This window comes from Schistocerca nitens, chromosome 2 (assembly GCF_023898315.1).
Source record: "Schistocerca nitens isolate TAMUIC-IGC-003100 chromosome 2, iqSchNite1.1, whole genome shotgun sequence".
NCBI lineage: Eukaryota > Metazoa > Arthropoda > Insecta > Orthoptera > Acrididae > Schistocerca > Schistocerca nitens.
In genome coordinates, this window is record NC_064615.1 from 392,016,155 (window position 1) to 392,088,243 (window position 72,089).

General features: G+C 38.1%; 1 protein-coding gene across 2 annotated transcripts; it reads right to left on the bottom strand.

Annotated features, from left to right (window-relative positions):
* Positions 1-4,124: 4,124 nt before the first annotated feature.
* Positions 4,125-55,968, bottom strand: LOC126236238 (threonine aspartase 1). Of its 2 annotated transcripts, XM_049945379.1 has the most exons (9): positions 55,704-55,968; positions 54,429-54,496; positions 46,889-47,160; positions 33,538-33,617; positions 33,251-33,318; positions 33,005-33,136; positions 18,519-18,708; positions 15,977-16,128; positions 4,125-4,482 (listed from the first exon to the last, which is right to left on the bottom strand). In XM_049945379.1, exons 1-9 carry the CDS (start codon positions 55,729-55,731, stop codon positions 4,399-4,401), a joined length of 1,074 nt encoding a protein of 357 aa, XP_049801336.1. In that variant the 5' UTR covers positions 55,732-55,968; the 3' UTR covers positions 4,125-4,398. The 2 variants fall into 2 exon arrangements, with proteins under 2 accessions (XP_049801336.1, XP_049801337.1); XM_049945380.1 differs by lacking the exon at positions 54,429-54,496.
* Between the last annotated feature and the right edge of the window lie 16,121 nt (positions 55,969-72,089).

A 72,089-nucleotide genomic window follows, 5' to 3' on the forward strand; every position in this document is an offset into this window, starting at 1 on the left:
TGGCCTGGTCATTGCTGCAGAAATCGCACCTGTGCGCCCAGTTAATGAGCACGGATCAGCTGTTCCAAAAGTAAAAGCCACAATGTCGTGTCTCCACAACTGCACAGGGCCCTCTACCATATATTATTACTATTATTGTTATTATTATCATCATTATATCGGAAATACATATCGAACAGCAAAGGTCCTTCCAATGGCAAGGATTCGAAAATGTGTGGAAGACAAGAAAGAAGTTTCCCTGAAGCTCGTCTGAAGAAATCAGGAGATAGCGTTTTTTGACAAAATTTTACAGGCGGTTGTAGATACTGATTTGTAACAAAATGTCTGCCAAATATGCCAGTCTCAAGCCAGACTTTGCCTTGGGAAAGGTGTACCTGGTGAGAAGAAGATAAATTTAATATGACTTGAGAACAGTTCTGCCGTGATATAATCATCTAATTTCCATGTGTGTCATAAAAACTTTTAATTACCAGCCATTTCCTTATACAGTATTACAAAAACTCGATAATCAATAGAGCTACCTTTAATAAAGTTAACTATTTTCACTGCATCGCGAGGTACAGAGTCTTTCCACATGCATGTAAGAATAAGTCGATTTAACAATTACAAGCAACTGTTTATATTTACATAACCATCTTGTAGCTGATGATACAGCCATCAGTTATTTTAATGTAACACCGGAGGTGAAGAATAGTGTCAGTAAATACTGCACAAAGTAAAAAACTGCTTGCAAATGGGCCACAGAGACTTCGGCGCCTGTAACAGTGTCATGCCTAGTGGTGCGCCACTTGACGGGCAGCCGAGTCGCACACGCGCCCCGCCGGACTCAGGCTCTGGCAGTGCACCACTAGGCTTGGCAGGCCTCGGTTTGCATTGACCGGCTGAGGGGCTAACGCGAGCTGATGCTCACCCAGCAGTCATTGCTGTGGTCCCAGGCAGGCCTGGTAGACTCGGTGCGTGCCTCTACTTTCAAACATGGAGCTTATTCTTTCTCACCATCAGTTCCATTCATTTCAGGTAGATAGCTAAATAGGCAACTAGTTCTTTCTTGTCACCTATAGAGCATGAAAAACTTCAACATTAACCACAAATTGAAAAACAATATTGAGAGAGATATTTTATGATAAGATTTGGGAACAGCATTCAACAGTGCCTTTCTGTGGCTTTTCTCAGACAAAATCATGAATCAGTTAAGAAATTCTTGTCCTCCAATCCACATGATACTTCACATTTGTTATGAAATGCACTTTTTTCACATAAAATTGCTATTTATTCACCAGACCAAGTCAGTGTCAATTTGCAATACTGTGGTGTATTATTAATTTTCCCAGATTTCCTACACACTGTGTTTAAAGTATAGGAACAATTCTGTGATGGAAGTGAATGTCTGCAATTTATGTTTGAAGCAAAGTAGTATAATATATGACTTGTCTATTTCAGCATTCTAGCACTAATTTTTTATCTTTCTCAGGTCTTACAAGACAACTATTGCTAGTTGTTATCAAAGTTATCATTGCGAGTAGTTTTGGCCCTACAAAAACCACAACAAGGTGCCCAAATTCATCTTTTTAGCACATTCAAAATATTTTGTGATATGAATGCATTTGCAAGTGTTCTATGGAAGTATGTCACATTTCCCTTATCCACAGAAGAAATAATTAAAACTCTTTGCTACTTGTTTGTGGAAGATGGATATTCTGAGCTTTTTCCTTGAATTTAGCAAGTTAAATGTACAAATGAAATGCTCAGCTAAAAGATTTATATATGGTGTCCCAAATATTTAAGGTGAAAATTATACAGGCTGTAGAGGAACTTAAACTGAGAATTTTAAGATGAGGAACCAGTAGTTAGAAATTAATATCTAAGATGATACAAAGTCTTGATTGAGCACTCTGTGTCAGACGTTGGCTGGAAACTCATTACATTTCACAACAAATGATTTCCCACTGCATCAACATTGGTGACACTACCTTGAAAATAGATGTGATGTGTCCATGGTGGAGTTTACCTCTGTTTACAATTGATGATTGGTTGAAGGACTTGCAGACATGTACATAATATATGTAGAGGCACTATACAGCACTTTGAAAGTCAAATAAATGTGCAGTGAAAAGTTTTGCAAAGAAACTGTGCACAGTAGAATTTGAGGTGCAGATGTTGGATTGTATGGGAGAAGATCCATCAAAGAGGGAATATTACCCGTGAAATGCACATTTTGAAGGATAAAGTGTGGTGGAGCAGCAATTACAGCCTTATTTATACAATGTGATGAAGCGATGCAGACAAATGGTTTGGAGCCCGAGTTCACTTCTGTCGATGGATTACCCAGTGCCCAACTTTATCCAGTTTTTGTATTGTTCATGCCCACGTCTTCTTTCAGCCATAATTGTGCACTTTACTAATGGAAAAGCCATGCCTGGAGTGACAAAAATGCATGTACCAGCTTCATCTCAGATCACCACCAACAATTATCTATCAACTTTTGGACTAAAATTGTACCAGGGCAGCAGAGAGGACATTATTTGCAAGCCTCCCACTTGAATCACACATTACCTGGTGTCTCATTTTCTGGACATTGTACCTCTCATTGTCTGCAAGTGGACAACATGACAGAGCATGATTCCACTTTGATAGAAATGTCTATGAGCACAGAACTGCAAGAATATGTCCTGTCTCATTACCAGTGGGATAATTAGATCGCACCCCTACGCATTTTTTCTTATGAGGTAACATAATGTCACTTGTGTATGAAATCCTAGTATAAACTGAAGAGGAACAGGTTGGTAAACACCTAGCTGCCACCTCACTGTACAAATTCGATATTTGAGGAAGCACAGTAACACTTTGTGTACTGTTGTAATGCATGACAGTTACTATCTGCCTAAGTTGTTTATTTCAATAAAAGAAGCCAAATATTCATTTCCACCCCTTATTCTTCTCTCATAACACTCAGTTTAAGATCCTTTGTCATTTATATTATTTTTGGACCTAAATATCTGTGAAACTCTGGTCCAACTTTCAGTACTGTGAAGGGCAGAATTAGAGAATGTGTGGAGGGGGGGAGGGGGGGGATAGCCCTCACATTCGGATTGGATTTGTAGCTTATTTAGTTCAGAGCAGCAGATATCTTAGGTTCTTGAATAATTTACCCAACAATCAATTTTTACAACTGCATTCAACAGTCTGTACCACTGATTTAACGTTTCAGCACACCGTCATTGAAAACTTTCAGAAAATTCTTGACAGTGGAATATTATTATAAAAATTATTCCAATTTCATGTGAACCACATTTTCATCTCTGACAGGTGAAATTTTGCACATTTCTGCAGTTACATCTGCTCAGTTCGGTTGGTGAGTGACACCATCAAAATAATTTCCCGTGAATTTCATATTTTCTCAGATTACTTGGCTGGATCTTGTGGTCCTGATTTGGAACATTAAAAGTAAAATTCACCTGTCTACATCATGGCATAAATCTGCAGTTTAGCCTGTCACAGAGCTAGTGTACATCAAGCATGCACCAAACAAACTTAATATAGCCCCATGCTACACTGATTGTTAGTTCATCAACATTGGTCAGTTGTATCATTAACTGGATAAGTAATAACTCTGCATTACTTGTGAGATTTTCATCCTGTCAATAAACTGTTATTGTATTGCCTCCACTAATATCTTGTTCCCCACTACACATTCATAACCTACAATTTTCCTTATGTCTTTTTTCACACATGAATACATCAGATGAATGCAGCAACCAAGATTTCAGTATCTTATTTTTCTGAAATACAAATGATTTGATAGTCTCCAGCTACTCATGCCATCACTGGTGGTATTACTGTCATTGCTTCTCTCTAGTTTTTGTCAAATGTTGAATAAATAAAATTCTACTCTTTTTTAATCTTCGTTTCTCCTGTACTTGCAAAGAATGAAGTTTAACATCATCAATGAATTGATTAGATGTCATGTATCTTAATGTCACTTGTGTGAGCAAACAGTTAATTACTAAAAGAGACCTGATTTCTTCGTTTTCTCTAATTACATATATATGAAGGAACAGGATTAATAAATTTAAAATTGAGTCCTGGGTTATCTCATAGCTGCACTTTGCTCGGACACACAATACTTCTTGTTAAAATATTACAGCTGAATTTATTTTAAGGTGAGGTGCACATTGTTTGTTTGGAAATCTCAGTTTCAAATAGACAGTCTCCTAAGGATAAGTGCAACTGGTAACAAAACAGCACAATATCCATCATGTTCCAATGAGATCACATACAAAACATGTTCAGTTGCTGGACAGATCATATCAGTAATCACTCCATAAACCAGTATCTAGTTCTCTGATACAACAGAACTTGAATTGTAGAGGATGATGTGAAGTAAAACTTCAATCATCATCAGTTAAACTTCCCGCGACATTTGAATGCAGTCCCTTCAACTTTTGCTATTTCTCCAGGCTTTGTGTTGAGTGAAACACGACTCTGAAAAGAAGAAAACACAACATTAAGTTCTTGATCCCCTGCTAGTCAAAATCTGAATTACTGGTTATAATATAAACACATCTTTTACTTTTGCACTATATCAGTTGTTCTAAATCACATAAACACTATAAAGGCATGACTGTTAAATAGTGAGCCTGAGCACCTCACATTGTGACAGACACATGGGATGAGTTTGGTTTTGGAATGTAGTTGACCAGTCTAGTCTGGAACTATCAATCATCATTTTGTTTTTCTGCCTGTTTTAGTGTGTTTGGAGCATTGTTTATAGGGGACACTATTACAAAGTAGCACCGCAATCTTGGTTGGTTTAAATGCCAAGTAGAATATCAGCCTCCAACTTCTTGTGTAGTTAAAAATTTGGCAATCGAATGTTTTCAAACATTAAAGGTGTTTAGTTATAATGCTATATCACATGTATAATTACTACAATGACACAAATGGTTTTCTGATTGTCAAGAAGAGGTCGAATATCCTGGTCAATTTGTCTCTGCAAGAACTGATGAAAACAGTCAGAAAATTAATGACACTGTGCAGGAAGACCAGTGTCTAACCATTTGTATGATCACCAATTAAGGTGAACAATACTAGAGAGACAGTAAGACAAAATTTGCATGGTGAACTAAATATAACACAAGTTTCTGCAAAAAATGGTCTTGAAAACCCACACTCAGAATCAAAAAGATGATCAGAGGAACAAATTTGCTCTGATACTACAGAAGAACTCGGAGCACCAGACTTGCTCACAAATGCCATTACACGACATGAAACATGAATTTTTTATTATGATGCAGAAGCAAAGTGTCTGGTGATTCACTGGAAGACCCCCTGTCAAGAATTAAAAAAAAAAAAATAGTGCAAATGAGCAAGTGAGAACCAAAGGTAAGGCTGATCATCTCTTTTTCTAATTCTGTTTCTTCAATATCTCAGTCTGAGAGTCAAACCATTAATCAGAAATCATACAAAGAACTAATCAAGCTGAGGATAAAAAAATAAAATAAATGGATATGTGGAACAGGGAGACAACCACTGAGCTACAACATTAAAATGTAAAAAATCTTTTTTTTAAAAAAAATCTTTTAACTGCCTAGATTGCTTAAATATATGAAAATTAAAATATGATGACTAGACTAGTTTAAGATGTTGGTGCCACCATCTTCAGATCAGCCAACAGGCACAAGAACAGAAAATCACCATAGAAAAAAAAAAAATATTATGAAGCAGTCATCAAGCTTCTCACGTTTGAAGGAAAAACAAATACATAAACCTATCACTCACAGCAAAAATGTCAGTATATGAAGTATAGAATGAATACTATATATAAATCATGTTTGAACTGAACTAAATGCAAACTCAAAGTGCCACACCAAATGAAAATTTTTAAACAGACTATGCTTATGTGAGACGTAGGTTGAACAAAAACTATGTGTACCAGTAAAAACCGTATCATGCAGTAACTTGCATTTGTATAAGAGGCGAGTTCAGGGGAAAAAGATTTTTTTAGTTGTAAGAGCACAATAAAAATTAGGCTGGTTCTACACCTGTAGAAATATACAAACCAGACAAATATACAGTACATAGTACAAAATTAAATCAAAAGTTAAAAGCTGTAACAAAATTAAAGGGAAGATCACACAAAAGGCAATAAAATAGGACAAAAATTTTTGCCAAGGAGATTGTATGTTTTTGTCTCTTCCCACAGGCAAAGAATTTTGATATTGCTGTTACCACTAAATTTCTTATTTAACCCGCCTCTTTTACTACATGTCCACCAGTATGGCTGTGGCGCGTGGCACATTCAATTAGCGTGCCGTTCAGCAGCTCCAGGCCCTTCCACCTGATGTCGCCGACACAGGACGGTGTCTCAGCCACTTGCAGAAGGAAGCCAGTGTCCCTAGCAGGTGAATTCCCTTAATATTTTCTTGCACCAGTTCCAGCCAGTCTCTCTTTTACTTGTTACCAAACTGTAATATTCTGATTACGTTAAGCATGTCATGCCCTGACATAAATTGTTGGTTTTTTGTAAACACATTTCTCACTGTGTTTGGAGTGGCAACAAGAAGAACTTGTGTGTGCTCAAGGTGAGTGAGTGTTTTTTCATATAATTTCTCCATGGAAGTGGTACTTCAATCACTTCTCCATCCCGCAGCAACTTGCTACAGCCACTTTGGAAAACCTTGTGGCTATGTTGTCTGTTCCACCTAATGCTGTTTCCACCATGTGACAACTTTGCTCAAGATTGGGAAGCTTATGAAAAATGGCTCTGCCAGCACTTTCCTGCATTCAGGGTGACAAACCAGGATATTTGTAAGGCTTTGTGTTGTAGTGGATTTCTTCTCATGTGTATCAGTTGTGTCAGTTGGCCCCTTGCAGAAATCGGGCTCACTCTCATTTGATGAAATGTGGAATTTGTTGTCTTATCATCATCATACGTGCACCCATGTTATTAGTACTTGCATAGTGTTTTACCAGTGCCGCAAGAAACCACATCCGTATTATCGGCCTTGGGCAGCGGAGCTACAGGGTCTGAATTGTAAGTGTTATTGTATTGCTAAATGCTCTAAAGAAACATATTCCAACTCCATGGTTCGCGACATGATCTTCTGCCTCACACTGGATGAAGAAGTTCATAAGTGTGTGTTTCAATATGAAAATCAGACCCTGAATCCAAGAAGTTATGGAGGTTGCTCAATCTAGTGAGGTCACCCCAGCAGCAAGCCACCAAACTGAGGCATCACGGGAAATCACCATCACTGACAATGAACCACAACAGTGCGTAGCAACAGGCTCACCGAGCAAAGAGGAAGTCAGTGCTGTGCAAACCAGGACACCTGGCCACAACGGACAACCCTACCAGTAGTCACAACAAGGACAATGGGTGGTACTTCCATCATGTGCCTCTTGTTTTGTGCATAATGAAAGGGGTGCATGCTCCAGGCAGTGGACATCATGTCACAAATGTTGCAAGAAAGGCTGCATTGTGTCAGTTTGTTGTTCTCAGCTTTCCTCCAAACAAATGGATGTGGACATTAATTCTATTTCATCACTATCTACAAGTCACAATAAGCTCTTTATTGGAATGTTTTTGATGAACAAACCATTGTCGCTGCAAGTGGACACTGGAGTGGCTGCTTCGCCCCTCAACTCTCAAATGTTGGCTCTCATCACACACTGTCAGTTAGTTACAATAAACAGCATATTCCTATTCTTGGTCAATTTACTGCCACAATGGCATACAAATCTGTAGTCCATCCTATCACATACTTCATTGTTAGCAATCCCTGTTAGCGGTTATTAGCAATTTTCTATTACAGTCTCTGTGCAACCTGTGTCAGGCCACGTTCCTTATCAAGCCCTGGATTCATTGTGCTTTGAATTTTTGGTTTTGTTTTCTGAGAGTTTAGGATGTGCGAACAATTTCGTGGCACAAGTTATGCTTAAACCTCCAGCTCGGTCACACTTCTTCCGGGTGTGGCCCATACCTGTGTCCTTATGCGAACGTGCAAAGTCTGAAGTAGATCAGTTGATGTCGCTCACCATTGTTCAACCGGTTTCAACAAGTGAGTGGGCTACTCTGTTAGTGATTGTGATAAAAACTGTCGAGTTAGCTCCACTTTGCAGTTACTTTAAAGTTAGCATAAATGCAGAGTATGTTATTGACACTTAGCCTTTGCCTCAAACCGATGAGTTACTTGCAAAATTGGCTGGGGCCAATTTTTTCCCAAAACTGACTTAGCCGAAGCCTACTTGCAAGTTCTATTACATGATGCACTGAAACATTAGATTGTTGTGAACACACCTTTTGGTCTTTATCAACATCAACATTTAATGTTTAGGGTGTTTAGTGCCCCAGCTATATTTCAAGAGTTTTTGGAGCAGGTTATGGCTTATGTCCCTTGCTGCATCAGTTACCTTGACGATACAGTCATCACTGGCACTATGATAGAAGAACACATACGTAACCTCCGTTGTTGCTTTACTCTTATGCACCATGCAGGCTTTAAGTGCAGTCTTAATAAGTCCCAGTTTTTTCAATGCTCTGTTATTTATCTCAAACATGAACTTTCCAGGCAGGATGTTTGACCACTAGAACGGTATGTTGCTACTATTATGCCTTTGCCTCATCCAACCAATTCGCACGAACTGCATACATTCCTTGGTAAAACAGTATATTATCACAGGTTTCTTCTGGATGCAGCCCCTCTGGCTCGCCCTCTGCACCAGATGCTTCATAAAAATGTTCCTCAAAATCAAGTTACACTCCACACCTTGTCTTGCAGCTTCCCAAACTGGTTAACATTTAGTCCCAGTATGGAGTGGGGGCAGTTCTGGCCCACTGTCATGCGGATGGCTCTGAGCAACCTATTGCATTTGCATCTAAAATGCTCATCATGGCTGCAACACTATTCACAGGTAGAAAAAGAATCCCTTGTGATTGCTTATGCTGTCAGAAAATTTCATCTATTCTTATGTTGTATGAAATTCCACTTAATCACAGATCATAAACATTTAGTTTCCTTGTTTCACACTTTGGCTGCCTTACCCAACAAAGCCGCTCATTGCCTTCAATGTGGGTCTTATTTTTGTCGAGGTATAATTATGTGATACATTTTCCATCCTATGTCACAGCACACAAATGTGGACACACAGTCTTGGCTTCCCATGCGATCCGATCCGTTGTTTGATAAGGAAGAACTTGTGTTTTCTCCTTGACAAGGAAGCAAGAGACTGTTGATGGTTTACCCATTACCAGCTCCGGAACCGCAACAATGGTAGCTGCGGAAGACACAGAGCTTAAACAAGACTTGTGCATGATCTGTGACCTGACCAAGCACTGGGCCGGGCATCAGTCCCGTAGCAAAACTTGTAAGCTCTTGTTGATGGAAGGGGGTATTCTCAGTGTTGTGGTTTCTGTACAGCTGTGCAGAGGAGGTTATCATTCTGCTAAATCAAGGTCATTAAGTAGCCTCCCACACTAAAAATTCGCATTGGGCACATATTCTGGCCTGGCATTAACTGCAAACTGAAGCACCTGGTCATGGCCAGCTGCCAGTGTTCCAAACAACAGCTGGCACTGCATGCGGTGTCTTTTCCTTAGCCAGCAGCCACACTACCTTGGGAACTAATCTGTATAGATTTTCGTGGATCTATATTGGACAATTTTTTGACTGTTGGTTGTTGATGCCTTTTCCAAGTTTCCTTTTGTTGTTCATTGTCCATCTACTATAGCAGAAGCAAGGTGCTGTCAACAAGTTTTTCTAGTGAAGATGTGCCTCATATGGTAGTTTCAGATAATGGACCTCAATTTGTGGCTCAATTAAAAAAAAAAAAAAAAAAAAAAGGCTCTGAACACTATGGGACTTAACTTCTTAGGTCATCAGTCCCCTAGAACTTAGAACTACTTAAACCTAACTAACCTAAGGACACCCCACACATCCATGCCCGAGGCAGGATTCGAACCTGCGTCCGTAGCAGTCGCGCGGTTCCAGACTGTAGCGCCCAGAACCGCTCGGCCCCCCCGGCCAGCTGTGGCTCAATGCTTTAAATATTTTTGCCCCCACAATAGCATCTGCCATTTCACAGCACACCTTTTTGTCCACAATCCAATGGCGAGACAGAACACCCCGTGCAGAACTTAAAAACACGAATGCTTTGATTCTTGAAGTTTTCCTGGCATACTGAATATTCTACAAGGTTTTGGGATTGCAGCCAGATCATGTTGACTTCTTGCCACAATATTTCAGATGGCACCCATCCAGCCACCTTCAGGTGACCATCCGCCACTGGAGTCTGCTTTCGTTTTGGGATTCAGTAATTAAAGAGTCTGTGGAAATTCATCTAGCCCAAAATCTCGTTAATTGGGATGACTGCTTTCAACTGGACATTGCTTAGGACCCGGTGATCTCTTTAATATCTTCTGAGAGAAAACATTTTATTCATAATGACATGTCTAGGAAACAACTGATGTTTGTTTTCAGCAACATGAGCGTGCATTCCAACAGAGAGCGGACATGTAGTTTCACCTTTATGCATGGGCCTGCGCACCACAGGTAGAACAGCATTTGCAAAGGGCATGGATATTGACAGAGGACACTCCTGTCATGGCCACCAATGCGCATGCGTTTCCACACCAATTTTTGCTATAAAGCCAATACCGTGAACTACCAGACTCCAGTGGTGGACATTCACTTGATAATGTCTGGACAGTTGCCAGCCGAAATATTGTAGCAAGAAGTCAACATGATCTGGCTACAATCCCAAAACCTCATAGAATATGCCAATGCTTCAGTTTGTCATGAAACTCCTGGTGGAAGATGCTCCTACGTTTTTTCTCAGTTCTTACAGAAAGACTCCAATTGGGGACAAGAGACCAGCTTAGCTCTTGAACAGCTGGCAGCTGTGGATGCAGCTCCATCTACCATTCCTGGGCAGGAGTCCTGCAGCGACACTGAGGCGTCATGTCTACATAAGTAAGAGACGGAAGTCCCGAGTTCGAGTCTCGGTCGGGCACACAGTTTTAATCTGTAGGAAGTTTCATATCAGCGTACACTCCGCTGCAGAGTGAAAATCTCATTCTGGAAACATCCCCCAGGCTGTGGCTAAGTCGTGTCTCCGCTATATCCTTTCTTTCAGGAGTGCTAGTTCTGCAAGGTTCGCAGGAGAGCTTCTGTAAAGTTTGGAAGGTAGGAGACGAGATACTGGCAGAAGTAAAGCTGTGAGTACCGGGCGTGAGTCGTGCTTCGGTAGCTCAGATGGTAGAGCACTTGCCCGCGAAAGGCAAAGGTCCCGAGTTCGAGTCTCGGTCGGGCACACAGTTTTAATCTGCCAGGAAGTTTCATATCAGCGCACACTCTGCTGCAGAGTGAAAATCTCATTCTGGAAACATCCCCCAGGCTGTGGCTAAGCCATGTCTCCGCTATATCCTTTCTTTCAGGAGTGCTAGTTCTGCAAGGTTCGCAGGAGAGCTTCTGTAAAGTTCGGAAGGTAGGAGACGAGATACTGGCAGAAGTAAAGCTGTGAGTACCGGGCGTGAGTCGTGCTTCGGTAGCTCAGATGGTAGAGCACTTTCCCGCGAAAGGCAAAGGTCCCGAGTTCGAGTCTCAGTCGGGCACACAGTTTTAATCTGCCAGGAGGTTTCATATCAGCGCACACTCCGCTGCAGAGTGAAAATCTCATTCTGGAATCAAATTCTTACCATACCCGTCCCAGCATGGCATCATCGACAGTGGCAGTCGCTTCCCATATTCTCTCCTAGAGCTCTGCTACATCACATGGTAGAAGCGGTACATACACCAGATCTAGTGTCCCCACAGAAAAAGTCACATGGAGTGAGATCTGATGATCGGGGAGGCCATTTCATGAAACAGCTGTCACCTTCTCTAGCACGGCTGATCCATCGATGCAGCAGCTCAGTGTTCAAGTACCCACGAACTTCACAATGAAAATGGGGTGTAGACCCATCCTGCTGAAAGATGAACAATGTCCGATTGCATTTGAGGCATCAGCCATTGCTGCAACATGTCCAAGCAGAAATATCCAGTGACAGTGTTCTCGTCGAAGAAGAATGAGCTGTACAGTTTTCGACGTAACAAGGCATAAAAAAAAACATTTACCTTTGGGGAATCACGCTCAAATTCCATGCATTCGTGTGGATGCAATTATGCCTGTTCACTTTCCCATTAGTGTGAAAGGTAGCTTCGTCACTAAAAATTAAGCGATCAACAATGCCATCCCCATCCTCATTCAATTGTTGCAATTGAGAACAAAACTCAAAACGCTTGTCTTTGTCATCATCGCTGACCTTCTGCACTAGCTCCATTTTGAACAGTTTCATAGACAGCTTCTGTCACAGGACTTCCCACACTGTCATTGGAGCTATTTCAAGTTCACGGGACGCACAATGCACCGATTTCTTTGGACACCTTATGAATGTCTCTCGTATGCGCTCGACATTCACTTCACTCAAACTGGGATGTTCGTGTCTCTTTGCCAGGCAAAAGCAACCCGTTGTAATGAATTTGTTGTACCAGTGGTAAACGGCCTTTCTTGTTGGTGGCTTCTTACCGTATTTGGTTCTAAACATCCGCTGAACAGCTGTAGCACACTTTTTTTTCGAACTCCAACGCACAGAAAGCTCGCTCTGCACCTGAACTCGCCATGTTTGCGACTAGCGTGCTGTCTAACCACAAATTACCAAACTACGCTATGGTAGTATACATGGAAAAAAAAAAACTTTCAGGGTTTCTGTACAATGTTTGGTTCTTGTGCAATAAATAACTGAAAGTGTTCCCGGACTTTATGTACACCCTGTATTTTATGATGATTCTATTATTTAAAGGAGGATTTATTTTTATAACTGTGGATTTTCTAAATTGGTTCATTTAGTAAATTATTCAAGAAAGCTATTAAGTTGTGACGGGTCAAAGATAAAAGTTGCAGGATTTCGCAGTTTAACACTAATATTGGATTGGCTACGATGTGTATCAGCCGATCAGACGACAGTATGTTCACATTAATTTTGTGGGCTAAAGAATTGCTTTGTGAAGGTTAAGGAGTCAGTGCAGAGCTCATCCATCATCATGTCCGGATGCGGATACAAGCAGCTCTGAATAGGTGGGATAATTTTGCAGAATAATGATTAAAACATGAGTGTGGAATGCCGCAAAATGGGTGCGAATGTGTGAGAAAAACAAACACATGAAATTCCAATTTTAATATGTAAACTGTGTCTTTTCAATAACTAAAATCCATGCAGCACATTATACAAGCTGTACCGCAAAGTAAAGATTCGTAGTGGTGAAACTGTGCAATATTTGAGCGAGGATTCTGTCACAGATAATCCATTTTGTACTCCTTTCTGGTATTATATTTGGGTTGATACCATAAGCTGGCTATTACAAATGTCTATGATTGCATGTGAGTGTTAAAATTAGAACTCAAGATCAGGACAGGCTTAGCACTGTTTTTGTATCAACAAGTGCTAATATATTGAACTTTTCACTCATAAACTACCTTTCAATTAATCGCTCAGTTAACCTGATACTAAAAAACAATTGTTGCACCCACTAGATTCATATAATACCACTAGTTCTACAACAGCTTTTCCAGTAGAAGATGATCATTCATTTTTAACAGGGAAGGAATGTAGACCAGTCAGAAGAAGAAGAAATTTGCCACTAAGTGAGTGTACACTTTCTTAGGCTGAGCAAAATTAATCATGCCATTACATGACGTCATCATGATTTGCACCTAGCACTCCAGTCTGAAACAGGGTTTGGATGACACCTGCGTTGGCTTGCAGGTATCATCCACAGCCAGTGTGAATAACATGTGTTCATGGTGCACATCGATGAGCACCATGTGGTGTGCCATTCCAATCAGCTGTGCTCCCAGCAAGGCACTAACAACTCATAGTGGCCCTCTGCACAAGCACCTCTTCCACTGGCATCACCATCCGTCACGAGCAGCAAGCTGCCCAAGTCGTGCCTGCCCACCCTCCTGAAGTGGTCTGCCACTGCTCCATCAGTTTCTCGGGCACAAATGGGCAACGTGGCTCCGTCTCTCACTACCCCTGCAGTGCCCGATCTTGCAGTTGAGGATGCCGAGGCTTTATCGGTGCATCCACAGGTGTTGCCACAGGCGCCTCCTCCACTGACGTTGGCACCGCCTTCCCTGCCATACCCCTGCTAGCACCACCTATGTTGCCTCCAAACACCATGGCTCCCCAGCCCGTGGCCCCCACCGCAGTGCCCAGTGTTGACACGTCCTCTTACTATGAGGAGCTGGGGTCCTCTGCCTGCTCTCTGGGAGGGGGAGGAAGACCAAGTCTGTGCTCCTGCCACTTCCACCACTATGCACTTGTTTGCACAGATCAAGACATGTTCATCTCCAGGATGATTATATTCTGACACCAGAGACATGTCAACCCCCAGAGCATCACAGAAGTGCCCAGCATCCATGACCCCCCCCCCCCCCCCACTCTCTCTCCCCAAGGAGGGAAGAGTGTAGTACCCCACACAATACTAGAACTCCGCCATTATGGCCATGGCACACACAACACTCCAGGCACTTCCATCCGAGGCTGTCAACTGTACACAGCACCTCAGTCACCTGCAGCAGGAAGCCAGTAGCATCTAGTGGGCAAATACTTTTTGTACTGTCTTATACCAGCTGCAGCCTGACTCAAATAAAGGTTGTGTTTGAAGTTAGAACCCTTATCTTAGTATCTGCATTTCCCTCAAACATTTTGAGCCTGAAGATTACTTTATAAAAAAAAGGTTTTTTTATGGTAATTTTCTGTTTTTGTGCTTGTTTGCAGATCTGAGGATGGTTGCATTGACAACTGAAAGTAGTCTAGTCATCAAATTTTAATTTTCATATATGTACATAATGTAGGCAATTAAAAGATTTTTGAAAAAAGATTTTTTACATTTTAAAAATTTACACGAGATCATTTTCTGTCAGGCATTATTAATTCTATCTTTTTCTGCAATAAATCATATTTGTTATTGAAGTCCTGTTATTTAATTACTAGAACTTATGTTGAACCTACCAATTACAAACACTATTTTATTGGACCTAGTACTAGAATTATTATCAATTACTTAAATTATTATTGTAATCTTATCCACTTGTTGTATGTTATTTATTTTTCCTAAACAAAGCATTTTTGAGGTAAGTTATATAAAACACTGAGGGATGTGATGCAGTGATAAGACATGGAACTCATACTTGGGCAGATGGCATTCAACTTCCCTCCCACATTAAATGGACGAGACATTAAACACTAAACTTCATTTTGTTGCCTAAAAGCATGAAAATTGTGAACACATGAAAGTAGATTCAACTAGCAACCAAATGCAATTTACAAAGATGAATGCAATGAAGGTTTTCAGGAAAATGAAAACCTTGTACACCATAGTGGGTTCAGAATTAAATCTGCCACAAGTGGAAGAATTATCTTGAACATGGAAACATTAGTGTGGAAGGCGAAACATAGCAGATTATAAGACAATGGCTGGTAATAAGGATGAATAACAAGCCATGGAAAGTGTAAAACGCAAAGTAAAACATACTCAAACAAAGATATCATTTCTTTAACAAGTAATACTAAAATTATAGAGTGCCACTGCTGAGAAAGGCATTGTTTCTTTAACATGTCATAGCAAAATTCTAGAATGCCATTGCCAGCACAGGCATATTTTTTTTTTTTTTTTTTAATGCCTGTATTCTACCTTACAAATTCTGTGTGTGGGAAAAAGGAGAAACTAAAACAATAGATTAATTGTGTTAATTACTGGAATAAAGGAGTACATATCTCTTGTTGACCAGGTAAGTAAACTGCACATAATGTCTAACAATACCAGTCATTCTCTGCAACTGAACTTGCGAATCTTCACATTTTAAAGTTTCTGCGATTTATTTTACGAATATAACTACAAATGTGAAGTTACTTTATGGTGAATCTACGACTTACCATAGGATGGCTGTATGCCGTACTCATGAGACCAACACACATTGTCTTTGTTGTATGTCCCCAAATAAATTCTCCAATGTCTTTCAAGGGATTATATTTTAGTACTATCAGGCCAGCAAGTTTCTCCTCCTCTTTGAGGCTCAAAGGAGACTCTAGATAACAAAAAATAACATCAGAACAAAGATATACAATTATCTATAAACATTTTTCCACATGTTACCTGCAAAACCAAATTTATCTGAGATGGCATTATTAATTAGTTTCATACTTCACTCTGTTACATCCGTTATCTACTCTTTCTTTCTTAATTTCCTCACTCCATTTTTTTTTATCAGACCATTTCTCTCAATTAAAGTCATCTGATCACCTTTCATGCTTTTGTGTCTCCTTGGTGGTCTGTTCTATCTTGTGATCCTACCTTCTTAGTCGGTGCTGGTCTTCCACCTCCTTGGAAGCTTTCCTTACCTTGACTCCAGTCTTTCCCAACATCTTCTGTCTTCCCCATCCTGCTACCCTATTTGCTCCAGTCAGGCTGCATCATGAGGAAAAGTGGGGTTTTGAAGTGAGAGAGAGAGAGAGAGAGAGAGAGAGAGAGAGAGAGAGATATGGTATGTGCACTGATGATCAAGTGCTCCAATGAAATGAACACAATCTTTATCATGAATAACATTATTCATCACAAGAGTTTTATATGTTTGTATGCTGCCCTACATTACATATGTGGTTTGTGACTGTCTTACATCATAATTTTTTAAACAGAATGGTGTAAAAGATATATGTTCTAGACATGGGTAGTACTTAGGAAGTGGCTAGGAGTTGACATTCCTGCATCAACTATGAGTAGATCAGAAGGTCAGTGGGTAGGTGTCAGACAACAAACCTAGTTCAAGCCTTAATCAGTCCTAGAATTTTTCTGTCACATATATTGCTTGTTTCATCTTTGGCAATTATTTTTATAAGTGAAAAATGCCAATTTGCACCACCATGATTCACAGTCTTTGTTAAAATACAGATCTCTCTGTAGCTGGATAGATAAGCCTCTTCAGAATTCAAAGGAAGGCAATGACACACAAGATTAATAAAGCATTATGGTGTTCAAACCAGACTTTGTACTGGCGATTTACCTTTTGTTTCTCTTTTACTGAAATTAGAAAGTGGAGTACCATATTGTAAACAATTGTTTGGTTCTGAAGTTAATTCTGACTATTAATTCATTGACATCAGCTGTATTAGATAGAGATCTACTACTCAATAGTAACATATGAAAATTTGTGGTGGATCGGTACTTGAACTGGAATTTCCCACTCATTGCGAGCAGTTGCCTTAACAACTATCCATGCATGCTCTTGGGACCAATCTAAACTTCTACAGGTCATCGTTTCTACATCATGTGTGTAAGTATTACAAGCCTAGGTCGGCACACAATGGTGATAACATGGGTCTTGATTCAACGCTGTCTCATCCTCCATGTTGCGGGAATACGAGTAATGCTATGAGCATTAGGTGATGAATTTAGTCAACTACAGTATACAGATGTAGACAGTGTGACAGGCAGAAGTTTGGGTCAGTCCGGGGAATGTATATGGATAGCCAAACTGGTCAAGGTGACCACCCACAATAAGCAGGAAATCCAGGTTCAAGTCCTGATCCAGCAAAAATTTTCTTGTGTCAATACTCCTACATAACTAATACATCTGATGTCATGGAATTTGCAGTCAGCGAATTAATTTCAAAACATTTTGTACTGTTGTGGATTAATTATAGTGTCTGTTCCTTCAGACATGCACATAATTTTTTGTTGTTATGGTCAGTCATTTACTTCAATGACATTTTAATGAATTGCAACATAGGACTCTCCAAATTGCAACTTACGCTACGATGTGGTACTCCATTCAAAAAAAATGTTACAGTTTAATTTGACATTTTGATATTGACAGTTTTAATATTTTAATCTCTTTCTTTTATGTTGGCTTTCACAGCTACTATGAATTTCTTCAAGTTTACGGCTGTGATTCCACCATGGCTGTCAACTTATTGTCAAAATTAAAAATTTATCAGTATTCATTTGGCTTTTAAGTCATTATCATAAGATGGAGCATATAATGCATTAAATAAATCTTCAAATAAAATGGAACCACAGACCACACTAAGAGTTAGCAAGTGCAACACAGAAATGAGAAATGGTTCTGCATATATTCACTGCTAGGACGGAATGATCTTAGCAACACAATTCTTCACAGTTAAATTGGAATGTCAAATATGCAATTATTACATATTGTCTAGATTTTAATATTTATTTCTTAATACCGAACATCGGTATAATGTTACATGTGGTTTACAAAACAATTGCAATCTTTTTCTGTCATTCTGCACTCATCCAACATTTTTCACTGAGGAATTCAATGTAAAGTTTCCATACTTCATTATATTATTATCCCTCTTTTTGAATCCATGTTAATCCTATTGGCTGTTATCATTAGAAATTCATTTAATGTCATATGTGCCTAATAATACCTTATGTTTAACACAATCGAAGACTTACCTAAATATTTCAGTTTCAATGCATCCTTTAGGCCTCTAACTGCACAAATGCTTTCTTCCAACATTGTAGCTGTCTCTTTAACAAGGAAAGTACGTATTAATTGTTCTCCGCAACCAGATGATGACACTGCTACAGCATCAATATCACCTCTTGCATCCTGAGCCCAACAACCAAATCCAGGGATACCTGCCTAAAAATAGCCATTGAAAAGCATGCAATCAAGATCTCAATCATCACCACTAATTAATGTTTATTATTTCCTCAAAACCTGTTTAACTCAAAGCAGAAATAAAAACAATAATCCATCTATTGTCAACAATCTATAAAAAAAGATGTGACTAGATCATATTTCTTACTGAAACCTACAGTTCCGAAACAGAGAAAGGAAAATGATGCATATATAGCCAGAAAATAGAGTCATAGTAAATGTTGAATAGTTCATACTACTATTGAATGTTGTACTAGTCAAATGACATACAGTTGCAATAGTATGAAAGATATTGTCAGGTGAAAAAGTTTCACCTACAACAATTCAGATAATTTGAAAGAAAGTGAACTTAAAAGAATAATCATTTGTAATCCAAGTCATGCTGTACAGGATTACCAGGATGAATGTACACTATTCTGGGACTGATAATACAAGCTTCTGTGAACAGAAAGCTTGATTAACGCGTAGTCTTCTCTGTCCAGCTGTCCAAATTTATGTTTTTGAATGTAAATGCTAACATACAAACATGGAAAAAGCAAACTGGGCATTCTACAGTTCAGAGAATCGAATGCCAGCTTCCTGAATTACAGGAAGAGAACCCAGAGCCAAGAGAAACTTAAACTGATGAGGTACAAAACCCAACAATGCTGGAAGTGGAAACAGTGATAAATAAACTAAAAAATAACCATGGACTCAGTGAAGATAGGATCGTGTCAGAACTAATAAAATCGGGGAGGAAATCTCTATGACGTGAAATATTTAAACTAACAAAGAACATATGGGTAAAAGAAAGCATGCCAGAGGAGTGGAATAAAATGCCCAATACATAAGAAAGGAGAAAAGCTCAATTGTGAAACCTATAGAGGCATAACCCTACCAAATACATTTTCTCTGGAGTGCTGAACAAAAGAATAAAGAAGTGCGCTGAAAAGATACTTGGAGAATACCAATGTGGATTCTGACCAAACAGAGGTACATCTGACCAGTTGTTTGTTGTTAGACAAATAACGGAAAAATTTTATGAATATGATATGGATCTCCACTTCCTGTTCGTTGACATTAAACAAGCTTTCGATAGTATTAACAACCAGCATTGCACAAAAGTCTGAAAGAATTGGTCATCTGTGATAAACTGATAAGGTCAATGGAGCTAACAATAAAGGATACAAAAGCAAAAGTGAATAACTGTGATAAACTGGTAAGGTCAATGGAGCTAACAATAAAGGATACAAAAGCAAATGTGAATAACAGAATGACAAGATGATGGCCTCTCTGCGGTCCTGTTTATCTTAGCACTGCATAGTATCATACAAAAAGTAGATAAAAGAGGAACGATAATGATGATGTCCAGCCGGATATGCACATATGCAGACAATATTGCCATCGTGACAAGGGATGTAACATCATTTAAAGAAATATATGGACAAATGGAAGCAGAAGGAACAAGAATTGGACTTATTGTACATGAAAGCAAGACAAAATATATGGTTATGTCCAATTCTGAAGCTAGACGAACATCACAGGACCTGAAGATCTCAAAAGCTTCAAAGGTGTTAGATGCTTCCATTATTTAGGTGTCCTCCTAACCAATGATAACAGTATGAGATAATGTATTAGAGAAAGGATACAAGCAGGAAACAAAGCCTATTATACAGACCTTAAGATGCTCAAGAACTCTCTAACCACAAGAACAACTAAACTGAGAGTACACTATCCCCTTGTGCGACCTGTTGCCACATATGGATCAGAAACATGGACAAGTAAGTAAGAGCGTAAGGACATTTGAAAGGAAAATCTTACAAAAAATCTATTGGCCTGAGAGAGAGGAGATACAATCGTGAAATACAAGAGTTTATACAAGTGAAAGATATAGTGAAATTTATCAAATCTCAAAGAATATAAAACTTTGGACATAGCTGCTAAGGTTTGGTTAGGACATATAGAGAGGATGACAGAAGACAGGATGCCCAAACAAATAATGAATGACAGACTGTAATCCACTAGAAGGAAGGGCAGACCAAGGGCTAGATGGATGGCCAATGTGCTGGCTGACCTTGCCAAGATGGGGATCTGTGGAAGGAAGAAAAAAAGCTGAGAACAGAGAGATATGGAGGAAGATTGCTGAGGAGGCCAAGCTCCACCAAGGGCTGTAGTACTGAAGAAGAAGAAGAAGAAGAAGAAGAAGAAGAAGAAGTGCTCCAAATTGTAACGGTACATTAGAATGGGTAGATTGAAGTTAAATACAATGGGAATTATTTAAGTGCAATGGCAGAAACATCAGGATTTCTGGTCAGGTGATTATAGGGTTATAAGCATTAAATCAAACAAGACTAATGCAGGAGTAAGTTTAATAACTAACAAGAAAATATGAATGTGGATAAACTACTGTGAACAGCATAGTGAAATGACTACACAAAAACGTAAGTCCCAGCAAGAAACCTTGGATAACGTGTGAGATATTACATTTAACAGATGAAAGGAGAAATATATAAATACAGGAAACGTAAGCACATGAACAGGAATAAGGGCACTTAAAAAATAAATCTGAAAAAGTGCAAATGGCAAAGCACAAAAGGAGAAATGCATGGCTGTAGAAGCATGCACAATTATAGGAAATATAGATACCACATATAAGACAGCTGAAGATGCACAAACATCAGAGCTCTTATGCCAAGCCAGAACTAAGAAAACCAGGAAAGAGTGAAAGGCAGAAGGAATATACAGAAGGCCTATATGAAGAAAACAAACATGAAGATAATAATAGGGAGAGGAAACAGGAAGTAGATAAGGATGAGATGGGAGATACAATGTTGTGAGAAGGATTTGATGGTACACTGAAAGACCTAAGTCAACAAAGGTACCTGAAGTTGACAACTTTCCTGCTGAATTGCCAAGATCCTTGGGAGAACGTAACGTGACAAAATTATTTCTCCTGGTAAACATATAGTTTGGGTTCCAGAGAGATCTAGGAATTGCGAAACAACATTGAGACTACAGACTGCCCAAGAAAATTGGTTAAAAAAAGGCAAACACAGCATTTTTAGTTTTAAAGAAAGCTTCTGACAATGTTGACTGGACTATATACTCTCTTTAATTTTGAAGGAAGCAGAGATACAATACTGGGAGCAAAAAATTATCTACAACTTGAACAATAACCATTCTGTAGTTATAAGAGTTGAAGGAAAGGAGTGCAATAAATGAGAAGGGAGAGAGGCAAGATTGCAGCCTATCCCAAAAGCTATTCAATTTGTAAGTTGAGTAGGCAGGAAAGGAAACCAATGAGAAAGTTCCTAAAAAGAATAGAAGTTTAAGAAGAAGAAATATAAAGTTTGAGGTCTGCTGATTATACGAGGGTTGGAACTTAAATAGTGGCAACTATTTATTCCCAACCAATATGGAGCGGTCTACTGCCTGTCGAATCTCTGGAACAGTTCTGAAGCAAATGCCATGAAATGGTTCTGTCATCTTCAGAATCAAATCAAGCATCACGATGGGTTCTGCATGACTTGACGGAAATGCAGAAATGGATTCATTATGACGCTGCTCAGACACACTTGGAGTGTTATGAGCGCAAAGGAGAGGCTTTTTATGCTGTATCGTAGCACTGGATGACATGGGCCACATCATAAAAGCCACAACTGAAATGCCAATCCAACGAATAGCGTCATTATGGGTAGCCGCAAAAGTAGAAAGTACATCAGAGCCCCAGTATGGTAAAAGTTATGGTGATTCTTGTGTCAGTAACAGGTGCAAACATGTAACTCTTTTGTATCGGTTGTGAATAAATAGTTGCCACTATTTAAGTTCCAACCCTCATATTTTAATACTGCCAGAGACGGGAAAGAATTTTCAGTTGGACTGAATGAATGGTGTCTTGAATTTCAAGTTTAGGAGATGAAAATCAACAAAAGTGAAATGAAGGTGATGGGATGTAGTGAAACCAAATTTAGTGATGCTGAGGGAATTAAATTAGAAAATCAGATACTAAAAGTAGTAGATGCGCTTGGTTTTTTTTTTTTTTTTCTGAACTGATGATGGCTGAAGTACAGAGGATATGAAATACAAACTAGCAATAACAAAAAAAAGGCTTTCCGGGGGGAAAAAAAGCTTTGAGTGTCAGGAAGTCTTTGACCAAAGGTATTTGTCTAGAGTGTAGCATTGTACAAGAAACTAAAAGTGGGCAATAAACAGTTCAGGCAAGAAAAGAATAGAAGTTTATTGAAATGCGGTGGTACAGAAGAATGCTAAAGATTTGTTGGGTAAACTGAATAGGTAAGCAGGTTCAAATGGATGTAGGTTGCCTACAGACAGAGAAGCTGACACAAGATAGACCAACACAAAGAGTCACATCAAACCAAACTTCAGATTGAAGACCACATGTTTCTGCATGATAATCATGATAATGATAACTTATATAATGTTATTGGATAGATAAAAATCTACTCATCAAGCGGCGGCAGAAAACGCACATAAAAGAAAGTTACAATTAGGTAAGCTTTCAGAGCCAGTGGCTCCTTCTTCTGGCAGAAAGATTGGAAGGGAAGGAAGAGGGGTAGGATTGAAGACATCTAGGAAAAGAAATAGAGTTTGGAAACGTCATCCAGAACCACAGGTCAGGAGAGACTTATCAGATGGGATGAAAAGGAAAGACTGATTGTGGGGGACTGCACCGGGTGAGATTTGATAACATGACCACTTAAACGTGGAAGACACAGTAATACACAAAACAGGAATTACTGCTAAAATATTGTGTATGAGTTAATAAGAATTAAAAGCTAACTGCACTGTACGTACCAGGGGTGGGAGGGGGGATGGTGAAAAATAGACAGATCAGAAAATAAAACAGAATGAAGAAAGGAGTAGTTACTGTGAAGAGATGCTGAGATGGGAGAAATTAATGTACATTAAGGCCAGGTGGGTGGCGAGAACCCAGGACATGTTGTGGTACTAGTGCCCACCTGCAAAGTTCTGAGAAATTGGTATCTGGGACAAGAACCCAGATGGCACCGAGGTCTTGACTGACTTGTTGTGGAGCATGCTCTGCAACAGGATACTGTGTGTTACCTGTGTACACCCTCTGCCTATGCCCATTCATTCTAACTGATAATCTGGTGGTAGGCGTGCAGATGCAAGAAATCGAACAATGTTTACAGAACAGCTGGTATATGATGTGTCATTTCACAGGTGGCACTCCCTTTGATGGTAAATGTTTTCCAGCTACAGGGCTTGTGTAGGTGGCGGTGGGAAGGTACATACAGCAAGTCTTTCAGCAGGAACGGTTACAGGGGTAGGAGCCATAGAGTAGTAAGATGGGCGCAGAAGGAGACTGGGAGGGCAACGAAAAGCAATTCTAGGTGTGGTGGGCAAAATCTCAGACAGAATGGATATCATTTCAGGCCATGATTTTAAGAAGTCATGGCCTTGTTAAAATAGCTGATTAATATGTTCCTGATCAGGATAACACTGAGTGACCAGTGGTGTGCTCTGAAGTTGTTTTTTGGAGCGATCAGCAGTACCAGGATTGGATGTGATGGCCTGGGAAATTTGATTTTGAACTAGGCTGGTGGGGTAACCACGTCTAGTGAAGACAAAGGTGAGTATGGTGTTGCATTGCTGTAAAGAGTCTGCATCCAAACAAATATGTTCACCTCAAATGTCAAGGCTGACCAATTAATATTCTTGGAATCTGTGAATACCTTCTCCAAATGAAGTTTCACATGGTCCTATTCAAAATCCCATGCCACTTTCCTTGATGTTGATCTCATCCTCGCCGAAGGGAGGGAATGTTTGACATGGAAAGCATGACAACTATCATAATGTAAGTACTGTTGTTTGTTAGTAAGTTTAATGTGAACAGAACTGTGTAGCTGGCCTTCGGTGAGGACAAGATCAACATCAAGGAAAGTGGCATGGGATTTTGAATAGGACCATGTGAAACTTCATTTGGAGAAGGTATTCACGGATTCCAAGAATATTAATAGGTCAGCTTCACCTCATGGTAAAGATGTCATGATTGCATCTAAGACCAAACGAGGGGCTGAAGACTTATGGATACCAGGAAAGCCCCAATTATATTATATTGTCAAAAATAGATTGTTTTTGTATCCAAACGTTTGCCACCACATTTTTTCTTCAAACTTTCCGTAGTTGTCAGTCAGAAATTCCATTTTTTCTATCAGAAATGCTTGCAGATCTGCTACTGTATTAAGCTGTAATTGTATTTCTTATCTGGTGCCACAAAAACTTAACTATTCCCACTAACTTAAAATAACTGTCCTGTGGCCATTAATAGCATCCGGCACTTCAATCCTGTGATACAGATCAGATTTTCTCAGTACAAACACATCAAAAATTGTCCTTTCCTTACAACTGTTATTACTACGTGCTTCAGCCCCCATCCCATACAATTGTGTTCCCTGCCAGTTCTCTAGAGCTAATAGTTTCCACGTTGCATGGAATGGAAAATGAGAGACTATTTAAAATAGTGTTTTAACCATACAAAATCAATGTATATTGTTAAGTAATGAGACTTAAGAATAAATATTACATGTCTATACCATATATAAGTGCAGTAGAACCATGTTAAGGGATAAATTATGTTCTGGAGGTGTAACAGGGTGAAAAGGCAGGGGTAGAGGTTAAAAGTGTGAGGAAAGGTAGGTCACTGGATTGTGGTCGTACAAAATGAAGAGCAAGCAGAAAGTTCCCCATTCTCTCTACCTCACTATTCCAAGAAAGCTATGCATGGTATTTCATGAAGTTATACCGACCTGCAGCTCCCCTTATGAGTCACTGGCAAAGCAGTGTGCATACATGCCCGGGGGTGCTCACTTTTCACAAACAGAGTTAACACTACATGGGATACAAATATGAATTACTAATAATACTCCAGGTTGGAATATCAACAATATGTAAAGATGATACACTGAGTTGAAGACAAGCACAACGAAAACACACTTACACATTAGCTCTCATCCAAAGCCTTCTTCAGAAAAGGAAAAGCAAACAAGCAAGCACACCTCACACACACACATAACTGTCAACTCCAGAAAATCAGATCATAATGTCTTTTCGTTGTGCCTGTCTGCAACTCAACGTGTCATCTTTATGGTGAGTAGCAATCTACATTTCCTTTTATTGTTGTTGCTAATAATACTAATACAAGAAATACACATGGACAGAATCTATGTAAATCTCTGTGCACTGTTCTACAATCCCAGAGGGATATTGATTCTTAGTCATCCTGTATGACAGCTGTAGTGGTCTTCCGGGAGAGGAAAATTGCCCCAAAATGAGTGCTGCTCACTTTTCAGTTTACGGACAGACTATTCAGTATTTCCTGCTTATTTGTCTCATGTGTGTGGACAAATTAACTTCACTGTGCTCACATTTATATAGTGATTTTCAGTTTATTAACCCTTAACTGGTATCATACATCTGTGAGATAGTTGTCAACCTTCCTGATAGTCATCACCTACCCATCTGGGATCATTTCACCTTTTTTCCTCCATGTACATTTCAGGTGGAGTGCTGGCTTGTTGCTGTGAATGTGGGGTGTCATTGTAAAACTATGGTAAAACTGCCGCAATGTCTGGCAGACGTATGATGCCAGTTGTGTGATTATTTTTCAACAGGCATGTTTATCAACATTTTGTGTTTATTGCGATAATTAGGGTGTAATATATTATAGTTACTATGTACAGTGTCTTGTGTAAGGGGTGTTCAAAAAGAAACAAGCTGGAGGCATAAATGCAGAAACCAGTACCTGTATGTTAGAAGTATTGACCCTGGCTGTTGAGACACTTGTCCCACTGTGACACAAGGCGGTGAACAGCTGTCTCATAAAATTCCTGGGGCTGTGATGTTAACCAGTTCTGCACATACAGCTGGACGCCATCATCTGAGATGAATCGTTTGCCCCTCAGAGGAAGGGGGGGGGGGACCAAAAATGGCGTAATCACAGGGAGAGAGTTCCGTACTGTATGGAAGGTGGCCGAGAACCTCTCATTTGAATTTCTGCAGGAGTGCTGCGACTATGTTGGCCATATGAGGCTATGCATCGTCATGGAGCAGAATGACCCCCCCCAGGTGAGATTGCCTGGTTGTTTTGATTTGATCACTTGGCGAAGGGTGGTCAAGGTTTGCGAGTAAAGCTGGGCATTCACTGTTGTCCTGTGCTGCAGGAAGTGAATAAGAAGGGGGCCATCTTGGCCAAAGAAGAATGTCAGCATAACCTTTCAGATTCACGCTCAGCTGTCTGTGTGGAACTGGTTAACATCGCAGCCTTGGGAATTTTGAGAGACAGCCATTCACCACTTTGTATCACAGTGGGACAAGTGTCTCCTCAACAGCCAGGGTCAATACTTCTAACATACAGGTACTGGTTTCTGTAATTATGCCTCTGGCTTGCTTCTTTTTGAACACCCCTTATAATTAATTTGCACAATACAGAATCTCTTCCAAATCCATCTCACCATTCAGAACAGCCTGAACAGTCTGCTTATCCTCAATCAGTTCTGAGAGTAAGTGAACCATACATCAGAATGTATTTGGAAGAAATGATGAATGACATTTTTGATGACAGTGATACTGATCCAGATATGACACAGAAAGTGATGATGACACAAATTCAATGCGGGAAGCGCATGATGATGATGATGGAACTTGGAACATAACGGACAGATAAATATGATCTAAGGAGAAAAGTCGTATCACCATGATTCCTACTTTTGCGGTAGGGGAAAGTGCTTCAAATGGAGGAAAACGTAACCATCAACTAGTGAGAGAACAAGACAACATAATATTTTGTTGTAGATTCCTGGTCTGCAACTTAGGGCTAATGCCTTTGGTAAGAATCCAGATGCTGAAAACGCATGGGGTCTGCATTTTACTCAAGAGGTTATGAATGAGATTCAACCATGATCAAACAATAAAATCAGTAAAATGAAAGTACCACCATGTCTTGTGTGTGATATTTCATTTTATTGAGCTTTCAGCTAAAGAATTCTCCAAATCTGGCAACGAATTCACAGACAAATTTCCTCAGTGAATGGAAGAGGACGTTAACGTTTTTCACAATACTATGAGAACAGGTTTTTGTTCATATTGAGAATTCTTAGATTTGGGAACCCAGACAACAGGGATGAAAGGAAAAAATATAAAATATGACTGCCGCAGTGTCAAACGTTTTTAACACATTTACTGCGAACAGTCAGAAGTGTTACTTCCTAGGCTGCACTAATTGTAATGATGAAATGCTTGTGTCTTTCAATAGATGATGTTGATTTTGGAAGTAGCTGACCAGAAAACCAGCAAAGTACGCATTAAATATTGTGTGTAAGACAGGCACCAGGACGCAGACTTATATAGTGCCTACATTGTGACCTCTAGAACTATGAAAGCTAACATTAAAATGTGAACTTGTTCTTGAAATTTTTGAGTGATTTTGTTTCTATTTCTTAGTTGTGTATGAGAGACAGGCATAGCATAGATTAATAGCTAAAAGTTTTATTTCTAAATTTTTGAAAACATACGATAGTCCACATTTTTGTAACATCACTTATATATTGTCTGTATTTTTTTCTTGATTATTAATATTTTGCAGTGGTTTCACTTTCATATGTATGAAAATGCATGTTGTAACTAGTTGAGAACAATAAACAACCAATAAGTAAAAAGAACATTGTATAATTCAATTGTAAGCTTCAGGAGTCTGACAGACATCATGTTACCAACTATGTTACAAAATTGTATGATACCAGTTAAGGGTTAGGTATTTATTTGCAGCTGTTAATTGAGCTATTATGTAAAAAAAAGTGAATGTCTGGAGCTGTCAACTGTTTACCACACTGAAGAGCTTGCCCTAAGTGTAACATGCTGTCAACATGTATTCGACAACATTGATTTCATTGTCTCCACTATCAATGGCTGGAATATTTTATGCAGCTGCAGGGTATCACATGCATCATCCCAGCCACAGATCTCCACCATCTGAAGAGGTCCAGAGCCTTAAATTGGCTTCCTCTGTAATGGAATAGGTCATCGAGATGTTAGGGGACTTCAGATATTTCAACACAAGTCAAGCAATGCATTACAGCAGATTATTGTTGTAGGCTTAAACATAATCAGTCCTATTCCATCAGAAACACCTTACAGGATATACTGCGAATGCATGGTAAGTGGGGTAAGTGGCTCCAATAAGTGCAGCTCGATCTACAATTTCCGGTAATTCCTAAATGGACAAAATTTGTGCAGCCTACCAATGCACAATTAATGGTGAAAAAATGCAGTAAGTTTCTGGTCATTCATAATGCATCACAAATTGACTACAACACAGTTACATGGATTTAAAATTCACTGCCAACAACAGACAGCAACGAGATGCCAAATCTACGAATCCAATACCCTCCACACCAACACTACGAGGTCACTGACAACATCACACTCACAAATTAAGCACTTCTTGGCCATTGTTTATAGAAATGTATTTTACATAAAAGATCAATGGACAACTGTAAATACTTAATGAATAAAAATACATAAGGGATAGAACAAGATGCTAATGTCAAGTTCAATGTATTCTATAGTAAATTTGTGTTAATGTCTGAAAGCTGCTTTCCAAAATTTATCCAGAAGATCAATTAAAAAAGAGGTAAGCCATGGATAACAAAGGGAATTAAAATATCAGGTAAGAGCAAAAGGGAAATTTATATAAAGGCCAGAATAAGACAAGATCTGACATTATCTGCATGCCACAAAAAATACTGTAGTATTTCAAGGTAAGTCTTTAAAACATTCAGAAGCACGCACGTCCTAATTGAAATAAATAATACAGATAACAAGATTAAAACTATATGCGATACTGTCAAATGGGAGAAAGGACAGCTAGTTAATGTACAAGTTACCATAACAATTCAATTAAATGACAATTATGTGACTGATAATTCACAAGTTGCAGATACTTTTAAGAATCACTTTCTAAATGTGGCATCAAAAATATGTCATTCGAAAAAACCTGAAGCAACTAGAAGTAGGACCAACATCCTTCAATGAAATAAGTAGAACTCTAAAAAAGCAAGAGCTCATATGGTGCTGACCAGAATTCTGAGTTGTTCCAACTTAATAAGTAGTGTCCTTAATTATATCTGCAGTGCCTTACCAGCACAAGGAATTTTTCCAGACAAGTTAAAATATGCAATTGTTAAACCTCGTCATAAGAAAGGTGATGAGAGAGACTTAAACAATTATCACCGAGAGACTTAAACAATTATCACCTAATTTGCTTACTGACATATTTTTGCAAAATATCCAAAAATGTAATATAGTCAAGAGCAGTCTCACACTTAACTGTCAACAATTTACTTAGTACATCACAGTTTTGATTCCAAAAGGTTGCTGGACTGAGAATGCTAGTTATTACAAACCTTAAATTATAAAATATTGCCAGCTGGAATTTCCTGTGATCCTTTCAAGGTGTTTAGATCATGTTACTTTCCTAGAAAAACTCAAGTTTTGTGCGGAATGCAAAAGGTTGTGCTGAATAATTCAAACAATGTTGGAAGGATAGAAAATTTTAATGACTGGGGAGAAACCACAAAGGGAGTCCTGTTCAATTTTGGACCCGCTCCTATTGCTTATGCATGTGAATGACTTTCCACTTAACAATCAACACGCAGAATTGATGCTTTTGCAGGGGATGCCAGTACTATAATAAAGCCAATAAAAGGAAAAGCTATGGAAGAGATGGTAAATGATATTTTCCAAAGAATTATAAAGTGATTCTCAGAAAATGGACTCTCCCCAAATTTTGAAAAAACACACTATATTCAGTTCTGTACAACAAATAGAGTTATATAAACAACTGATGTAGCACAAAAGCAAGAGTCAGTAAACAGGGTAGAATGCTATAAATGTTTGGGTGTACATATTAATGGAAACTTGAACTGTAAGAAAAATATTACTGAGCTTCTCAAATAATTACTTTCAGCTACTTTTGTTCTTCGTATAATTGCTAATCTCGGGATCAGAAGTATCATTTTTCTGATATATTTTGCATATTTCCACTCAATAATGACTCATAGAATATTTTTCTGGTGTAACACACTACTTAGAAAGCAAGCATTGATTGCACAAAAGTGATCAGTAAGAATAATATGTGGTGTTCACCCACAGATGTAATGTAGGCACCTCTTCAAGGAGCTAGGCATTTTAACTATGCCACAATACATATATTTGCTAATGAAATTCTTCATTAATAATCCATCACAATTTGAGGAGAACAGTGATGTCCATACCTACAACACCAGTGGGAAAAAATGACTTATTACTCAGTATTGATGTTGCCAGTGGCTCAGAAAGGAATTCAATATGTATCAACAAAATTTTTTGATCATTTGCCCAATAATATAAAGTGTCTGACAGGTAGCACAGCACATTTTAAATCTAATTCAACATCATTTCTCCTGGGCAATTTTCCTTCTATTCCATTCATTTCTTCTTAAAATCTGGTAGCCAGGAAAAACAACAACAACAACAACTTGTTTTAAGCATAGTTGCATGAGTAGGACTAAAACAATAATGTGTTCATAATGTTGACACTAGTCACATATACATATTCTGTAAATTGACTCATTCCACATCACTTCGATAAAAGAATCATTCAAATGATTTAAGGAACATGTAACTAACTCCACTATATTAACCCAAGCTCAGTGAAGTTATTTCATCTACTTACACAAGAGAACTGTGGAGGACATGGTGGTGAGAAACAGGCTGTCTATACACTGAAAAGGGAACAGTGCTCATGGTGGTGAAGTTGCCTTTCTTTGAAGAATGCTACGACTGTCATAAAGTATGACTAACAATCAATTTCCCTTTTAGCAGTGTGCGGAGATTTACATAGAATCTGTACATATGCTTTTCTTGCATTTGTATTAATAGCAACTCATATCTATATTCACTGAAGTAATAAAACACTAAGTGGAAAGTAAACACCCTCACCAATGGAGCTGGGCTGCAGAGGTGTTGGTATAACTTTGTGAAATGTCCTGGGTCTGCTCACTCTTCATTTTGCAGACCTATCAAGGTGAGAAGTGCATGACCACAATCTGTTGACTTCCCTTTCCTCACACTTCTGATCTCCACCCCCGCCTTTCCAGCCTGTTACACTCCCAGAACACAATTCATCCCTTAAGACAGCTCTGCTGCACTTAGATATTGTACGCACATTTAATATTTGTTCTTAACTCACTTCATTTAACTATTTTTAATAACTGAGATCTTTCCATCCCCTGCAACACAGAACTATTAATTGTAGAGAAAAAAATGAATACGACCTTTTCTTGTACGGAATTTAATGTAATTTAATTTTGTACTGGGAAATGTTTTCACTAAATGCTGCAGTTTCCACAATATTCAAGAAAAACCTAAGAAAGTCTTTTTTACGTGTGCCTCTCCCCATCCCCACGCTCACATAAGTCAGTCAGGATTTTTAGTATGTTGTTCATAACACTCAGTACAACAGTACAAAAATTTGCACACTTGACTGTTTCCCCCAGGACACATTTTTTGATCATTGTTGACAGGGCTATATTTGTGACAAAAGATGTTGGCCTTGTTAGTTGTTATAACATTCTGAAACATTGTAACACTTCAAGTCTCTTGTTTTGAGGATTACAACTGTGATTTTCAACCAAAATGTTACTTTCAGAAAACTAGCTGCTGCTATGTGGTGTCCTGAAATGCAAGACAATGGGTTAGCTTAAAACCAAAACTTATATCCACATGAATATTACCCCTGTATAGTAAAGTGGGTGGTCAAAAGCGGCAGCAAAACACGCACATTAAAGAAGGTTGTAATTAGGCTAGCTTTCAGACGAGTGGCTCCTCCTTCAGGCACATGGTGCAGGAAAAGGGCTGGAGAGGTCTAGGAAAAGGGGTAGATTTCAGGAAAGTCACCCAGAACCACTGGTCAGGGGAGAGTTACTGCATGGGATCCTATACGGTAAGTCTCCCCTGACTTGCAGTTCTGGGTGACTTTTCTGAAATCTCCTTTTCCTAGAACTCTCCAGTCTTTCTCTTTAACCCTTCTCCCTTCCCCTTCAAGCTTCCTGCCTGAACAAGGAGCCATTGGCTTCAAAAGCTGGCCTAATTAAATCTTCTTTTATGTTTATGTTCTGCTGCCACGTGGTGAGTAGATTTTTACCTATCCAATTAAATTATTTTGTCAAAAATTGATTGTTTTCATTGTTATATTTTCGAATTAAGAGTGCTTACAGACCTGTCCAACCCGACCCTTGCTTTTGAGCATGATACCTCCACTTGAACACGCTGCAGCAACATGCCCTTGAAAATCTACACACACTGCTCCAACAGTATCTAAACGTGCAGGTTCCCATTCAGCTCCAGTATCCTGCAAAAAAAAAATCTGGTCTTTGGTACCTACGTGACACATTACATATTAAAATCTGATAGGTATTTTTCTGAAGACCTAGCTCCAATGAAAAAGCACTTTAATGTTGTTTACCTCCATCTGATCTTCTGGAGCAATTGTTACTCTTCTCTTGTATTTATTATACCTTCTCTGTTGTTCCGCTGTAACAAAAGGCAATATTAACTTCTCTAGAAGTTCTCAGTGCTCAAAGTATATTACAATATAGTCGATAAGCCAATCATAGTACTGCAAACTCAATAACCATGTAAAGTAAGCAAGGCTTTATAAAGTTACTCTCACACATATAATCCCCTATATGTCAATATTTATCACACATACATTATTCTTGGCCATACATAACTTATACAATTATACAATACCTGTGACAAGAGCTTCTGGAGGCACAAGCTCAACACCCACTTTTGCAGCATGGGCACGGGCACTATCTCCAACGAGCATACTGGAAAGGATTGAAGCCTCAACTTCAGCACAGATAAGCAGTTTATGTTTTACGTGATGAAAATGAATCTGAGGTTATCAAGCAATTACAAAGCAGCAAAGCATTATTGGGTCTTTATTTGTAAAACCAACAAATAAAAAAATACATTTGAACCAACATGCTATAGAATTTTGCAGCTTGTCTTTTTATTCTATACATTAGAGTAAGGTAAAATCCAAAATTAAAGTTTTTTTTTTTTTTTTTCAAACTTCATTTCTTGAATTATTAATTTCCTTTTTCAAAATTGTGTGATTTTTGTCATGTTTTGAATACTTAAAATGGTCATATCTCAAGAACTATTGGATCTACTGAGCAGAAATTTATGTTTTTTTCCACAATTTCTCGTAAGCTTTAAAAACATTTGCTACTTCAGCAACCTCACCAAAAGTATACATTTTCCCAAATCAAGCTTGCTTTAAACTGATGAAATTTTAAAATTGGAAACATTTTAATGCTAAAAAATTGCACATCAGTCATGCTTTATTTGTTAACGTGTGTGCCTAATTTCACAATGAAATAAATTTTATTTGACCGCAATTTTCATTATCAGCTGTATCACAACTGCACAAAGTTTGCAGGCCAATTCATAAAACTAAAGCTAAAATGTAATTATTGCTTACTAATTACACACACTTTGGTTTATCAAATTAAAAATGTAGTAAACCATGCCAAATAACAATTTAACATAAATAATGTAATGGATCTTATGTCTTTTTCATTTATATAGGAGTTTATGTTTAGAGAACAATGGAAAAAATATATTATCAGTATATGATTAAACAAAAACATTCATATCTATTGATGCAGTAGAGATGAATTGTTGAGATAAAATTAGCAGAGCACTGGAGTGGGAAAGGGGAGAAGGTTACTGCACACACGTACAACTCATTAAGCACAAGGTGGTGACAAGGTGGAAGAAAAGCAATGGTGTCATGATTTAAATGCTCAATCATACAATGAAACACTGAGAGAAACATGTTGGAATATGACACATACCAAGCACTGTCACTGTGCTTGTCATATAACGTTTTACTGAATGATTAAACAGTGGAAAGTTCAGGTTGGAATATCAAAAGTGTACGGAAAAGGTAAGAGTGCTACTTACCGTAAGGATGACACATTAAGTTTCAGACAGGCACAATTAAAAGAGACTAACACTTCAGCCACAGCCTTTATCACAAAATGGAACACACACACAACACACACACACACACACACACACACACACACACACACACAAAAGCACATGAGCACATCTCATGCAAACATGACAGCCATTTCCAGACACTTGATCAGAATGCCTTCTAGTCCGAGCTGCCAGAGATGGTGGTCATGTGTGCATGAGGTGGACTTGCTTGTTTAAATGAATGTGTGTGTGTGTGTGTGTGTGTGTGTGTGTGTGTGTGTGTGTGTGTTTCACTTGAAGGATGGGATCAAAAGTGAAGGTGTAAGTGTCTTTCAATTGTACCTGTCTGCAACTTAATGTCATCTTTACTGCATGTAGCATTCTATCTTTTTCTTACATTACTGGGCAATTAAGCATTTCAAATTATGACACCATCACACTTCTGCCACATTGTCACTTGAGGATATTCATATAGAATGTCTTAATAAATTACGGTTTTCTTATCATTCATGTTAATCTGCTATGCCTGCATGACACATTTCAAATATTAACTCTCTTCCAATTATCTGACTAGGTTAAAGAAAAATATTTCAACAGTCACAAATGATGGACAAGCAGCAGAAATAAAGCAGCTCAGCAGAACAATTCTGCGAGGCTCTAGCAGTAACAGAGGCTTGTAAGCATCATGTATTTATTCCTATAAGCAAAGTTAAACCAATGGTGTTTCTCATTTTAAGGACTTTGATGCTCATAAAATTCAAGTAGATCCTGATGCAGATGAAATGCTTTTGAACAGATATAGGATTTGTTGATTGTGCTTATGACAACAAATGGTGGATGACTTCTGTGCTATCAAGAGATGTGAAAGAAATAGTAAACCTTGTATTTGTGCAGCTTTGTGAACAAGCTCCTCCTTTTTCATACCCAAGAATTAATTATAGATAAATGGTCTGTTCCAGGAAAACATCATACTTTTTAAACTAAGCCCCAGTACTGCCACTGGAAGAACACATGAACTATCAGCTGAAGAGATGCGAAAGGCTTATCATATTGTATTGGGAAAAATGTGTTTTTCTATTAGTAATATGTCATTATTACCTGAGAGGACAAGACTATGTCGTTTAAAAGAAGACTGCAATAAATTAGACTATCTTAGTTTGTAATAAGATTGTGATTGGATGACCATAAAGTTTTTCTTGCTGAAGAACACTAGAAAATTTCACATTGCAGAGCATTTAAACAATAACATTCAGTAACAGCAACACCAATGTTTAATTGATAATATTAATGTATGTGTAAAATAAAGGTACAGTTAAGTAAATTATTCATGTGCTTTACAGAGCATCTGTTGTTATGGTCTGTGTTAAAATTGTTTCCACTGTTAAAAATGGGGAAAGTAAAATCTGAATGTAAATATAAATCTAATAATGTAATAAATTGTCACCAAATAAAAAATAATGACTTGATGACTTTATTTCATTTTTGACATTTAAGTTTTCCCTTGCAACTTGGTTATAAGTTTAAAGCCATATAGACTGCACCCAGTATCCTGTGTTTACCAGTACAATAAAATTTATTTTAATATGTTCCCACTATTATATCGTTCTGTCAAAAAAATACTTTAATTAGAAATTTAAAAAATTAAAAACATATTTTGTTTGGAAAAATTCAGCACTTTAGAGAATATTATCAATTACTGCATATCTTTAAAACTTACAAGAAACTAAATAAAATTGTATTAATTTTAAGTCTGTTAAGTCTATATATGACTTAGAGTTTTTTTTAATATATGGTCACTGTAAGGTTTCAAAACTTGACAAAAGAATCACACAATTTTCGAAACTTTAAAAATTAATAACTCAAAAATGAAAGGGACAAGAAATTTTAATTTAGAATTTTTCATGTAGATAACAATGAATATCAGTGTACAAAAAATTATCAAAATCTGAGAAGTCAAGAACCAGACCATTGATTGATTTCACACGGGATGACAACTGTGTAAATACCAACAAAATGTATCAGGCCAAATACATCATTACAATTTATGGAAAAAAACTAGAAAATATTAAAATATGGAAAGAACTGTAACAGTTCATTTTGAAACTGAACATAGCACATTTCTGAATATGACATATGGTAATGCAGACACAAAGCCACCAGTGGCAGGTAGCATCTTGGTTCTGGATATTGTACAGGTATACAAGTGTGGTAACTGCTGCAGTTATGACAAATTCAGGAACAATCAGACACATTATTGTTGAAATTTGATTTTTAAGGAAGTGTTTGTCTGAATTAAAAAAAAAAAGGTCTGTTGATTTAGGAAATAAATTGTTGACTGTCACTGCTGAAAGAGATCAATATCAGATAAGGATAGCTTGCTCTTGTTTGAGGTGGCAAAGAGAGATAAGATACACACCAATGATTTGTTTGTAATGACTGCACATGAGAATGCTGGCATACAGGTGATACTGCCAAAAGCCATGAATTAGGATGCAGACAACCGGGAGCTGTGAAACCTATACCCATAACATAAAATTTGTGTCATACCAAAAAAAGAGAAGATGTGTTTAGTCAGAAAACAAAACTTGCCAATACTGAAATTACTGCCAAGGAAGAACTCACACTTGAAAGATTAAAATTGTTAACCATCACCATCTTGCAATATGGTTTGAAAATGTATGGACTCATAGTGGCAGCATCATAGAAGAGGGCCATAAATTAGTAATAAACATCCCTCACCTCAAACACATTAAATGAAATCCTGTAAATAAAGAAGAATTGCACTTCGGTTTTTGTTCATTGTATATTTGTGTCTTTCTTTTACTATTATATTTCCCTATATTATTATTCTGTAAGTATTAGTTGTGTATGTACAAGGTAATCCACCAATATGAGCAGCCTGTCCATAAAGACTCTTACTTAAGACGGTCCAACTGAATTCTGGAGACTTTAAATCAGTAGAACATGGGGGAGGAAGGGGGGGGGGGTGGCATTTTCCTTTAGGGATGATTCAATCACCAAGAGATTTACTCGAGAAATGAGTTGTTTCATTAGAGCCCTCTGTGCTAAGACACAATACGACTTATCACACTCCAATTTTCTGACAGTGCAATGTGTTTTCACAAAAAGCAGGTGTCTTTCTGGTTGACAAAGTTCTTGTGTTTAAACTATTCATGTATCCATTGACAGAAACCACTCCTATTCAGTGAAAGACACATGGTCCAGTTCTGTAGTTCCACGAATATCAACAAATGACTGAAACCAGCATGTTAAACACTCTTCTTTTCTGTTCCTGCACACTATGAACATGATATGCATGAAGTTTTAACTTCTGCTTCACTTTTAAAGCCCTTTGTATGAAATTAAGAAACTGAAAAATTGGTCAAACATTTTGAAGTTGAACACAGCAACACATCCCTTACCTCAGCCAGTTTAGCAACTATCAAAACAATCAGTCTTCCAGTTCTCTTTTCACATGTAACTGATCCACAATCCTTGAAATGGGTGATTTATCTCATTTTTACTGAACTTCACTGTGGCATTTGGATATTTCCTATGAATTGTGTCTGCAATACAAGCATAGTGAAGACTGGCAAAATATGGTTCGAAAAGAAAAACTAATTGCTTTTGGGAAAATGATGTATTTATCAATGAATGAACTGTGCAATAATACAGAAATCATGTAACCTGTATCAGTTACATCGGTATTTTCGTTTATTGTTGGTAATACCTGTGGTGCTATCTTACTGTGGCCGACTGAACAAATGCAATCCAATGTAATTCCTATATAGAGACACATTATTTTCACGTGCACAACTTTATGATTGCATTATATATTCATAGGTCAGTATAATTAGAACTCACCTGTACACAGTCAATCAAAAAGGCCTTTACAACTTTGGAATGATGTAGAAATTTATTGAGATAACTTACAGAATCAGTACATGTGTCATTTTGTAGCAAACAACCTCAAGTTTCACATGAAAGTGTTAAGTGTCATTTCGTTTTGATGCAACTACCATCTGTGTTGCAGCAAACATCCCACCGGTAATCATTTTCTACCCACACTTGTTGCAGCAAATTGGGCGTAACTTGTACAACAGCAGTGTAGATTCGATTTGTAAATTGTTGGCCTGATTGGAGGTTCTTTAGTGTTTTCAGTGTGAAATTTACACTGAATAGTTGTTGCAGAGTTCGTTTCATGAAATCAAAAAGTGAGAATGCTCCGTAACAGTGAAAGTAGCCATTTTATCTGTGCACGGCACTGGTGCTCCTGGTGGTAGAATGGGGTGCTGAAGCACTTTGTGAATCAAATTTGAAGTTGTTTGGTTCAAAATGACACATCTACCGATTCTGTACATTATCTTAATATATTTCTATAGCATTCCATATATGTAAAGTCCTTTTTGACCCACCCTGTATTCCCAACAATCTCCCTGGTCTGTCCTTTAACTCTATAATTTCTGTTTTCCTCACTACTGTTGCCTCCTCTATTAATTGTGTTTTATTATAAACAAGATCTAAATGGATTAACTTATCCCAATCTAATTTATACTTTTATTTGGTTTACCTCTGCTGGCAGGAACGCAGAACACCAGTGTCACTTCTCTCTGAAACCTTTAATCAGAGCCACTTTTTAATTACTGTTTAAGACTGATAGGAGCACTCAGTGGCATCTATTATATCATCTTTTTGACAAATACTTCTTTTCTGTAATTTCTTTCAGCCTGTCCATCATTTGCTGGAACCTGTGCAGAACTGTTTTATGTTCACGGAAAGCTACATTTGGAGGACAGCTCTGTGTGGGTGTGAAACAAGAACAACTTAGAAAATGGAAATTAAGCAGTTAGAAACCTTTGAAATGTGTCAGTACAAGAGGCTACTGATGATCAAGTGGACTGTCACCCAGCATCCCATGCATCATTTAGAACATATTAATTGGAGAGATAAAATGGTTGGGCACATATTAAAAGATAAATAATATCTGAAAACTGTAATTGAAAGGATGGTGGATGGAAAGAATAACATAGCACGCATAGATAAGAGTATACATGGTGGACTGTCAGTGCTCTAGGATGCAGCAGCTATGCTCAAATGAAAAGAACATCTAGCAAGCAACAGGAAAGTGTAACTGCTTCAAACAAACCTTGAGGCTGATGACTTACATAACAACTCTGCTACTGGTCAGACACAGGTAAGTTAATCTAATGCTGTTGGTGCCTGTAAGAAGAATCTATACAGCAATGAGATATAGAAACTTATTTTCTATTTCTGTTATACATTTGGTGGTGATAAAGATATGGCTAGTTCAAAAGTTTTACACACTGTAACATGGACACAATCTGATCAAAAGAATCCGGACACCCTTATGCAATGCAGAATTCACCACTAGATGTCACAAGAGGCCCACTTACCAGTATAATGAAAGGTGGAAGTATTGTGTTGTCAGCAGAGCAGCAGTAATAGTGGAATGGGTCGGTCACAAGACCTTGGTCACTTCGAACATGGACTAGTCATCGGATGCTGTGTGACCATCACAGACATTTCAACCCTTCTAAGACTGCCAAAGTCGGCTGTTGGTGATGTGATTGTAAAGTGGAAATGCAAAGAAACTGCAACAGCAACAACCAAGAACAGGCAGACCTAATGTACTATCCAACAGGGAGCTTAGTGCATTGTGGAAGGTTGTTGTAAAAAATCACATGAAATTACTGGAAGGAATCACTTGTGAGTTATAAAGTGCTATCAGCAGTCCAGGTAGCACAATGACCAAGCATAGGGAATTAAAAAGATTGGCATACAATCATTGAGCAGCCCCTCATAAACCACAGATTTCTGTAGTCAATGTTAAGTGAAGCTTGTGGTGGTGTAAATAGCAAGATCACTGAACAGTACACGACTGGAAATGAGTGACTGGGAATGATGAATCACACTATACCCTGTGGTAATCCGATACAAGGCGAATGCCTCGAGTATGTTACCTGCCGTCACGTGTAGTGCCAACAGTGAAGTACGGAGGACACGCAGTTTTATGATATGGAGGCGTTTATTACAGTTCAGTTGTGATTGACTTATTGCACTTAGGGGAATACTTGATACAGAATGATATGAACACTTTTTATAGCATTGTGTACTGAGTACAGTAGAGGAGGAGTTCAGAGATGATGACTGTTTGTACTTCACTGATCCCTTGAAATATGCAGAAGTAAAACCATTGTTTAGAAAAGGTTCAAAAGATGATATGGGAAATTATCGCCCCATTTCTATACTACAAGTCATATCAAAAATATTCGAGAAAATTGCTGCCTTAGAGATATAAAGCATCATCACAGAGTATGGTATCATTTTAAATAACCAATTTGGCTTCCAACAAGGTAAAAACAATGTAGATGCGATAAATGAGTTCATGAAAAAATTAGTTTATCATCTGATAGGAAAGCTAAGGTTGCAGGTATATTCTGTGATCTTAAAAAAGCATTCGACTCTGTAAACCATGTCCTGCTGCTTTTCAAACTCAATAGGTATGGAATTGGGATACTGCTTTGAATGGTTTGAATCATGTCTCACGGAGAGGGAACAAAGGGCAATAATCACATCAAATGGAGCAGATTACTGTTCAGAGTGGAAAACTGTGTCACAAGGTGTTCAAGGTTCAATCGGGACCAATTTTATTACTGTTCTATGTAAATGTCCTGCCTCTCAATATAAATACTAATACTCATCTAACTTGTTTGCAGATGATACTTCTGCCCTAATTGAAAATGAAAATTCTGACAATATACCACAGTGTGTCATGAATACGTTAAATAACTCAGAAATGTGGTTCAATCTAAATGGCTTAAGTCTAAACATATCAAAAACCCACATGATGAGTTCAGTCAAAAACTGAAGAAATCTGTATCACTCACAATAATCAAAAAATGGAAGAACTTGACACAGTCAGGTTCCTAGGAATAAACTTAAGACAGAAATCTGAGTTGGAATCCAAATATAGAATATCTATCAAATATGTTAAACAGCCTTGCATTTGCAATGGAAATTTTAGATAGTGCCACTCATATGGACTCCAGGAATCTACTTTGAATCTGTTATTAGATATGGCATAATATTTGGGAAAACCCGGGAAACATTACAGAAATTTTAAAGTGGCAAAAAAGAATCATTTGTAACATGTGCACAACATAGCCGTGGGCATCATTCGACCATTATTTAAAGACCTAAAAATATAGCTGTCCCTTCCTTATACACCTTTGAGGTGATTCTTTTCCTACGCAGAAGAGCTGATTTAAAAAAAAATATTGAACACTCGTACAACACAAGACATAAAGAAAACTTTATTTTCACCTCACATTTCTTAAAATTGTTTGCTCAGACTCCTCAGTATATAGCCACAACACAACAGAATAAAGGGGTGCAACATAATGAACATGAAGCTAAATGTTTTAAAAAGCAAGTTGCACGATTTTCTAATTGAAAGACCTACTACTCGGTGGAAGATTTAATGAAGGATGAAGGAGCTGGGTCCATTAAGTCGAATAAAACTTTATGCTAGTTATAGCGGATGTAAATTATACAAAAGCATTAGAAAGAACCTTGTATAAATTCCTCCGTAAGTAATATTGTAAGTTTGACAAATTTTATATAAGTAAATCCTTCACCAAGTAATACTGTAAGCGTGACAAAATTTCAAATATTGAATTGTAACGTTGACGTATCTCTTGCACATCAGTACATATCTCTCTTACATCTGTATGTTATGAGATGAATAACAGACACTTCACATTCCACCACCATGACTATGTAACTTGTCAAAGCAGCAAATGTGAGGCAATGGTTTGTGGACAATAACATTTCTGAAATGGAGTGGTTTGCCTTGAGTCCTGATCTGAAATACATGGAACTACTTTAGGACAAGTTAGAATGACGACTTCACTCCAAACACCAGTGTCCAACATCATTACTTTCTCTGATTTCGGTTCTTGAGGACAAATTGGCTGCCATTCCTTCACAGGCATTCAGACACTTCACTGAAAATGTCCACAACAGATTTCAAACAATCATAAAGGATATGGTAGACACGGGTCAACGGAAGTGTCCGATTCCACCCGTCTGCTTTGACCCACGACATAAGAGTGTTGTGGTGTTTGACGTCATTACGGCGCGGAGTTTGAGTTGGTTGTGTTTGTAGATGTCATCTTGTGTTTGATGGCGTCCTCTGTCTGTGTGTGTGTGTGTGTGTGTGTGGGATGGCCGGCCGAAATTTGTTGGTGGTAAGTAATTGTTTTTTTGGGTCTATTTTTCTTGAGTAGTAATGTTTTGTGTATTTATTGTGTATTGAATGTGTTTTAATTTACATAAGGATGTTTGAGTTTTTAATTTTTGAGGTGTTGTGGTTTTGGTTTTGTTTTTCGTAGTTGTAGGCGTTGGTTTTTTCATATCAGTAGTTATAATCGACCTATATAGGTCAAGGGAAATGACCGATTCCTATTTTTATATGTACGTATAGGTATTTTGGTACAATCAGCTGTAGTCAAGGGAAATGTCTGATTCCAATTTCCATAGTTTTTGCTGTAGGCGTTGGTGTTTTGATATCGTCAGCTGCCATTAACCTATATAGGTCAAGGGAAGTGTCCAATTCCTGTAGATTTTGCAATTTTTTTTTTTTTTTTTGTTTGTCATCTTGTGTGTTTTGGGATTGTGGAGTCTTTTTTTACTGTTATATTTAGCTTGTCCCCACCCTAAAACCCCAAATCACCCATGGTTGCCCCGTTAGTTTGAGTGTATTTTTGGAGGGAGATGTTATTGTCTTATTTATACGTATTTTCGGGTTTGTTGCCATGTGTATGCAGTGATATCATAGGCGCCATATTGGAGACAATTAGAATAGCCATTTCTGCCATATTGATGATGTCATGGGTCAAAGCAGACGGGTGGAATCGAACACTTCCATATTCCCGGTAGAAATAACCCATATTAATGTCCATTAACAGGTGTCCACATACTTTTCATCAGATAGTGCATGTAACATGCTCTTTTCACTACAATCAGCCTTAAAAATGGCAGCATTCACCTTATCCATTTGCCATGAAATTCAAACTATATAAACTTTTCAAATAATGCAAGTCATAAGTCTGTAAAATACAAGTAGCACACACCAGTTCCTACACTACCAAATGAGGAAGGTGCTATAATTTAGAACACACCAACATATGAAATGGAAGTCACATATGTAATGACTATGTACACAGTTTTCAAACTCGAAACAAATTCTAATTCTTTTCTTGTCACAGCCTTAGAACAACACTGTACCACAGAAACCTACTATATCCCGGATTGAGTCTTTGCCAATGCACAGCTGAGTTCAGTCATGTCTCTCCCTGATACAGACCTTGATTGCAATCCACACTGCTCATGTTATGAGTATCAGCTTTGCACAGAATAAAGAAAATTTTACATAGGCTTCAGACATGAACCTTACAATCATTTAATATAATTACTTAATATTCAGTTTCTGTTTTTCATCACTTCTTAAACAAATAATGTAGGATAAATGTTAGTTCTTAAGCTGAAATGTTTTCTACATTATCTACAATCAAATTGCTATGTGAACGTGTCTACTTACATCACAGTATGTTGTAAAATAATGTATGCACAATACATATAGACTTTTGACGAACTGGCAAATTCAGAAAAATATCCTTTTATCATTTGATACTGAATAAAGTGATTATTATTATTGTTGTTATTATATTACTATTACCATTGTTATTAATATTATTGTTGTTGTGGTGATGGCCTCCACTCCATATCATCTCTATCATTATCATGGTGGTGTTGTTGTTTTTGTTGTGGTCTTCAGTCCTGAGACTGGTTTGATGCAGCTCTACATGCTACTCTACCCTGTGCAAGCTTCTTCATCTCCCAGTACTTACTGTAACCTACATCCTTTTGAATCTGCTTAGTGTATTCATCTGTTGGTCTCCCTCTACAATTTTTACCCTCCAATGCTAAATTTGTGATCCCTTGATGCCACAGAACATGTCCTACCATACGGTCCCTTCTTCTTGTCAAGTTGTGCCACAAACTCCTCTTCTCCCCAATTCTGTTCAATACCTCCTCATTAGTTATGTGATCTACCCATCTAATCTTCAGTATTCTTCTGTAGCACCACATTTCGAAAGCTTCTATTCTCTTCTTGTCCAAACTATTTATCATCCATGTTTCACTTCCATACATGGCCACACTCCATACAAATACTTTCAGAAACGACTTCCTGACACTTAAATCTATACTCGATGTTAACAAATTTCTCTTCTTCAGAAACGCTTTCCTTGCCATTGCCAGTCTACATTTTATATCTTCTCTACTTCGACCATCATCAGTTATTTTGCTCCCCAAATAGCAAAACTACTTTACTACTTTAAGTGTCTCATTTCCTAATCTAATTCCCTCAGCATCACCCGACTTAATTTGACTACATTCCATTATCCTCATTTTGCTTTTGTTGATGTGCATCTTATATCCTCTTTTCAAGACACTGTCCACTCCGTTCAACTGCTCTTCCAAGTCCGTTGCTGTCTCTGACAGAATTGCAATGTCATCGGCAAACCTCAAAGTTTTTATTTCTTCTCCATAGATTTTAATACCTACTCTGAATTTTTCTTTTGTTTCCTTTACTGCTTGCTCAATATACAGATTGAATAACATCGGGGAGAGGCTACAACCCTATCTCACTCGCTTCCCAACCACTGCTTCCCTTTCATGCCCCTCGACTCTTATAACTGCCATCTGATTTCTGTACAAATTGTAAATAGCCTTTCGCTCCCTGTATTTTACCCCTGCCACCTTTAGAATTTGAAAGAGAGTATTCCAGTCAACATTGTTAAAAGCTTTCTCTAAGTCTACAAATGCTAGAAATGTAGATTTGCCTTTCCTTAATCTTTCTTCTAAGATAAGTCGTTGAGTCAGTATTGCCTAACGTGTTCCAATATTTCTACGGAATCCAAACCTTTTCTCCAAAGGTCTCTTTAATTTTCCTGTAGGCAGTACCTATCTTACCCCTAGTGAGATAAACCTCTACATCTTTACATTTGTCCTCTAGCCATCCCTGCTTAGCCATTTTGCACTTCCTGTTGATCTCATTTTTGAGAAGTTGCCTGCTTCATTTACTGCATTTTTATATTTTCTCCTTTCATCATTTAAATTCAATATTCCTTCTGTTACCCAAGGATTTCTACTAGCCCTTGTCTTACCTACTTGATCCTCTGCTGCTTTCACTACTTCATCCCGATATCACCTACATTATTCTTGTAAGAGATATTACACCATCTGCATGATAATATCACAAACTTAGATAACTCCATTTATGCACTCGATATGATGTGTTCACGCTAACTTGAGAATGACATTGTGACACTTAGCGGCTTTAGGTGATTTAATGTGATTCTATTTCAAAGTTCTGATGCTATTCAGCAGTGCCTTAGTAAAATATTTTTTATGACAGTATTTTATTGCATGACCAAATAAGGTAATGCTGTTGTAAAACGCTGCACTTATATTTTATAACCTGCTCCAATCCTAGTACACACATAGCACTTTGTTAACACATTTTGGGCAAGTATCAAATAAACCCCTATAGTGGCAAGGAAAGAAACAATGCACTAATTCCTGTACCACAGACACTGACTAAGTTCAGGTGGAAGGGAGTGATGTCTCAACATGTTTGCAAATCAGTCAACTGTAATTCACCATACAGCAGAGATGCTGAGTCACAGGTAAGTACAACAAAAAGTACCAAATAAATTTTTTGGCCTGTAAGGCCTTCATCAACAATAGATGACAGACACTCTCTCTCTCTCTCTCTCTCTCTCTCTCTCTCTCTGTGTGTGTGTGTGTGTGTGTGTGTGTGTGTGTGAGAGAGAGACTCAGCACCTCTGCTATATCATGATGCTATAGCATGAGTAGCAACTTTCCTTTTCATAATATTGTTACAATCAATCCTGGATTTTCCATTGTTTAGTCAATTGTAATTATATCGCAATATATATGCAAAGATCTTGGAAAGCAATAAACATACACAAAAAATCGTATCAAAACTTTACATCACCTTGGTGGGATAAGCCCCATTGACAAACGTTCACTACGTTCCATACACAGGTTGCGTGCTAGACAGACAGGGTTTTTTACACCACTGACAGCACCAACAGCTCCTTGTTGTAATGAATGTCCATCCATCACACTAGCATCACATTCAACATCACCATCCCACGTGCAGTTCGATCCAAGACCGGCATTTGTAAGAGGTGAGTCTTCTAGAATCATAATAGCTTCTGTGCAAGCATTGACAGCACTTGCTCCACTCTCCAGCATCAGAAATGCCTGAACAGAAATTAACAACCATTTTGAAAGTCCAGAAACATAAATGTACATTAAATTACTTCACTCTAATAATAAAAGTGTCGTACATTTCAAACTGCAGACAACTTCATATGTTGTGCAAATGTTACAAGGGATATACTTAGTAGAGAATATCTTCCTCCGCAACATGCCAGAAAATTAAACAAAAATATATCAGTTATCTAAATTGTGAAATAGTTCCTTCCCCCTCCCTGTGGGGGCAAAGCACTCCTAAAATAAAGGAGCACAATGAAATGCTATGGTAAGCAGATAGTTGCTTGTTATTGAGAGGGTATGCTTAGGTAAAGGTAAAATCTGTAGCACAAGCCTGAGACTGGGCTATTGGTCTGACGGCAGACAGAGGGCAGCCTTTCTTTTCTGAAGTGTGAGGAGGGGGCGGGTGGAAAGCCCAATCTTTTACCCTCAGGAAAGATTCCCAGTACTCATTATGCAGCAGCCTGAGTAGACCCAGTGCTGTCCTGCTGAAACAAAGGAAACTCTGCATCCCTATCCGGTACTAAACACAGGCCCTCAATGCAGAAGTTCAGTGCTTGTGGATCACTGCTGTCATATTTACCCTTAACTAGTCAAATTAAATTAAACTAGTAGGTAACCTTACTAACTTTTGTCAAGCATGATGAGGAACTCCATTTTGAAATACATCAACAACAACACTCTTTACTTTGTCTGCAAAAGGGGTTGCAACATTTTTTATAGCAATGCAGCCAGTACATACCTTCAGGAGGCAAATGTGTAGTACTGCTGATAGACACAAATAAAAGTAACAATGTACAAAAAGTTCTGACTGAGAATTACAAATTATTTAGGAATAAAGGAGACAACTCATCAAAAGGCATAAGTGTTGGGTCGTCGATAGGTACACAAGCAAAAGGCACAGAGCTTTGCTAGCTTTTGGAGTGAGCTTCCTTTTTCAAGCTTGTAGGAAAAACAGATTCAGAAGGATGTAGGTTGCAGTAAGTACTGGGAGATGAAGAAGCTTGGTAGCATGGAGAGCTGCATCAAACCAGTCTCAGGACTGAAGACAACAACAACAACAACAGGAAAAACGTGTGTGCACGCACACGCGCACATGCACACACACAAAAACACACACACACACACACACGCACACGCACACACACACAGTCAAAAATGGTTCAAATGGCTCTGAGCACTATGGGACTCAACTGCTGTGGTCATAAGTCCCCTAGAACTTAGAACTACTTAAACCTAACTAACCTAAGGACATCACACACATCCATGCCCGAGGCAGGATTCGAACCTGCGACCGTAGCAGTCGCACGGTTCCGGACTGCGCGCCTAGAACCGCGAGACCACCGCGGCCGGCCACACACAGTCAACTGAGCACAATGTAGGGAGACAGACAGGCATGTGCATCTGAGTGAGTGTGCTGTCGACTGAGCACAGTGTAGGAAGATGTGTGTGTGTGCGTGTGTGTGTGTGTGTGCGCGCGAGCGCGCACGCATGTTTTTCTTACAAGTGTGAAGAAGGAAGTTCATTCTGAAAGCTAGCAAAGCACTGTACCTTTTGTTTGTGTACCTATCAACAGCACAGCACTTCTGCCTTGCGGTGAGTCATCTCCTTTGTGCCTAAGTAACTCGCAAATAAAAGAAAATATGACACATTACCTACCTTTTGAAACAAATAGTTCCTTCCTTGACGGGGTGATGAATAGGTGTGAAAGGAAGGGCAAGACATTCAGACCCATGATGAGAAGGGTTCACCTATCTACTAAAGATGGGTCTCTCTCATCCTGGTGTCTTGCCCTATCTCTTAAACCTTCCCCAACCTATGTCTACTCCTCCCCAAGAAAGGAACTATTAGTTCCAGAAGTCAAGCAGTGTGTTACTTTCAATTTTACTGTATGTGTTTCTGAAGGTAAGCAGTTGCCAACATTCCTGTATCGCAATTTATTAGTTTTATCAGTTGAATTTTTCCTTTTGATACATACATCATTCTTGAAAATATTCACCAGTGATACATCATGTAGGAATATACATTGAAATATAGGCAGGGCTGACAGCTTCTGGCACACATGTTGTTATCTCTTTGGTCTCTATATGTGGAACTGTGTATCTCTTCCTCTATTAGATCAATTGAGCTCAATAGCAGTGTTTCATGTGACAAAGACAGTTGACTCGACTACCCAAATATTGTTGCATCAATTAATGGATCTGGCAGCAAATGCAACAAAAATACCCTGATTCATTATGGTATGAAAGGCTGCAGAGCCAGTACAGAATGGTGACACAACAATATAGGAGAGCACCTGGACGTACGTGCACGGTGCTGCGCCCCCCCCCCCCTCCCCCCCACACACATACTGCTGTAACTACCAATTTTGTGTGTGAAATTTGTGCTTGATCAGCCACTAAGAGTCACATGGTCTGCTAATGTGAAAGCAGTAGTCTGTACACCTACACTTTTCTATTTTTCTCACCTCATCTCCTACACCACGATTGTTATGTTACTGTTTAATGCTCTTGACTACTTCACGAATCCCACTGGCCTGCATTTAATCACTTCTTGCTCCCTATCTGGTAAGAAGGCAGAGAAGATGCAGCATAGGATATTAATATGAGGCCAGAAAATCTCTTTAGTTAATAGAATTACTGTTTTTAATTGCTTTAACAAATTTGTGACAGTCGTTCATGTACACACTCTGGGTGCATGCTTCACAGTGTGTGTTCTCCTGACAGGATTGTTGGATGTTTTCAAACAACCCATTTATAATGCGACATGATTTAGTAACTTTGCATTTATGTGCCGACTAATATAAACAAATAATAGGCCAAATCGGACACCTTCAGATCATCATCATTTGCAACACTGAAATAATGCTGTGTTCTGAAACACCTTTGCTTTCCACACACACACACACACACACACACACACACACACTCTCTCTCTCTCTCTCTCTCTCTCTCTCTCTCTCTCTCTCTCTCTCTCTGAAACTCCCACATCTGATTAGCCGGCATGCAAGTTGCAGTGAGGATACCGATGTGGAGTGTGTCTCGTTTGAAAGCGGTGTACATGCTATTTTCAGTGTATGCCATGGCATAGCTTGGTGAGCATTGTGCATTTGCTGTGAAGGAATTTATTCATAACAGCAGTTCTGTGATCAGTACTCAGTGAGGACTTCGGAGACGATTCGAACTTGGCCGACATGATCATGTCCCAGATAGAAAAGATAGAAATACAGTTTCAGCACTGAAAAGAAAGCCTACTTGGCATCCTCAGACTGCAACAATACCAGAAAATGTGGCGCATGTGAGAGTGTCTGTGCAACAATCATCAATGCGTATTCAGCACTTAAACATGCAGCTGCCCTAGGATTATCTGATAGGAGTGTAAGAAGAATTATTCACAGAGAACTACATATGCATCCCTTCAAAATGATGGTTACCCAGGAATTAAGTGAAAGAGATTTTGAAAGTCACAGAGCTGCATGTGAAGAAATTCTTCAAAACATTCCACCTGCCACTTTGTTTATTTCTTCGGATGAAGCCCATTTCCACGGACTGATTGCCTTTGTAGTCTGGTCCCTTCAACCCCCACAAACCAACCCATTTCCACTTAATCGGGAACTGTCAACAAACAGAATTACCGCTACTGGGCTGCAGAAAACCCTTGCGAAATTCATCAGTGACCACTACACAGCAATCATGTGACAGTTTGGTGAACTGTTGGTGAATGTTTTGTGTGGGGAGAGTATTTTTTCGAAGAAGGTGGCCACACGATAATGGTTAATTCAAACTTTTATTGTCACATGCAAGAGACCTTCCTCCAACCTAGGCTAAACCACTTTATTTCTAATCATGAAGATCAATAACTGTGGCTCCAGCAAGATGGACCAACGTCCCACACCTCTCAGCATTCTATGGAAATGTTGCGCAAGTTTGTTCCTGGTCATCTTGACTCTTTGCGAGGAGACATTGCGTGGTCCTCAATTTCGCCTGATTTATCACCTTGTGATTTTTTTCTATGGGGACATGTGAAGGCTCTAGTATACAAACATTGTCTCAGAACACTGCAAGCACTTAAAGAGGCCATTACCCAAGAAATGGCATCCATTTCAAGAGAATTGACATGAAGATGTATGGAGAACTTTCAGGATAGTGAGGGAGGCTTTACTGCTGGACTCTTTACATAATTTGTTTTAGGCGTTATGAATTCATGGGACTGCGTCTAATATAAATGCAAAATTGCTGACAAATAAATCTCGTGAAATGGTGGATGGTTGGAAACTGTACATCCCAATGCTTCCAAAGGGGAACCACCTCATTGAAACAATTCATTGTCTATCTTTTATCAATTTCTTCTTGTACTTGTTGCTTACTCTGTTAATAAATGTCAGTTTTCTGTAAAAGTTCAATTTTTTTACATTACTGGGACTCAAAGTGTTAAACCAGCTTTGGACAACAGCTAGACTTGGTGTCCTGCAAATTGACTGCGATTATCATATTTATAATACTCACAAATGTGGGTCTCTCCGTAGAGACCTAGTTAGAACAACTCATACTCAAAGATGGGTGATCCACTTTGATGTTAGTCTATATAATGCACTGCCAACACACCTAAAGAACTTTGCAAAAACAAACGTAATGTCTGTTGGGATACCGCAATCACTGGTTATACAATGTTACTTATAATCTGTCTTGATTGCAAAAATGTTTATTCACATGACTGGTTTTGGTTCCTTTAGAACCATCTTCAGATCTGAAACAACAATGATACTAATTTAGACATCCTACATAGAGCTCATAAGGGACGGCTTCTTAACACTTTGAATGAAGTTGAAATATACACCCACAAAGAGAAAGATCCGGATTTAATCCTCAATGAGCAAAGTGAGTTCAATCATAACACCTATTTTAGTATTTATGACGACTTACTGAGATGATTACTGTTGCGTGTAGAAGTTCAAGCCGAAGGATGAGAGATGGTGCACAGTGAATAAGTAGGAAGATGCGTGCAGCACCTAACGTCATTGATGGGGCCCTCCTGCACAGCCCTCATACCCACGGCGATGGACATCAGATGACTGAATGGCTCACGGCACAACACCGAAATAGTGGGAACCATGGAAGCAGACCATGGAGGAAAACAAGTCTACACCAGCGCCATGGATATAGAAATCACCCTTTGTTTTCGATCATACAAAATCGATAATTTTATTGTGTATTTTAATTTTGACAAGTACAGATTTTAACCTTGACAACTATAGATGTTAACTAAGTATTTTTAGAGATAAAAGTAAATTAGAAAAATCTACTTAATACAGTCTGTGCACATGTAATGTAACAAATGTATCAGACGCCACCTGTCAGTAATAGTTTTATAGTTAACATAAATGATGTGCATTCTGCTAACCAATTTAATGTGACGCAGCATGTGAAGGTTGCTGTGTGTGGACAGGTTACTCCTGTAACTGAAATTGCAGGTATGTTCTGGTACATTTGATGTTGATTGGATAGGATGAAAAAGGTTTGCATTTGTGAAATAGTAAATTAGTATCATTGTCGTTTCAGATCTGAAGATAGTTCTAGAGGAACCGAAACCAGTCATGTGAATAAACATTTTTGCAATCATGACGGATTATAAGTAACACTGTATAACCAAAGAGATTGGAGATGGAAACCGCTTTTAGAGTAGATTGAAAATTTCTTGCTGAGATGTGTTTTTGCAATGTAAGTAAATATGTTAGCTACCGAGCGAGGTGGCGCAGTGGTAGCACACTGGACTCGCATTCGGGAGGACGATGGTTCAATCCCGCGTCCGGCCATCCTGATTTAGTTTTTCCATGATTTCCCCAAATCGCTCCAGGCAAATGCTGGGATGGTTCCTTTGAAAGGGCACGGCCGACTTCCTTCCCCATCCTTCCCTAATTCGATGACCTCGCTGTTTGGTCTCTTCCCACAAACAACCAAACAAAGTAAATATGTTAGCTTACAGGTATACTAGGCTACATTTCTTGTTGAGTTTTTTAATTTCTGTTAAGTGTTGTACCATCTATGATGTGTTTTTCTTGGCAAAAGAATGTTTCTGATGTTGGTTTTCTGTTTCCTGTGTTTCAGATGAGTGCAATATGCCTCCCCTGAGAAGGGAGCTGGTGCAAGTGTTGGCAGGATTTGATGTTTTATACTTCTCAGCAGTGTTAGCTAGCATGTTAACACACTTTTATTTTCGGAGAGTTGTTTTACTTCAAAGTTTCATGTTTTAGTTACATCAATGATTACTTATTGTACATGTTGTACTTTTCAGCTGTGTTATGTAATGTGTTCACGTGTTTTCACATTCCCACAGAACATTTTTATTTTCAAAATTTCATGTTCATGTTACATCATTAACTTACTTCTTTGACATGTTGCACTTGCAATGTAGAATATGTAGGCCCTATTTGTGATTCCTGTTCCAATCACATAGTGAGCGAGATGGCTAGGCCAGTCTTAATGTACTCGAAGCACATTTTGGAGGAGCGAGGTTATACCCTGTCCGGCCTTCCTGACTGGGAATTTCCATGGTTTCCCAAGTTACCAAGATTAATGCTGGGATCATTCCCTTGATTAGGCCCTGGTTGACTTCGTGCCCTATCCGCAACTAAGCCAATCTTACTTTGTTAATGTTTTGTATTTGTATATATTATTTGTGTAATGTATACAACACATACACTGCTGTTATACTTAATGGTCTATGGACGAATAAATAAGTACAATAAAGACAATACCCATTACCACTAATGCAAAAGTACACAGCTACTTTGTCCTGACACGGCAATCTAAATGGGATGCGGAGTTGTGACGAATGGAGTGGATGAGAAAAATGAAGAGGTGCCATGAAAGGAGGGGTGAAGGAAATGGAGGGGAACTGCAGGGAAAGAGAGGCAGTAAATAAATGAACATGAAAATAGCATTATAAGCCCATCCTGGTAGATGCAGGGAAAGTTGTGTGTAGCACACGAAGTGGAGAAGGAAGGGGGAATAGAATAGGAAGGGGAGGGTAATAGAACAGGAAGAGAGAGTGTGTGCAGAAAATAATGTGGATGTACGTTAAATGAGTGAAGAGGAAGGAATTGGGACAAAGGTGAATTAAAAAAAAAATTCTTAAACAGTATTTAGAAACTGTTTAGGCCTATTTAAAATGTTCTCTCTGCTGAATCAATTTTTTTTTACATCCAGCAATTGTCAACAGTCATCACTCCCAATGAAAACAATTAAAATGGTATGTACCTTCTTACATGCTTTGTTGCTCAATTTCGTATACTCTTTAACTAAGCTTTCTGCATGGTCACCAGCACCTGTGAAACAGTAATTTACTTTACACATATTTATCAAAACCAACAATCACAAGACAAGGGAGGGAAAAATATGAATAAGATTAACAGAAAGAAGCTGACACTTGAATACATGTTGCTGACATTACAGGGAATCATAGGGTTCAGAAGTGTCTGATCTAACAATGATGGACAACTGGGGGGGGGGAAAGTATTTCTACTGTGGAGCGCACAAAAAGACTAAGGAAATGACAATAAGAAACTATCTATAATAAGTAGTTCAGTAAGTGCAAAATAATATGAAAAAATTGTGAATAGTATCAAACTAGTGAACTGAATACTGCTAGAAGGGACTTAATTCAGATCACTCTACAGTATAGTAGTGGCTCATTTAACACACAAACAACAATACTGGGTTCTACTTCCAGGCTTCTTTGTAAGAACAGCAGCTGATATCCACTTGCACTTCTCAGAATTTCCCTCCTCATCATAAATGTATTTCCTCCAGTTCATTGGACATGTTTAATGAAATCATCTATAAAGAAATATCAAAATCACTAAAAAATAAAGTTCAGTCGCCACTATGCATGGCCCTGAAAAAAAAAAAAAACACTTCTGGGAAGTTTAGCAAACAGCAAAAACAAAAAAAATACTGCAAGCACAGCATTATTATTTGCAGACTATACTGACCTACGACTATCCCTTCTAGCATTCACTCAGTGATATAAATACAAATAAAACTAGGCAATAAAAATTGTTGGACGCACGTAATTTGGCAATAATTTGGAATTTTCATCATGGATTTCCTAATACGGCAATTCAGAAAACGCGACTCTCTTGGATTTTCCGAAATCTCACACAGGATTCGAAATCATTTAACGACTTGAGTGCAATGACTCGGGTCCCGCAGGGCTAATCTTGTTAAAAGTAGAGTCATAATCGAACAAAACGAACTCATGGGTTTGACTTTTCTTCGTGTAGAGACCAAATGATATACATCAGGTTCTTAGGATAGAATAGTGGTTGCTTTAGTTACAAAATCGCTTTCTAATCTGTTTTGTCTTCTGTTTCACAGAAATAAGCTACACAGACGTGCATTTTAAATCGAGGAGAACGGGGTGAGTTTTAAGTTTTCCGCTAGGCCTCCACTGTCAGTCCCAACAATGGTGAATGGAAAACATAAAATTAATTTTGACATATTTGGAGGAATGTCATTTTAAGCCGTATTTACCTAGATGAACGCCAATAAACCCTGGCATTGTCACCCACGAACGAAGCACTAACTCCAACACACTTTACGATATCTCCGCCACCGCTTCAAAACGCTTTACGAAAACATAAACATTGCTGGTGCTGCGAAACAAATCACTGTCTAGTCACTGGCTGCACCCAAAACAAGTGACAAATTGTATTGTTTGTACTGAAGTTCACTGAAAACAGCTGATGTTGTAATAAGAAAACGGTGATAAGACTGTTGCATATGCTTGTCCATATGAGCACAGCCCACTTCACACACACTTGGAAGTTGTGGCATAAGCACGCCTGCATTACGCTAACAAAATTACTTATTTTACAGTGACTTGCGTTTCGGCGAAACTAACTGTACAAAATATTTCAATGTACGTCAACAATATGAATGTATGGGCAACTACTAAATTAGAATTCTTGGAACGTATAACAATTTATGAAATCTAATTACGATTAACGCTGAGAAGACACTATAGTAGGGCTTATATACATTTAATAATACATATTACATAAAGTAACTACGAATACAGAGACATGGAAATTATCCCTGTAGATTGGTTTTCGCTTCTACTTCTTTGACCATAAATAATGCTCAGGAGGCAATACCTTAAAATGGACTTTTTTTGTATATTACGAGTAGAACTTGCTTAATATGTAAGTATGTGTGTTCTGTACATTTAATTTTTAACCACATATCTGACAGTTCTACATCCTAGCGATACGCTCGCTTCAAGGAACTATGGAACACGAAAATAAATAACTAGAAACGGCTCTTAACCCGGTGCCGAAATTAACAGCGCAAGGTAGCTGGTTGGTTGGTTTGGGGAGTAAAAGGACCAAACTACAGCGTCATCAGTCCGTCAAGGCAGCAGGATGACAGATCAGCACCATGCACAATGAGGGCAACCGACATAACAGAGATCTGCACAACTCTTCCTCTAACAGTGTTATCAAAGATGCTGTCCACACACAAACTGAAAGTTTCATTAACATAAACAAGGGATCACATCTTGTTAACCATTATTAAAATAACATCTGCATCTATACTCTGGAAACCATCGTACAGAATATGGCGAAAGAGTCAATTGCAGAGTGATGCAAAGACTGAAACTGATATCAACTGATTTGTACCTTCGGACCTTACCATAGTCTGTTTCTACTGTCTTACATCATAGTGCATTCTTATTCAGGTGCCAGTTCTGAAGAAGATTGCTTTCCTACCCTTCGTTACTTTATTATGTCAATAGCTTTTGCACCTTTTTATAGATGGCATATGTGCATTCTGTGTTCTGCCATTATGTGAATAGATCACTCCAGGGCTCTTTCACGAACAACATTACTGTCTGGAGATGATAAGCAGGTGCTCTGTCAAAATATGGCAAATTTTAAGTGACACCATCCAAAGAAAAGCACAAAATAGCTTCTGTAGTATGTGCTGTGTGATTAGTTGTGTGATGTCCTAACTTTCAGAGATACATCCACTTCATTTTGTTTAAATCACAAGAAAATGTCTCACACCACACTTGAAAATGACACACAAAGTAAGGGAAAATTAAAATAACAGCATGTAAGAAAAATGCAAATTGTTGCCTTGAAACTTGGGTGGGGTACAGTACGATCAATCACCGCTACTCTCACTAAACAATGAAACCAATATTTCTCAATTGTAAATTAAACCAAAAACCAGACGGTAGCTAATAACTAGTACAAAGCCTTTGGACACCAACTTGTTAAATCCTGTTTTTCCTCCGCAGCAAAATCCAGGTGTTGCCCTTGGTGACACCGACAAATGTCGCTGTGACTGGGCATACAGCAAGAGTAACCATAACAGTAAAGTTCTCTGCAAGCACATTTACTTTATTCTAAGGACTTGTGTATTATATAAGATCACAGTAGATGTCATTTTATAACCAGAATTTGTTTAAAGTAAAGATCATTCACTTGTTCTCACATCATGGTCCATAAATGCCATCATGAAGCAGAGCCTTCAGAGATGTGAATTGAGTATGCTAACAACTAATTATGACTAGCACTAATCTAATAAAACTGATAATTGTGGTAATTAGTTTTAAATTACATTATATATATTTATGTTAGGGGAAAACAGTTTATTTGTAAAAGTACTCAGCTGCTGTTTTTGTGTGATTATCTAATGAACAGGAATCATTAAGTAAAATGTTTATGAACTTTTGCTAAGAGATGGTCAAGGCAGGAAACTAACTGGCATGTTCCAAGAGAGAAAACGAGACGTAGCAATCACTAGTATGATGAAACTTGAAGTGGGAACCAAAAATTTAGATGTGAGCCTGCAAATGAAAATAATGCCAAAAAATGACTACAGCATATTTGTATAATGGGCTCAAATGATGTTACAAGTAATGATGCAGATGTTAGTTTAAAAGTTCTGTGTAATTTTACATCTGCATCTATACTCTGCAAACCAATATGAGGTGCATGGCAGAGGGTATGTTCTATTTTACTAGTTGTCAGGGTTTCTTCCTGTTCCATTCATGTATGGAGTGCGGGAAGAATGATTCCCTACCAAAAAGTCCTCACTCCACTCACAGATATCACTTGATACCACATACAATCGTACTTTTGACAGTCGGTATAGGTGTGGTACTGAGTCAAATGCTTTTCAGAAATCAAGGAACACTGCTTCTACTTGGTTGCCTTTTCCGAAGCTTTCAGTATGTCGTGTGAGAAAAGTGAGCGTTGCATTTCACATGATCAATGTTTTCAAAATCCATGCTGGCTGGAATTGAGGAGGTCATTCTGTTCAAGATACCTCATTATGTTTGAACTCAGAATATGTTTATTTTATTTTATTGTATTATTTTCTAAGATTCTGCTACAAATCGAGGTCAAGGATATTGAGTGGTAGTATTGTGGATCATTTGTATGACCCTTCATGTAGACAGGTGTGACCTGTGCCTTTTTCCAAGATCTGGGCATATTTTTTGTTCAAGGGATCTATGATAGATTACAGATAGAAGAGGGACTAACTCCGCTGCAAATTCTGTTTAGAATCTGACAGGGGTATTATCGGGGCCTGGAGCTTTGTTCAGTTTCAACTATTCCAGCTATTCTCAACACCACTGACACTGATACTTATTTCATTCACATTTTCAGTGGTACGGGGATTAAATTGGGGCAATTCTCCTGGGTTTTTCTTTGTAAAGGAACTTTAGAAAACAGAGTTAAGCATTTCAGCTTTTGCTTTGCCTCCCTAAATTCCAGTTTCTGTGTCATTTGATAGGGATTGGACGCTAACTTTGGTGCCACTAGCAGCCTTTACACACAACCAGAATTTCTTTGAATTTTGTGAAATGTTGTTTGACAGTATTCTACTACGATAGTCACAGATGGCATCACACATTGCTCTCTTGACAGCCAGATGTGTGTCATTCAGCATCTCTCTATCTATAGCCCTGTGCATTGTTTTGCACCTATTGTGCTGTAATCTCTGTTTCTTTAGAAGTTTCTTTACAGTAACTGTTTACCATGGAGACTCCCTCCCAATATGAACTGTTCTACTGGGTACATATCTATCCAGTGTGTGATCAACTATTCTTTTAAACTTGAGCCAGAGTTCCTGTACATGGTCCTGACCTCTGCTGGAAGTGTCAAGTTTCCCTTTGAGATATGACACTACTGATTTTCTATCTGCTTGTTTTAGTTGTGCATTGTACTTTGGTAATGATTGTTGGCACAACCACGTCATGGTCACTGATACCAGTTTCGATGTGGACATCCTCAAAGAGGTCAGGTCTATTTGTAGCCATTAGATCAAATATATTTCCTTCATGAGTGGAGTTACTAATTATCTGATCTAGGTAGTTTTCAGAGAAGGCATTTAATAAAGTTTTACAGGATGTCTTATCATGCCCACTACTAACAAAACTGTAATTTTCCCAGTTAATCATCTCCACCAATGATTACAGTATGATTGGGGAATGTATGCACAAGTGAACAGAGGTTTTCTCTAAAGTTTTCCATTACATCACTAGACGAATCATTTTATGCCCATCCCTGATACTGAGTCTTGCTCAAACAGTCTCACATGCAGCTTCAATTTCTATCTCGATGGATTTGAGTTTCTTGTCTGCTATGACAAATACACCACCTCCATTTCCCATTTGCCTATCCTTTCTATATATACTTGAGTTTTTCCCAAAAATCTCACTGCTATCAATTTCAGGTTTCAACTAGATTTCTTTATCTAGTATTATGTGGGCGTCTCTGCTTTTCATGAGCGGAGACAACAAACCAAGAAGTACTCTAGCTGCTACAGTGCCTCATAGGCACAATCTAATTTATAATGTGTGTCTCAATAAACAAATTTGGAAAAGAAACATCAAAATAAATACAAAATCAAATAGGCGTAGTGCAGGAGTAGGTTCAGTAATGAATAGGAAAATAGGAGCACAGGTAAGATACTATGAACAGCATAGTGAACATATTATTCTAGCCAAGATAGACACAAAATCCACACCTACTGCAGTGGGACAAGTATATATGCCAACTAGCTCCACAGATGATGAAGAGATTGAAGAAATGTATGTTGAGGTAACAGAAATTATTCAGATAGTGAAGGGAGTTGAAAATTTAATAGTCATGGGGTTGGAATTCGATGGTAGGAAAAGGAAGAGAAGGAAAAATAATAGGTGAAATGGAATGGGGGTAAGGAATGAAAGAGAAAGCCACCTTGCAGAATTTTGCACAGAGCATAACTTAATCATAGGTAACACTTGGATTAAGAATCATGAAAGAAGGCTTTATACACGGAAGAGACCTGGAGACACTGGAAGGTTTCAGATAAATTATATAATGGTAAGACAGAGATTTAGGAACTAGTTCTAAATTTTATGACATTTTGAGGGGCAGATGTGGACTCTCACCAAAAACTGTTGGTTATGAACTGCAGATTAAAACTGAAGACACTGCAAAAAAGTGGAATTTAAGGAGATTGGACCTGGATCAACTGAAAGAACCAGAGGTTGAAGAGAGTTTCAGATAGAGCATTAGGGAATGATTGACAAGAATGGGTGAAAGAAATGCAGTAGAAGAAGAATGGGTAGCTTTGAGAGATGAAATAGTGAAGGCAGCAAAGGATCAAGTACGTAAAAAGATGAGGGCTAGTAGAAATCCTTGGGTAATGAAAGAGATACTGAATTTAATTGATGAAAGGAGGAAATATAAAAATGCAATAAATGAAGCAGGCAACAAGGAATACAAACGTCTCAAAATGAGATCGACAGGAAGTGCAAAATGGCTAAGCAGGACAGCTAGAGGGCAAATGTAAGGATGTAGAGGCATATATCTCTAGGGGTAAGATAGATACTGCCTACAGGAAAATTAAAGAAACCTTTGGATAAGAGAGAACTGCTTGTATGAATATCAAGAGCTCAGATGGGAAACCAGTTCTAAGCAGAAGGGAAGGCAGAAAGGTGGAAGGAGTATATAGAGGGTCCATACGAGGGCAACATACTTGAGGGCAATATTATGGAGATTGAATGGGACATAGATGAAGATGGAATGGGAGATATGATACTGCGTTGAAGATTTTGACAGAGCTCTGAAAGACCTAAGTCGAAACAAGGCCCCAGGACTAGACAACATTCCATTAGAACTACTGATAGCCTTCGGAGAGCCAGCCATGACAAAACTCTACCATCTGGCGAGCAAGATGTGTGAGACAGGAGAAATACCCTCAGACTTCAAGAAGAATATAATAATTCCAATCCCAAAGAAAGCAGGTGTTGACAGATGTGAACTATCAGTTTAATAAGTCACAGCTGCAAAATACTAACGCAAATTCTTTACAGACGAATGGAAAAACTGGTAGAAGCCAACCTTGGGGAATATCAGTCTGGATTCTGCAGAAATGTTGGAACACTGCACTGTAGTTCCTTCTCTGGATTGTCGCACAGATGACAAAACGGTAGGTATCGAAATAGATGATAGATGGATAGAAAAACAATTAAAGTCGCTCAATAAAGGAAAGGCTGCTGGACCTGCTGGGATGCCAGTTCGATTTTACACAGAATACATGAAGGAACTTGCCTCCTTTCTCGCAGCGGTGCACTGCAGGTCTCTAGAAGAGCTTAGCATTCCAAAAGATTGGAAAAGGGCACAGGTCATCCCTGTTTTCGAGAAAGGACATTGAACAGATGTGCAGAACTATAGACCTATATCTCTAACGTCAATCAGTTGTAGAATTTTGGAACACATATTGTGTTCGAGTGTAATGACTTTTCTGGAGACTAGAAATCTACTCTGTAGGAATCAGCATGGGTTTCAAAAAAGACGATAGTGAAACTCAGTTCTTGCTGTTCGTCCACGAGACTCAGAGGGACATAGACACGGGTTCCCAGGTATATGCCATGTTTCTTGACTTCCACAAGGTGTTTGATTCAGTTCGCCACAGTCAACAGTCATTTAATGAACAAAGTAAGAGCATATGGACTATCAGACGAATTGTATGATTGGATTGAAGGGTTCCTAGATAACAGAATGCAGCATGTCATTCTCAGTGGAGAGAAGTCTTCCAAAGAAAGAGCGATTTCAGGTGTGCCGCAGGGGAGTGTTGTAGGACCATTGCTATTCACAATATATATATAAATGACCTTGTGGATAACATCGAAAGTTCACTGGGGCTTTTTGTGGATGATGCTGTAGTATACTGTGAGGTTGTAGCAATGGAAAATTATTCTGAAATGCAGGAGGATCTGCAATGAATTGACACATGGTGCAGGGAATAGCAATTGAATCTCAATGTAAACAAGTGTAATGTGCTGTGAATACATAGAAAGAAAGATCCTTTATCATTTAGCTACAATAAAGCCGGTCATCAACTAGAAACAGTTAATTCCATAAATTATCTGGGAGTAGGCATTAGGAGTGATTTAAAATTGAATGACCATATAAAATTAATCATTGGTAAAGCAGATGCCAGACTGAGATTCATTGGAAGAATCCTAAGGAAATGCAGTCTGAAAACAAAGGAAGTAGGTTACAGCACACTTGTTCACCCTCTTCTTGAATACTGCTCACTGGTGTGGGATCCATACCAGATAGGGTTGATAGAAGAGATAGAGAAGATCCAACAGAGAGCAGCGTGCTTCATTACAGGATCATTTAGTAATTGCGAAAGTGCTACGGAGATGATAGATAAACTCCAGTGGAAGACTCTGCAAGAGAGACACTCAGTAGCTTGGCACGGGCTTTTGTTGAAGTTTCGAGAACATACCTTCACCGAGGAGTCAAGCAGTATATTGTTCCCTCCTACGTATATCTCGCGAAGAGACAATGAGGATAAAATCAGAGAGTAGAGCCCACACAGAGGCATACCGACAATCTTTCTTTCCACGACAATATAAGACTGGAATAGAAGGGAGAACCGATAGAGGTACTCAAAGTACCCTCCGCCACACATTGTCAGGTGGCTTGCAGAGTATGGATGTAGATGTAGATGTAGAATACTGACCCTATGACTTGTCTCAGAAGATAGAGTAATGAAAGGCAACCTACATTTCTAGCATTTGTAGATTTAGAGAAAGCTTTTGACAATGTTGACTGGAATACTCTCTTTCAAATTCTGAAGGTGGCAGCGGTCAAATAGACGGAGAAAAAGGCTATTTACAATTTGTACAGAAACCAGATGGCAGTTATAAGAGTCGAGGAGCATGAAAGAGAAGCAGTAGTTGGGAAGGGAATGAGACAGGGTTGTAGCCTTTCCCCAATGTTATTCAATCTATATTTTGAGCAGGCAGTAAAGGAAACAAAAGAAAAATTTGGAGTAGGAATTAAAATCCAAGGAGAAGAAATAAAAACTTGGAGGTTTGCTGATGACATTGTAATTCTGTCAGAGACAGCAAAGAACCTGGAAAAACAGTTGAATGGAATGGACAATGTCTTGAAAGGAGGATATAAGATGAACATCAACAAAAGCAAAACAAGGATAATGAAATGTAGTCGAATTAAATCAGGTGATTCTGAGGGAATTACATTAGGAAATGAGACACTTAAAGTAGTAAAGGAGTTTTGCTATTTGGGGAGCAAAATAACTGATGATGGTCGAAGTAGAGAGGATATAAAATATAGAGTGACAATGGCAAGAAAGCGTTTCTGAAGAAGAGAAATTTGTTAACATCGAGTATAGATTTAAGTGCCAGGAATGTATTTGTATGGAGTGTAGCCACGTATGGAAGTGAAACATGGACGATAAATAGTTTAGTCAAGAAGAGAGTAGAAGCTTTCGAAATGTGGTGCTACAGAAGAATGCTGAAGATTAGATGGGTAGATCAAGCAGCTAATGAGGAGGTACTGAATAGAAATGGGAGATGAGGAATTTGTGGCACAACTTGAGTAGAAGAAGGGATCGTTTGGTAGGACATGTTCTGAGGCAGCAAGGGATCACCAATTTAGTACTGGAGGCAGTGTAGAGCATAAAAATCATAGAGCGAGATCAAGAGATGAATACACTAAGCAGATTCAGAATGATGTAGGTTGCAGTAAGTACTTGGAGATGAAGAAGCTTGCACAGGATAGAATAGCATGGAGAGCTGCATCAAACCAGTCTCTGGACTGAAGACCACCACCACCACCTCAACAACAACAACAACAACAAATAAATGTCAATAGAGAGAGAGAGTGAGTGAGTGAGAAGTTGACATTCAGGGGCTTCATTGAATTCTAGCTGCCATTTTCGTGCCAGGGAGACTTGTGACATTTGTCTTTCATCTGCCTTCAGTGTGTCCATAGTGTACATGTACTACCGGTAACGTGTTAACTGGAGGTGTTCCGTTCAAACACAACAGGTTATTCATTTCAAGAGCATGCAACATGATCTTGATGTACAGCCATGCACAGCTGCATGGTTGCATGGCTGTATCAGATGGCATTTCCAGTTTGATAACAGCCACATCATCCAGTCTTTGGTGCTGTTTATCATCACACTGCTGAGACAGGATCTATCGCACCATAGACTACGGATTGAAGAAGACACATGTTGCTTGTACACTTGACCAGAAAGAGCACATTCTATGGACTGTCAAAGAAGAGCAAGATATCAACACAAGACAAGTGCCCCTGACGTGTGGTACGTCTCCAAGTTCAGCATAGAGGATCTTCAAGTGAGTAGTGTTGTGAAACCCGGCGCGAAAACAAAAAACGTTACAGAAGATGCCGACCTAAAAGGAAAAATGCTGCGTAGCAACGACTTTATATTTTGTGTAAGTGGTGCAAATGACATGGGAAGAAATGAAGCTGATACCTGCATTGGAGCCCTGAAGAACTTCTTTGAAGAAAATAAGCAGAAAAATACGATTGTCGCTACTGTTCCGCATCGGCACAATCTCATCTATAACTCATGCGTAAACAAGGAAATACGTAAAACGAATATTAGAATTAAGGCACTATGTTCAAACAATGGAAGTTGTTCTATTCTAGATATAGGAAATTTGGATAGAGGTCAACACACATCCCACAGATTGCACTTAAATTATGCAGGTAAACGCTATTTGTGTGAAATATTAAATTTAATCATAAAAGAAAGAATTTAACTGAAAAACTTAATATATAAAAACAGTTTGTTCACAACTGAAAGAAGTCTGACAGAAACGTTTTTAGACTAACTCAGCCTTCACCATACATATGTGAAGGCGAAGTACTTGACAACATCGCAAATCACAATAAGATCAAAATAATATAATGCAAAATGTCGAATATATTACCAATAAAATTGAACAAATTGGCAAATTTCTAAGTGTTAGTAGCCCTCATATTTATCTTGTGAATGAACTAGGGTGAAAAACTGAAGAATTATGCAGCATTAATTTAAGTAATTATAAAATTGTCAGTGTCTCTTGTAGGGAACAACATAAAGGTGGTGGTGCTGGTATTTATGTCAAAACTAATGTCCAGTGCGAAAAAATTGATTGGATAGATAAACTTGCATGTGAGATGGTCTTTGAAATAGCTGCCATAAGAATAAAGCTCAGATATAGCAGTTTAATAATAGCTAGCCTGTACAGATCCCCTAACAGTAACATGGAAGAATTCTTTTGCCATTTAGAGGAACTTATTGATAAACTCTCTTCTCATAAAAAACAGACACTAATAGTAGGGGATGTGAACATTGACTCCTTAACTAATAGTGTAAGTTACCTTAGATATACCGATATATTACAGTCCTATAATTACAACCACGTAAATTCAACACCAACAAGAATTACAGGTGACTCTCAGACATGTATTGACCATCTTATTACAAACTTAAGTAAGGAGGACCTTGTAGTTGGAACCGTTGAGAACCACATTTCGGATCATAGTGCATTAGTCCTAGAGCTTCACACTGACAAAGAAATAGTGTCTCATAAGGAACAATTTACTTATAAAAGAAAGATTGTCTATCATGCTTTAAAGGTTAAAGGAAAAACTGGCACACATAAACCGGTATCAGGTAGGCCTATATGCAACACAAGACATTAATGAAAAGTGGGAAATATTTTATACAACATTAACCCATTGTCTAAATCAAGTATGCCCAAGGGTCAAAATACTAAAGAAAACTGACAGTTCCAGGAATCTTAAAACTCCCCCCTAATGTGATGAAATTAAAGAATGACACGAATGATCTATATATTCTTTTTAAAGAGACCAAACTGCAGTACCTTACGTCTAAATACAAAGTCTGTAGAAAAACCTATAGAGAAGCACTTAAGACATTAAAGGCACAGAAGTATGCAGAACAGACGAGTCAATCCTGTAATGTTAGCAAAATAGCGTGGAGTATAGCAAAGAAGGAAAGTGGGGGGAATGACAAGGCATTGTGTAACAACATAATAATAAGGGGCAATGAAAAATTGGTTAGTGACCCAAAAGAAGTATGCGAGAGATTCATAGATCAATTTAGTAAGATGAGTAAGGAGGATGTGATCAACCCACCGCAGGTGCTAAATCCCAGTAATGTCAGTAATTCGTTCTTCCTGAGGTGTGTTACAGAACAGGAAATACTGAGAACCATTTCCAACTTAAAAGCGAGTACATCCAGTGGCTGGGATGACATCTCAGCCAAATTTCTGAAAGAATGCAGTAATAAGTTAATAAAGCCACTGCAACATTTAATAAATAGCTCTTTCAAACAGGGGTCATTTCCTGAGTTGTTAAAAGTCACTGAAATAAGACCAGTACATAAAAAGGGAAAAACTACTGATGTACAAAATTATAGGCATATTTCATTGACATCAGAACTTAGTAAGTTGTTGGAAAGGCTATTTCTTGATCAAATGGAATCATTTTTCTCTAAGTACAATATATTAAAAAGTTCTCAACATGGTTTCAGGAAGGGCAAGTCTACAACAACATTTATTCAAGCAGTATTGAATAAACTTGATGATGGAAACAAAGTTATTGGCACCTTTCTAGACCTATCTAAGGCTTTTGATACTGTAAATCACTCCATTCTTCTACATATGTTAAAAACTTATGGGGTCAGAGTAGTGGCATTATATTTGTTAAAATCGTACCTTGCTGACAAGAGACAATGTGTTACGTTGTACCATACAACCGGGGCTTATACAAACAGTAAAATCATCTTATAAAAATTCTTAACTGTGGAGTCCCTCAGGGAAGTATTATTGGGCCTTTTCTGTTCATTGTGTACATCAATGATATAATAATTTCAAAAAATGCAGACCTTGTGAATTATGCCGACGACACCTCCTTCATAAGCTGGAGCCCTACAAAACAGCTAGCAGTGCAAAATAATATGAAGAACACTGGCCTCATCACAGAATATATGACTAAAAATAAATTGGCATTAAATAAGGAAAAGACAATTCTAATGGAGTTTATGCTAAATTACAAATCAAGACAAGTGGATACTGAGCCAGAGTTATCAATTGAAACAATTGATAAACATAAATTCCTGGGTATTATAGTTGATGAACATCCTACATGGAAGGAGCACATCAGCTACATCTGTAAAAATATCTCGTGTAATACCTACCTGCTAAAACGCCTTTCTAGCATAACAGCGTCACCAGTCTTAAGACAAATCTATTTTGGTATTATACACTCTCACCTACAATACGGTATTGAGATTTGGGGCGGGGCACCAACGGTATACGTGGATATGGCTTTTAGAGCCCAGAAGAGAGCAATTAGGATAATAGCAAATATTAGTAAATGTCAATCCTGTAGCGAATACTTCATTAAGTATAATATACTAACAGTGTATACATTATATGTTCTGAGGACTATACTGTTTATGAAAGAAAATATGGAGCACAGTGTAATAAATAGTGATATCCATAGTTATAATACAAGGAAGAAAGAGGATTACCACATAAAATTCAGAAATAAAAAAGCAACCGATCATAATCCATTTTCTGCTGGAAGATTTTTTTTTACAACAGACTGCCAAATACCATAAAAATGTTAAAAGGAAACATATTTAAAATAAAATTAAAGCAGCTGTTAATTGCTAAATGTTTGTACTCCATCAAGGATTTTTAATGTTGTATGTACTTTATTTCTACTACTAAACTATTATTATTGTTCATGTATGTACTGACTGACTATGTCCACGACTGTAAAAGTTATTATGGACAAATAAACCATTATTATTACTATTGTTATTATTATTATTATTTCATGAGCAAGTCATGTATCCATATCATGAGTAAATGAAGAAATGAAGAAAATTTGTAAATACTTTAAAAATGTCTGTTTTGTAAACATAACTAACTTAGGTACAAGATTCCACACTGTTCATGGTCTCCATCTTAATCAACTCAGACAGAAGTATGTGAGTAATGAAATCATAAAACTAGCCAATGAGTTAGGCATAACAAAAATTGAGAGCTCTAAGTCAATACCACTTAGATTTAAGGAAAACTCTTTTTTAGAGGTAGCAAAGAAGGGCTGAGACTAACAGCTTTGCCCAGATTCACACTGGATAACTAGATTATAGATAAGAATCATATAATAAATGTCAGTAACACTAGAGAGAAATATAGCAGTAATGATGAATTCCCCATTAACAAAAACCACTCACCAACTTTGTCTTTCAAGATAGGTTATCTCAATATTGAAAGTCAAGATAGGTTATCTCAATATTGAAAGTATAAGTGGAAAACACATAATTTTAAACGAATTTGCAAATGAGAACTTATTTGATGCATTATGCTTAAGTGAGCACTGGTGTAAAGGAAATGAAATATCTTTTCATGTACGAGATGATTTCCACCTAGCAAACAGTTTTAGCAGAGAGCAACATATTCATGGGGGTGTATCAATTTACATTAAGAAGGGATTAATAAATTGCTGTAATGAACTAGATCTAGGATTTTTGTGCAGTGAGATACATTTTGAAGCCACAGGCGTATATCTGGATCATTTAAAAATTGCTATTGTATCTCTTTATAGATCACCAGATGGAAGTCCATTAATATTTTTAGAAAAACTTGAGACTTCACTAAATTTCTTTCTTAGTCCTCAGTGGAAGAAATACAGTATTGTGATTGGTGGTGACATCAATGCCGCATTTGATGTAAACAAAGATGTGCACACTGTAAATGAATTTAAAAACCTGTTATGACAAATCAACTTTATTTTTACGAACTGCAAACCCACAAGACAGTCTGCTTGTCTCGACAACATACTTACAAATGTCAATAGAGAGTTACTGTCATCAGATGTAGCTGTCTTCGATTTCTCGGACCATGACTCAGTTTGGGTAAAAATAGGTACAGATAGGCCTAACATGGGGTATAAGGAGTTTAAAGAGCCTAAAATAGTCATCACAAGACCAATAACGCAAGAAAAATTGTCTAATTTCATGGTCTCACTCAGTAATTATGACTGGTCACATCTGTTTAACAATAATGCTCAGGGCTCTGCCAATACATTGTTTGATAGATTTTTTCATTATTTCTTAAATATATTCGAGACCAACTGCCCTCAATACAAATGTAAAGTTAACCCTAAAAGTAACAATAATAGACATAGGGATAAGAATCCATGGTATACCGCTCAACTACCCAATATGAAAAGAAGGTGGTTGTTGTATAGAGATTCTTACAGACTTCAGAAAACTGATATGGCTAAACAAAGGTACTCAAGAACACAAAAGGAATATAAGTATGCTTTAAATGAGGCCAAAAAACAACATAACCTAGTCAGCATTGAGTCATCAAAAAATAAATGCAGAAAATCATGGACTATAATAAATTCAGTGTCCAAAAGCAAGCAGAAAGTTGATGTAGTAATTTCAGCAGATGAATTTAATAACTACTGTATAAAATCTGTTAACCAAATTAGGGAAAGCATTGTGAGGCCACAAGAGACTGTTGCTGATCTCATTAAATACCATAATGTAGACTACACCCTGAACGATAAATTCCTTTTAACAGAGGTCACACCAGATGTTGTTTTAACTCTTGTAAATAACTTTAGACCTTCTGATAGTGAAGATATATACGGTATTTCTTGTAATATGTTAAAAAAGATAATTGGCTACATAGTATATCCTCTTACTAAATGTATAAATAGATGTCTAATTGAAGGAGTATTGCCCATCTAGCTATCGCCCAATATCCCTGACACCTATTTTATCTAAAGTTTTGGAATCCATCATCAACTCCCAGTTGTGTGATTATCTGACATGTAATAACATTATTACTGCGGTACAATTTGGCTTTAGGAAGGGCAAATCCACAGTCCATGCCATTGACTCCCTGATTAAAAAAGTGCTTAATGCTTATGAAGGAAAAAATTTGGCTCAGGCTACCTTTTGTGATCTTAGCAAAGCCTTCGATTCTGTGGAGCATATTTCACTCCTCAACAAACTAGTTTATTACGGAATCACAAACAGTGAAGTTGACAACATTTTTGAATCTTTCCTCAGCAACCGTAGACAAATTGTTTGTATTGGTAAACAGAGATCACAGCTAGCTGAAGTTAAGTGCGGTGTGCCACAAGGCTCAGTATTAGGACCTCTGCTATTTATCCTAATGACAAACGATCTACCATCCTACATAAATACTCACTCCATTCTCTATGCAGATGATACCACTTTTTTCAATATCAGCTCAGACATTGATATGCTCCAAACTGTGGCAAACGACACAATATCACAGGCATCAGTCTGGTTCCGAGCTAATGGGTTCCTGCTTAATGAGAGTAAAACTCAAAAGATTGTATTTAGTTTGAGAGATCCGCTAGTAGAAGACTTCAAGAATAGTGTTAAGTTCTTAGGTATTGTTATAGATAGTAAATTGACTTGGGAGCCACATATTAAATACATTAGTGCAAGGCTGTCTAGAGTGGTGTATTTGTTAAAGAATTTAATAAACCATGTACTTGCGGCCTATGTAAGCTCAGGCTACTTTGGTTTTTTTCAAAGTATTATATCTTATGGGCTTTTAATATGGGGCAATAGCTCACACCTTCAGGACATTTTGGTACTTCAGAAGAAAGTAATTCGAAGTATCACAAACAGTGATAAACTGGCCCACTGCAAACCACTGTTTATCAATTTAAAAATATTAACTGTTATAAACATGTATATTTGCACTGCCCTACTGCATATAAAGAGCAACTTATCAGAATACCAGCGTAGAAGAGATGTACACTCTCATGGAACCAGAAATAGTAGCCATCTTGACATACCTTACTACAGATTATCCAAGTCATTGAACAGCTACGAAGTGGTGGGTATGAAGATGTTTAATAATTTGCCACTAGAATGGGTAGAAGCTCCATTTGATTTATTTAAAGACAAATTGTTCAGTTGGTTAGCTGCAAATCCATACTACTCACTTCAGGAATTTTACGACTGTAAAATATCATAGTAGTACCGATTTGGAGAGTGCAGCATAATTTCTTTAACTGAATCAGTTATGATGCAATGTTTTCATATTATTTCATTTTAAATATTGTATTTTATGTAAAACCTATGTCACATATTGATCTTTAACCCATGTATATATGCTGTATAACTTGTATATATGTAACTTGACTTTGTCAATTGCTGTAATAGCTAAACGACAATAAAATTTCATTCATTCATTCATTTCATTCATTCACTGTTTACATAGACATCCACCTGCTGATCACCTACCACAGGAGAAGTTTTGGCAATGGTTTGTTGCACAAACTGCCAGTCCATTGTTTTTCTCTTCAGTTTTTTTTATAGACAAGGCAACATTAGGATGAGTTGGAATAACAAATTTCCATCGCCAACAAATATGGGCTGATGGCATTCATCATGTTACAGTACAAGCTAGACATCAGCGTCAGTTTAAAATTAATGTGCGTGCTGGAATTGTAAGTGACTGGTAGGGATATACATTTGTGGCGC

Coding starts and splice junctions, on each gene's coding strand:
- LOC126236238 (XM_049945379.1), bottom strand. CDS start 55,731: ATGCCAGGGTTTATTGGCGTTCATCTAG. Junction 33,618..46,888: donor ATGGGGCTTATCCCACCAAG/GTGATGTAAAGT, acceptor AATCCTTTCCAG/TATGCTCGTTGGAGATAGTG. Junction 18,709..33,004: donor GCAAGGGTCGGGTTGGACAG/GTCTGTAAGCAC, acceptor GGCTATTTTTAG/GCAGGTATCCCTGGATTTGG.